This window comes from Gossypium hirsutum, chromosome A12, assembly GCF_007990345.1.
Source record: "Gossypium hirsutum isolate 1008001.06 chromosome A12, Gossypium_hirsutum_v2.1, whole genome shotgun sequence".
NCBI classification, from domain to species: domain Eukaryota; kingdom Viridiplantae; phylum Streptophyta; class Magnoliopsida; order Malvales; family Malvaceae; genus Gossypium; species Gossypium hirsutum.
Genome location: NC_053435.1, coordinates 1,229,657 through 1,301,745, shown reverse-complemented (window position 1 = coordinate 1,301,745; position 72,089 = coordinate 1,229,657). Strand labels below are relative to the sequence as shown.

General features: G+C 31.4%; 6 protein-coding genes and 2 long non-coding RNA genes across 9 annotated transcripts; 2 read left to right on the top strand and 6 right to left on the bottom strand.

Annotated features, from left to right (window-relative positions):
* The first annotated feature begins 10,792 nt into the window (after nucleotides 1–10,792).
* LOC107929917 (uncharacterized) lies at nucleotides 10,793–12,184 on the top strand. Its single transcript, XR_001692920.2, has 2 exons — nucleotides 10,793–11,520; nucleotides 11,726–12,184. It is a non-coding gene; the product is annotated as an uncharacterized lncRNA (long non-coding RNA).
* A 4,208-nt stretch (nucleotides 12,185–16,392) lies between these two features.
* Nucleotides 16,393–18,535, bottom strand: LOC107929925 (bifunctional protein FolD 2). Its single transcript, XM_016861469.2, has 5 exons — nucleotides 18,158–18,535; nucleotides 17,853–18,036; nucleotides 17,550–17,707; nucleotides 17,247–17,459; nucleotides 16,393–16,868 (listed from the first exon to the last, which is right to left on the bottom strand). Exons 1-5 carry the CDS (start codon nucleotides 18,269–18,271, stop codon nucleotides 16,638–16,640), a joined length of 900 nt encoding a protein of 299 aa, XP_016716958.1. The 5' UTR covers nucleotides 18,272–18,535; the 3' UTR covers nucleotides 16,393–16,637.
* A 4,765-nt stretch (nucleotides 18,536–23,300) lies between these two features.
* On the top strand, nucleotides 23,301–24,186 carry LOC107939323 (uncharacterized). Its single transcript, XR_001695103.2, has 2 exons — nucleotides 23,301–23,602; nucleotides 23,792–24,186. It is a non-coding gene; the product is annotated as an uncharacterized lncRNA (long non-coding RNA).
* A 2,942-nt stretch (nucleotides 24,187–27,128) lies between these two features.
* LOC107920949 (heavy metal-associated isoprenylated plant protein 35) lies at nucleotides 27,129–28,699 on the bottom strand. Its single transcript, XM_041082406.1, has 3 exons — nucleotides 28,565–28,699; nucleotides 28,375–28,450; nucleotides 27,129–28,262 (listed from the first exon to the last, which is right to left on the bottom strand). The coding sequence occupies exons 1-3, from the start codon at nucleotides 28,613–28,615 to the stop codon at nucleotides 27,493–27,495; spliced, it is 897 nt and encodes a 298-aa protein (XP_040938340.1). The 5' UTR covers nucleotides 28,616–28,699; the 3' UTR covers nucleotides 27,129–27,492.
* Nucleotides 28,700–35,683: 6,984 nt separating this feature from the next.
* On the bottom strand, nucleotides 35,684–37,701 carry LOC107929938 (dephospho-CoA kinase). Of its 2 annotated transcripts, none has more exons than XM_016861496.2 (4): nucleotides 37,379–37,701; nucleotides 37,031–37,194; nucleotides 36,811–36,956; nucleotides 35,684–36,304 (listed from the first exon to the last, which is right to left on the bottom strand). In XM_016861496.2, the coding sequence occupies exons 1-4, from the start codon at nucleotides 37,443–37,445 to the stop codon at nucleotides 35,866–35,868; spliced, it is 816 nt and encodes a 271-aa protein (XP_016716985.1). In that variant the 5' UTR covers nucleotides 37,446–37,701; the 3' UTR covers nucleotides 35,684–35,865. The 2 variants fall into 2 exon arrangements, with proteins under 2 accessions (XP_016716985.1, XP_016716977.1); XM_016861488.2 differs by having other exon boundaries at nucleotides 37,031–37,197; nucleotides 37,379–37,628.
* Nucleotides 37,702–38,054: 353 nt separating this feature from the next.
* Nucleotides 38,055–39,873, bottom strand: LOC107929953 (glutathione S-transferase F6). The gene is made up of 3 exons (XM_016861507.2): nucleotides 39,557–39,873; nucleotides 39,407–39,455; nucleotides 38,055–38,737 (listed from the first exon to the last, which is right to left on the bottom strand). Exons 1-3 carry the CDS (start codon nucleotides 39,704–39,706, stop codon nucleotides 38,289–38,291), a joined length of 648 nt encoding a protein of 215 aa, XP_016716996.1. The 5' UTR covers nucleotides 39,707–39,873; the 3' UTR covers nucleotides 38,055–38,288.
* Nucleotides 39,874–56,348: 16,475 nt separating this feature from the next.
* On the bottom strand, nucleotides 56,349–59,455 carry LOC107929963 (autophagy-related protein 18a). The gene is made up of 4 exons (XM_016861519.2): nucleotides 58,418–59,455; nucleotides 57,981–58,179; nucleotides 57,263–57,389; nucleotides 56,349–56,639 (listed from the first exon to the last, which is right to left on the bottom strand). Exons 1-4 carry the CDS (start codon nucleotides 59,246–59,248, stop codon nucleotides 56,549–56,551), a joined length of 1,248 nt encoding a protein of 415 aa, XP_016717008.1. The 5' UTR covers nucleotides 59,249–59,455; the 3' UTR covers nucleotides 56,349–56,548.
* A 3,143-nt stretch (nucleotides 59,456–62,598) lies between these two features.
* LOC107920958 (protein SRC2) lies at nucleotides 62,599–63,207 on the bottom strand. Its single transcript, XM_016850795.2, has one exon. The coding sequence runs from the start codon at nucleotides 63,205–63,207 to the stop codon at nucleotides 62,599–62,601; it is 609 nt and encodes a 202-aa protein (XP_016706284.2).
* Between the last annotated feature and the right edge of the window lie 8,882 nt (nucleotides 63,208–72,089).

Below are 72,089 nucleotides of genomic sequence, written 5' to 3'. Positions count from 1 at the left end.
CAGTATTTCATCTACTTCATTTAAATACTAATTAAGTTCAACCAATCAACCATTTCAAACTAAAAACATGTATATATTTCGATATCTAACGCAACCATAACATTCAAATTTACTTTTACTTCAATTCCCTATACATGCCATATAAATCCAAAAAGTTGCTTAACATAAACTACCGGAGTATATCTGGATAGTGTGATTCTTGATGTAGATCCGATCCTCCGAATGTATAAATACGTTAATCTACAAAAACAATAAACACACACATGTAAGCTTATAGAAAAGCTTAGTAAGTTCATAGGCATAAAACATAAATCTTACCAAACACTTGTACACTTATACAATATACACCATTACTAAATTTACCTGTCAACCACAATCTTTGGTGAGTTCCTTGGTATAAACTCACTACTACTTATTCTTTTACCATAATTCCTTTGGGCCCATTTGTCACTTACCATCCTTGATCAAAATTAAGGAACGGTTACGGAAAATTGAGTACTTCACTTTCACTTTGACATATGACCTCTTATCACTTGTCCTTGATCAGATAAGTGTAGCTAGGCTACCACTTATCACTTTGCCACTTGATCAGATAAGTGTAGCTAGGCTACCACTTATCACTTTGCCACTTGATCAGATAAGTGTAGCTGAACCTACCACTTATCACTTTATCACTTGATCAGATAAGTGTAGCCACTTATCACTTTGTCTCTTGATCAGATAAGTGTAACCACTTATCACTTTGTTTCTTGATCAGATAAGTGTAACCACTTATCACTTTGTTTCTTGATCAGATAAGTGTAGCCACTTATCACTTTGTTTCTTGATCAGAAGTACTCAAATCCGGTGTTCCACTTAATTTGATCATTTATTCGATTTTCACATTTTTATTTTATTCTCATTTCAACAATAAATACATTTCATCATACATTGTATAATTCATGAAATTAACATTTAATCATTAAATTTCAGCCATATGAACTTACCTGGATCGATTTGCAGAATTTGTAAAAGTTCAGGGACTAATCGGCTACTTTTTCTTTTCCTCGACTTGTTTCGGGTTCTCGATCTAAAATGCAAATTTATTCATTCATCAGCATTTAATTCAATTCTAATTCATTTCACAATTTATGCCCTTTAATTTTGAAATTACACTTTTACCCCAAACTTTACAATTTTTACAATTTGATCCCTACTCAATTAACCCCTCAATTGATCTAATTTTTCTCAATTAACACCTTTCCAACTATTTTAGACTACTACATAGCCTTTCATACTCAAAACCGCAACACCAAACCTTAATTCCCAACTTTTTCACAATTAGGTCCCTAAAATCAATTTCTATCAAAATTACTTAATAAAATCATCATATAACAAAATTAAAGCTTCAATTCCATGTTTATTCATCATAAAAATCCAACACTCATCAATGGTAACTTTCAAAATCAGCCATGGAATCAAAAACTAATGAAATAATTAGTTGGACCTAATTGTAAAAGTATCAAAATCACAAAAATTAGAAGAAATAATCAAGAATTAAACTTACGTGATTCAAAAATATGAAAAAGCTTATTCCAGACCTCCTATGGCGTTTTTTCTGATAAATTGTGAAGAGATCTCTAGATTTCTCACTTTTGTCTTTGTTTTAAATGTTTAATTTGTTAAGTTTCCAATTTTGCCCCTGTTTCTCCTTACATTCTGCTGATTTTTTTTTACCCAACCGTCCAGCCCATATAATTTGGGCCTAATTGCCTTTTAAATCCCTCCACTTTAGTCACTTAAGCTATTTAATCACAATTTAACAAATTTTACACTATTCCCAATTTAGTCCTTTTTAGTTAATTAACTATCCAAACGTTAAAATTTTCTAACGAAACTTTAATACCAACTCAATGACACTCTATAAATATTTATAAAAATATTTATGGCTCGGTTGAAAATTTTCGAGGTCTCGATACCTCGTTTTTTTATTTTAATTATTTTAATATTTATTCCTAGTACACTATTCACTATTTCAAAAATTTTCCTAACTTCACATTTAACTTATACTTACTAAATTTATAATATTTTCTACTCGTTTGTCAGATTTAGTGATCTCGAATCACCATTCCGACACCACTAAAAATTCAGGCTATTACAACTCTCCCCCCTTTTAGGAAATTTCGTCCCCGAAATTTCGTACCTGGAAATAAATTCGGATACTGAAATTTCATCAATTCCTCCATTTCCCAGGTTGCCTCCTCAGATCCATGTCGATTCCATAGCACCTTAACTAGTGGTACACGTTTATTCCTCAACTCTTTAACCTCCCGAGCTAAAATTTTCACCGGTTCCTCTGAATAAGTCATGTCAGGTTGGAGCTCTATTTTCGTATGAGGAATTACATGTGATGGATCTGATCTGTACCGTCTCAACATAGACACATGAAACACATTGTGAATATTTTCAAGTTCCAGGGGCAAAGCCAATCTATAAGCTACCGGACCGATTCTTTCAATGATTTCATACGGCCCGATAAATCGTGGGCTGAGTTTTCCCTTTCTGCCGAACCGCAAAACTTTCTTCCACGGTGACACTTTCAAAAATACACGATCACCCACACTAAACTCTATATCCCTTCTCTTCAAATCTGCATATGATTTTTGCCGATCGGAGGCAGCTTTTAAACAATCTCGAATAATACGAACTTTTTCTTCAGTTTCCCGAATCAAGTCCACTCCCACCAGTTTCGATTCACTTAATTCAGACCAATATAATGGAGTTCTACACTTTCTTCCATACAGAGCTTCAAACGGTGCCATTTTAATACTAGTTTGATAACTATTATTATAAGCAAATTCGGCTAAAGGTAAATACCTTTCCCAGCTGCCGCCGAACTCAAGTATACAACACCTTAACATATCTTCTAAAATCTGAATCACTCGCTCTGACTGCCCATCTGTCTGGGGATGAAAAGCTGTGCTGAAATTTAATTTGGTGCCCAGAGCCTCCTGTAATTTACTCCAAAATCTCGAGGTAAATCTCGGATCTCGATCCGAAATAATAGATATTGGTACCCCATGTAACCTCACTATCTCAGACACATATAACTCCGCTAACTTTTCAAGCTGATAATCTGCTCTGACTGGAATAAAATGTGCCAACTTAGTTAACCGATCAACAATCACCCATATCGAATCTTTCTTCTTCGGAGTTACTGGTAATCCAGATACAAAATCCATCGTGACATGTTCCCATTTCCACTCTGGAATCATAATGGGCTGTAACAACCCTGTCGGTACTTGATGCTCAGCTTTCACCTGTTGACAAATCAAACATCTTGCTACATATTCACAGATTTCTCGTTTCATTCCAGGCCACCAATACATTTTCTTCAAATCACAATACATTTTTGTACTCCCCGGGTGAATAGAACACATACTACTGTGAGCCTCTGATAAAATATCATTTTTCAAGTCTAAATTATTTGGAACACATATTCTATTACGATAATATAACATACCATTTTCATCAATGGAGTATTCTGAGCTTAACTCATTTTGAACCATCTGTCGTTTTAGCATCAATTTTGGGTCTTCATCTTGTAATTCCCGAATCCGTTGAAAGAACACAGGTTTAGCTTTTAATTCCGCTAGTACAGAACCATCCTCATTAATAGATAAATGAGCACTCAATGCCCGTAATGCAAATAATGATGATTTCCGACTAAGTGCATCTGCTACGACATTTGCTTTCCCTGGGTGATAGTCAATAACAAGATCATAATCTTTCAGCAACTCTAACCATCGTCTCTGTCTCAAATTTAACTCTTTCTGAGTCATTAAATACTTCAAGCTTTTATGATCAGTATACACATAACATTTCTCACCATATAAGTAGTGTCTCCATATCTTCAAAGCAAACACGATCGCTGCCAATTCCAAATCATGTGTAGGATAATTCTTCTCGTGCGGTTTCAGTTGTCGGGAAGCATATGCCACCACTTTTCCTGACTGCATAAGTACACAACCCAAACCACTCAGAGACGCATCACTATATACTACAAACGGTACGCCCGATTCTGGTTGAGTCAACACTGGAGCCTCTGTCAACATCTTTTTCAACTGATCGAAACTCTGCTGACATTCGTCTGACCATATAAATTCAACATTCTTTTGTAGTAATCGAGTCAACGGTAAGGTAATCATTGAGAAATCTTTGACAAATCGGCGATAATAACCTGCCAATCCTAGAAAGCTCCGTACTTCAGTAACATTCTTTGGAACTTTCCAATTTACCACTGCCGCTATCTTACTTGGATCCACTCTTATTCCATCAGCTGATACAATATGACCCAAAAACGCAACTTCCTGAAGCCAAAATTCACATTTGCTGAATTTCGCATATAACTGTTTCTCCCGCAAAGTCTGTAATACAATCCTTAGATGTTGTGCATGTTCGGACTCTGTCTTTGAATAAATCAATATATCGTCAATGAACACAACCACAAATCTATCCAAATATGACTGAAAAATTCTATTCATCAAATCCATAAAAGCAGCAGGAGCATTGGTTAAACCAAATGGCATCACCAAAAATTCATAATGACCATATCGAGTTCGGAAGGCAGTTTTTGGCACATCACACTCTTTAACTTTCAACTGATAATACCCAGATCGAAGGTCTATCTTGGAAAATACTGCAGCACCTTTCAACTGATCAAACAGATCATCAATACGAGGCAAAGGATATTTATTCTTTACCGTTACCTTATTCAACTGCCTGTAATCTATACACAGTCTTAAAGAACCGTCCTTCTTTTTCACAAACAAGACAGGTGCTCCCCAAGGCGACATACTCGGTCTAATGAACCCTTTATCTAATAACTCCTGCAACTGCGCCTTCAACTCTTTTAACTCAGCTGGAGCCATTCTGTACGGTGTCACTGAGATAGGAGTTGTTCCGGGGATCACATCAATTACAAATTCAACTTCTCTATCAGGTGGTAGACCGGGTAACTCTTCAGGGAACACATCAGGAAATTCATTCACCACTGGCACTTGTTCGAGCTTTAAATCAGAACCCCGAGTATCAAGGATATAGGCCAAGAATGCTTCATTGCCTTTGCGTAATAATCTCTGAGCAGAGAGAGCTGAAATAATTCTGACTGTATCGCCCATGTTTTCTGACCCAACTGAGATTACATCTCCTGTTTGACATTTCAAACTGATTTGCTTATCACGACAATTCACCACCGCATCATGTCTCATTAACCAGTCCATCCCCAGAATAATGTCAAATTCCCGAAAGGGTAACAACATCAAATCAGCGGGGAATTTATAGCCTTTCACTTTCAGTGGACAATTACGACATATCAAATTAACCATCACACTATGACCTAATGGATTTGTAACTTGTATATCAAATTCAGTGGACTCAACAGATAAATTCTTTTCAGATGCTAACATAGTGCAAATATATGAATGAGTAGATCCAGGGTCTATCAATGCATAAACAATAACATCATAAAGATAGAAAGTACCAGCAATTACATCAGGAGCCGTAGCTTCTTCCCTTGCTCGAATGGCGTAGGTACGTGCTGGTGCTCTATTCTCTGATCGACCAACTGATTCCCTCGTACCCGAACGGGTAGTCCCTGTAGCACTGCTCTGGCCCGAACGTCTACTTCTTTGAGGAATGGTTCTCTGTATCTCTTTCTGTTCCACTTCATCTTTTTGCAGCCGAGGACAATCTCGAATAAGATGATCAGTAGCCCCACATTTATAACAAGCCCCCATCTTAGTCCTGCATTCTCCGAAATGATATCTTCCACAATATTGACACTTAGGTCGTGAAGCATTCTGAACACTGCTCACACTTGCTACAGGTCTATCGAATACCCTGAAATCAGATTGTCTTGGTCTATCTCTGCCCGATCTCCCCGACACTGATGTAGTTCGATTAATTTCTTCTCTAGATTTCTTCACTGGAAAATCTGAAAATGACTTAGAAGCACCTCTTTTGAATGGCTCTTTACTTTTTCGATCCCGCTGCATTTTTCTGTTGTATACTTCTTCAAGCTTTTGAGCACGGTCTGACAGAACAACGAACTCTCGTATTTCATTACCCCCAATCATCATTCTAATTTCATCATTTAACCCTTCTTCAAACCGGATACACATTTCTTCTTCAGTAGGTACAATGTCTCGGGCATATTTGCTGAGGTAGACAAATTCTCTTTCATATTCAACTACTGATTTATTTCCCTGTCGTAGGTCGAGGAATTCCCTTTTCTTTTTATCCAAATACCGTCTGCCCACATATTTCTTCTTAAATTCATTTTGGAAAAATTCCCAAGAAATTTTCTCTGCCGGAACCACAGCCTCGATCGTCTCCCACCAACTATAAGCTTCTTCTTTCAACAGAGACACAGCACATCTCAAATAGTCATCTGGTGAGCAAGCCATTTCTTTAAAAATTCTTATCAAACTCTGTAACCAATATTCAGCTTTGACGGGATCATCATCAGTCCTTCCCCGAAATTCTTCGGCTCCAAGTTTTCTAAGCCTTTCCAATGGAGAACGCTTACTAGATTCAGTCGTTGTAGAAGGTGGAGGAACAACCGGGGGTACCATCGATGGAGCAGTAGGGGGAGGAGGTGGTTCAGCCTGATTTCTTTCTTGCCTCATTTCAGTATACCACTGATTCATAATCCCATAAATCATATTCTTTAATTCATGCTCTCGCATTTGGGAAATCGGAACATCACTGCTTGCTCTTTGTTCAGAATTCTGTGCTCTACTGTTAACTTCTTCTTGATCAGTACGTTCAGGTATATTTGACATCTTTATAATCGGAGAGTATCTATAAAAATAACAAAGATTAGATCGGATCATACACATCACACTATCACAGATTTATATGGCATGTATTTCTAAACACTTTACACTTCACACATATTCCGAGGACCGGCTAAACCAGGCTCTGATACCAATAAAATGTAACACCCCTTACCCAATACCGTTGCCGGAGTCGAGCATGAGGCGTTACTTGACTTAACTTAAAAGTTCGGGGCATAAAAATTTACTTTCAAATTTAATTTCATCATTCATAATAAAGCTGTCCACCTGTACAGTAGTCACTAAAATAATTATAATTAAAGCTACGAAACTCGAAATTTATATCCGTAAATTTTCCCTGAAACTAGACTCATATATCTATTCACCATAAATTTTTCAGAATTTTTGCTTTAGCCAATTAGTACAGTTTATTAGTTGAAGTCTCCCCTGTTTCACTAATCGACTATCCTGACCACTCATCACTAAAATTTAATTATATCTTATTAAAGGCTTCATATGGTGATTAAACTTATTTCTACTGAAAATAGACTCATTAAGGAATCTATACATATAAATTATAACTCATAATTCCTTCTGTACAATTTTTAATGAATTTCTAAAGTCAAAACAGGGGACTTCAAAAACATTCTTGCCCTGTTTCACTAAAATTCAAATATCTAAAAGTATATAATTCTTTTGCTTACTCAACTTCTTTTATATGAAAGTAGACTCTTTCAGCTTTAATTTCATATCTCACTCAACTTCTAATTCTATTTCCACTATTTTTGGTGATTTTTAAAAGTTACATCAATGCTGCTGTCCAAGAACTGCTCCATTGCAATTTTTTTAAAAAAAATTCAATATAACCCCTTTATAATTGTCTAACCTTCCCTGCAAATTTCAAATCACAACCAATTCCAGTATTTCATCTACTTCATTTAAATACTAATTAAGTTCAACCAATCAACCATTTCAAACTAAAAACATGTATATATTTCGATATCTAACGCAACCATAACATTCAAATTTACTTTTACTTCAATTCCCTATACATGCCATATAAATCCAAAAAGTTGCTTAACATAAACTACCGGAGTATATCTGGATAGTGTGATTCTTGATGTAGATCCGATCCTCCGAATGTATAAATACGTTAATCTACAAAAACAATAAACACACACATGTAAGCTTATAGAAAAGCTTAGTAAGTTCATAGGCATAAAACATAAATCTTACCAAACACTTGTACACTTATACAATATACACCATTACTAAATTTACCTGTCAACCACAATCTTTGGTGAGTTCCTTGGTATAAACTCACTACTACTTATTCTTTTACCATAATTCCTTTGGGCCCATTTGTCACTTACCATCCTTGATCAAAATTAAGGAACGGTTACGGAAAATTGAGTACTTCACTTTCACTTTGACATATGACCTCTTATCACTTGTCCTTGATCAGATAAGTGTAGCTAGGCTACCACTTATCACTTTGCCACTTGATCAGATAAGTGTAACTAGGCTACCACTTATCACTTTGCCACTTGATCAGATAAGTGTAGCTGAACCTACCACTTATCACTTTATCACTTGATCAGATAAGTGTAGCCACTTATCACTTTGTCTCTTGATCAGATAAGTGTAACCACTTATCACTTTGTTTCTTGATCAGATAAGTGTAACCACTTATCACTTTGTTTCTTGATCAGATAAGTGTAGCCACTTATCACTTTGTTTCTTGATCAGAAGTACTCAAATCCGGTGTTCCACTTAATTTGATCATTTATTCGATTTTCACATTTTTATTTTATTCTCATTTCAACAATAAATACATTTCATCATACATTGTATAATTCATGAAATTAACATTTAATCATTAAATTTCAGCCATATGAACTTACCTGGATCGATTTGCAGAATTTGTAAAAGTTCAGGGACTAATCGGCTACTTTTTCTTTTCCTCGACTTGTTTCGGGTTCTCGATCTAAAATGCAAATTTATTCATTCATCAGCATTTAATTCAATTCTAATTCATTTCACAATTTATGCCCTTTAATTTTCGAAATTACACTTTTACCCCAAACTTTACAATTTTTACAATTTGATCCCTACTCAATTAACCCCTCAATTGATCTAATTTTTCTCAATTAACACCTTTCCAACTATTTTAGACTACTACATAGCCTTTCATACTCAAAACCGCAACACCAAACCTTAATTCCCAACTTTTTCACAATTAGGTCCCTAAAATCAATTTCTATCAAAATTACTTAATAAAATCATCATATAACAAAATTAAAGCTTCAATTCCATGTTTATTCATCATAAAAATCCAACACTCATCAATGGTAACTTTCAAAATCAGCCATGGAATCAAAAACTAATGAAATAATTAGTTGGACCTAATTGTAAAAGTATCAAAATCACAAAAATTAGAAGAAATAATCAAGAATTAAACTTACGTGATTCAAAAATATGAAAAACCAGCTTATTCCAGACCTCCTATGGCGTTTTTGCTGATAAATTGTGAAGAGATCTCTAGATTTCTCACTTTTGTCTTTGTTTTAAATGTTTAATTTGTTAAGTTTCCAATTTCGCCCCTGTTTCTCCTTACATTCTGCTGATTTTTTTTTACCCAACCGTCCAGCCCATATAATTTGGGCCTAATTGCCTTTTAAATCCCTCCACTTTAGTCACTTAAGCTATTTAATCACAATTTAACAAATTTTACACTATTCCCAATTTAGTCCTTTTTAGTTAATTAACTATCCAAACGTTAAAATTTTCTAACGAAACTTTAATACCAACTCAATGACACTCTATAAATATTTATAAAAATATTTATGGCTCGGTTGAAAATCTTCGAGGTCTCGATACCTCATTTTTTTATTTTAATTATTTTAATATTTATTCCTAGTACACTATTCACTATCTCAAAAATTTTCCTAACTTCACATTTAACTTATACTTACTAAATTTATAATATTTTCTACTCGTTTGTCAGATTTAGTGATCTCGAATCACCATTCCGACACCACTAAAAATTCAGGCTATTACAGATCGAACCACTCTAAATTCTTGTATTCATCATTTCATACATTGTTCTTTTGCTTTCACGAATTTTAAATGCCAATTCACCCCTCTTAGCTATTCCGGTTGATTTATCAAGCTAACAGTGTCTAAATTTTATATTTTATATAGTATTTTAATTTATTTAAACATTATTTGGTAGAAATTAAATAATTTTCTAATATAGAATTTACTATTAATTTTTGGCTTAAACTTTATATAAATTTATTTATTTTGTAGGTTATACATGTTATTAGTACAAACAAGCATTTAATGCTATTTATATCTTAGTGTTTCCAGAAATTTTACATGAAAAATTAAAGAATATTAATTTTTTTATAATACTTTCTTATCTTTTTTATTGTAAATAAAAATATGATCACATTAAATCATTTTATTTAATATATGTTTATATTTTGATTAAACCTTTAATAAAATGAAATATATTGGAATTAACACACATGGTCATCTCATGTAAAATATTTTTTAATACTATTTAAATTTTAATATATTTCTGCATAAAATATATTCAAAATATTACAAATATCTTATATTCCAATATAATTTATATAAATAGTAAACTCGTGATCCGCACGGGTAAAAATAAATTAATAATATATATAATAAAATAAAAATGTACAAAAATATTAAAATAGAGCTTTAGGTAAATAGTAAATTAAAAGTTTTTAATATAATTAATATGGATTCAAATTTTACTATATGGACGTATTTTATTAATTTTCTTTTAAAGTGAAACGTCTAAATACTCTCAGATAATATTATTTATTTTAATTATAAAAAAATATTTTAATGAATTTTGTAATCCCAATGAAAAGCAGTCAATGGATGAAACTTACAGCTTGTTTGGTTTGGTGTATTGGCTAAGCCAATACACCCCTAATCGGTGGGCCCCACCTAATACCTCTCTAACACGTCGTTTGGTTTGATGTATTGGTAATACGCATCTAATCCATTACCTTCTTAATCGGTGAAAACCACCGATTTCTATTCCCCCCTCTTTGCCCAGATTAGCTACCGATTGAGCATCACCTCCCTGATTTGCCCTCCCCCATCCCCTTGTTTCTCTTTTGTTCCTTCATCCGATTTCCTTCCTTATTTCTTTGCTTTTGTTTTCTGCCGATTTCCTCCCAGTCCATTATGCCTCTTTGCTGCCGATTTGTTCCCTTCGTTTCCTTTCTTTTCTTTTTCGCTCTGCCACTCTTTCGATTGCCTTCTCAACCAGTCGACCTTCTTCTTCTCAACCAGTGAAACCAAAAAAGCCGACGATATCCCCACTGTCACCGTAGCCATCACTGGTTCTATCGTCGACAACGCTCAGTCTCTCGAGCTCGCCACTCGAGTAATGGAAAATCCCTCTGTTTCTCTTCACTCTTTCTACCCTATGTTACAAATTTTCATTTAATTTCTCCTTTTTCTTTCAGTTGGCGAGTCAAATTGCTCATGCTGCTACTATTTTTCGGATCAATGAGTTTTTTTTAACCTAATTTCTTATTTGTTTAATGGTCTAATTATTGTTTTAGGCCATCTATTATGCTGAAATTTGGGATGTTGCCTCCACTTGATGCTCCACATCATCTGCGTAAGCATGAGTGGGCTCCCTACCGGGAAGGTAAAGTTTGGCTGCTGCCTTTTGTGATTGTTATAGGTTTCTTACTAGGTCTATAATTGTTAAAAGGTGAATTGTATGAAGGATAGATGCGGACAGATAAATTGGATTATTTTCACTTTTTTGTTGAATTATTTTCACTCTTGAATTATAAACTTCATCTTGTTTCCTTGTTCTTGCTGGTAATTCACAATTAGTTCTTATGTAGCCCTGTATATGGTTGCTGTAGAAAGACAAAGACAGAACAGAGATCAAATGATGGCAGAAATTTTAAAGGCCATGGAATCAGAAGGTAGTGGTGAACGAGTTTGAGCATTGACATGTTTAAATGTTCATAGGTTACTTATAACAAACTTGCTAATGAGCTTCCCCAACACTTCCTTGTGTTCTTACCTTTTGTGTGGAAGTCTTGTGATGTGTGGGTTGCAAAGATTTTTTTTCACCTATGGTAAATGGTAATAATTTGTTTGTTGTTGAGTTTCGATGGATGAATATCTAAGACTGATGATGAATGTTCCGCTTTGAGAACGAAAAATAAATGATCATCCGCCCCCTTTGTTGGGCTATCGATCTTTTGCATCTTGGTATTGCATAGAATTGTTAGAAACTCTCAAAGAATACAAACTCGTAATGTGGCAATGAAAATAAAAACCAGTATCTTTTGAGATGATCCTATCCCTTCTGCTGAAAACGAGGAACAAGTAAGCTTTTGATTTCTTCTGCTGAATGCTTGCTTTATATTGTAGTTGAACTAAGATCTTGAGGCAGTACTGCAACTTGTCAACAAATATGTCTTCTGGTTTTTGGTGTTTTAGAGGAAACATGTGCTCTTGGCAATTTAGCCTTCCTGGAGAGGTAAATTACTTTTGATTCATTGTGATTTTTTAGCAACCTTACCTCATGGCCTTCTATTTCCTGATTTATCAATGCATCATATAAATCCAGAATTGGCAGAGATTGCTTTTTCCCTTAACTTATGGAATGGACACATGAAGTTGGAGGTTATTTTCAATGGCAACTTTGGACAGTATTCGTTTTCCTGCTAGATTGGTGAGCTATTTTGTTTGAAGTGAAGAATCGGTTTCATGGAAGGCCAATTGGAGTTGAGAGCAAGGTGAAAGAGATATTGTATCGGCTTGAATTTCTTCTATTGAATGCTTGCTTTATATTTTTAGTTGAAAGTAAGATATTGAGGCAGTACTTCCGTTTAATTCAGAATTGTTGTAAATTCAATCGAGTTCTTGATGATAATTCGATATGGTTATGTTTTTTTTATTTTTTAGAGTTCAATTCTTACTTATTAAATTTTATTAGTTATAATTATTTTAAATTTTATTAAATCATATATTTTAATTAAAATAAATTTAATATTAATTATTTCAAATTATCTTTTATAGTATCATATAATATATTATGATTTGAGTAAATTCATATAAGAATATTAATTATTAAGAATTTTATTAAATTATATATTTTAAGTATAATATATTTAATAATAATTATGTTTAAATATGATTAAATTATTTATTATTCATATTAATAATCTTATCAAAATTTAAATAACAATAACAATAATAATTTACCAAAACAAATTTCTGGTAATTATTAAGAATTTTATTAAATTATATATTTTAATTAAAATATGTTTAATAATAATTATGTTTAAATATGATTAAAATATTTATTATTGATAATAATAATCTTATTAAAATTTAAATAACAATAACAATAATCATTTACCAAAATAAATTTATGCTAAGGGTATTCTAGTGATTTTAGTTTTTTCCACTATGCTATTACACCTCTATTCCATTCAACCAAACACAAGATTACTATTACGCATCTATTCCATTACATTCAACCAAACAGTTGATTTGCTATTACACCTCTAATCCAATACACCTCTAATCCAATACACTTCTAATCCAATACAGCGAACCAAACGCACTCTTAGTAGGAGGTGGTGGTAGGGTTGGTTTTCTAGTTAAATGACTATTTAATAGAAAAGATGAAATGCACCAAAATTCAAAATAGAAAAGACGTACCGATCAGGCAATTTGTAAAAATATTAGCCAACTTGGTTATTCAAATGTATCAGTTTGTCACCAGTTAGGATATTATCTTTTAAAATTGATATATTAGTAATTTTAACTTATAATTAAATTTGATTATGAGTCGAATTATTTAGCCCGGTCCGGCCTAAAGGCTCACCGAAAATGTGAGAGGATTTGAGTAAAAATATAGGTCCAAAAAATGAGTTTAGAAAAAAAAAATAAGACCCATTTAAAAAACGGGTCAAGCCTCAGGTAAGGTATTTTTGGCCCGAACCTAGCCCGGCCCTAATTCACTAAAAGACAAAAGAAATTTACTCTTTTTTTTAATGTTATTTTCTTGTTGTTTTCTCTATATTTTGCTACTATTTTACTATTATGTTGCTACTATTTTATTATTATTATTTGGATATTGTATAAAACTTATTTTATTGTTAATTTTGTTATTATTTTAAAGTTATTTGTTGATTTTATTATTATTTTAGAGGCATTTGCTTGTTAAGTTGTATTTACCTTAGTGTTATTTAAGTGTACATATTTTTTAAAATTTACTTTCAATTTGTTGGGAAATATTTATTTTGATGTTTTTAGTAATTTTGATGTATTATATATATTTAAAAATTATATAAAAAATTAATACGGGCAAGCCGGGTCGGGCTAGGTTTTAGTATTTTTATTTAGGTAGAGCTTAGGCAAAATTTTATGTCCATTTTTCAGTTGGCCTAAATTTTTAGTTGAGCTTGATCCTGCTCGGCCCATGAGCACCTCTAGTGCCCACAACATTTTCTGAATTTCAATTAGTCTTGATTCTTAAAAAATTTAACCATCAATATTTACATATCGTGTACTTTAGCCTTTTTTTTAGTTTAATTTTTTTTTTAAATTTCATTTTAAAATAAGAACAAAATATGAAAATTTAATTATAAAAAAAATATTTTTCGTAATTTTTTAATCAAATGAATTTTTAAATCCCAATGGGAAGCAGTCATTAGATGAAACTTACTAGGAGGTGGTGGTAGGGTTGGCCGAGTGGGTTATTCCCCATCCTTGCCTATTCAATTATCAAAACAGGGTCGATACAATGTGTAACTACTAACTTTTTAATTATACAATAGCAAATAATAGTGTAGTTATCTAATTATAAGTAAATTTATTTTTTTTAATAATACAGTTATTTAATTTTATCTTTTTTGTCACCAGCTACTTAGTGATATCAGTTTTTAAAATTGACTTAATTGTACTTTTAACCCACAACAATTTCTAAATTTCAGTTAGTCTTGATTCTTAAAAAATTTAACTCTCAGCATTTATACATTGTATACCTTGGTCTTTTTTGTAGTTTTGTTTTTCTTTATAACATTGAAGGTTCATTTTAAAATAACGACAAAATATGAAAATTATTATCTTAAAATTTTTAGTATTTCCATTTTTTGTATATTTTCAATCTAATTTAACTGATAAATTTATTTTTTTAACTTTTTAAGTGAAAGGGTCACAAAGAAAAACCAAAGTGCAAAAAGGACCAAATTACAAAATGTGCAAATGCTGAGGATTAATTTTTTTTAAAAAATCAAGACTAAATTGACACAATGTATACATGTTGAAGGGGAAAATTGTTATTAAGCCAATTTTAAAATTTGCCACCGTTAGCCAATTGGTGACCAAAATGACAAATTTGAATAGTTAAGTGACCATTTTGTTATTTTTCATAGTTGAATGATCAAAAAGTTACTAATAATTGAATTACTATTAGTGTAATTTACCCGATGATCTAGATTCCTAGAATTGGTTTTTCGTACTCAAATTAGTATGGTTTAAGAAATGTAACATTTTTTTAGCTGATATGAGATTCCAATATTGAATTTCTCATTTGAAATTTGAAACATTATTAATGTGAACATTCTAAAATATAGGGTAATCTCAAAACCTCATTTTTCTTAAATAATTTTACATTCCTCTGGTAACATTATACTTCTTACAATTTTACCTCATTTTTTATGAAGTTAACTCATTTTATTTAAAGATTTAAAATGAAATAATATTTAAAAAAAAGTTATAAATTTTTTCTTTTTCTTTTTTTCTTAATTTGTAATAATTTTTGTGTATTTTGTAATTTCTAGACTACCCTACCATCACTAAAATTCTAATAGTTTAACCTATGCCTAAATGTGTCAAAAATTATATAAATATTTAAATGAAAAAGTCAATAATCTAAGAATATTTAATAGCATAACTACGTACGACACCAATTTAATAAAACACACGTAATAAGGAAAGTTAGCTAGCATGCTAGTTAGAAGAATTGAATACCTAATATAGGGTAGTCGTAAGATTATTGGGCCAAAACTAGAAAAATGATTAGTGCTAGGGGAGAGTGTGGTCCAGTGTAGACCGGTGTTGAAATTAAAAAACATCCTTCACAAATCATTTTTGTTCTTCCAAAATTTCTTGAATTTAAAATACACATCCTTATATAAAACATTCATAATTTTGTAGATTGAATTTTTTATGTACCTGGGTTTAACTTTAATCTTTAGTTCTTTTCTAGAGCACACACACGGTGCCATTTAATCTGACCACCATGCAATGATGTGGGTACCAAACTGAACAAACTCAGATATCAAATAGTATTACCATCACAATTTGCCATAAATGCATCCATAAAATCATATCATCTCCAGAAGCAAATACAGTAAACAAGTTTTGATGAAAAATGTTTAACAATATAAATTATTTAACTTGAAATTTTAAATCGAAAAGGTAAGAAAATTTAATTAACTTATTCTTAAATACAGAAACTGACAGCATATTTGGAACCTTCATGGAAAGAAAAGGTGAACATGTTTAAACATGCAACAGACAAAATCCCAAGTCCTAAAACAGCTCTGTAAAGTTTTCTGAAATTGATTTCTATTACACTTTTTGAGTATGGGAGGGAGGCAATGATACCTTACACTTCAAAAAAAAAAAGACCTTTTTTTTTTTTTGTTTGAAGTCAGAGATGCAACTCAGAGGTTAAACTTAAGCAAATTTTATTATGAAGTAAACGAGTGATGGAAATGAGATACCTCATTGCTCAATCACACGCTTCGCACCATCTAAGGTATTCTGGAGCAGCATTGCAACTGTCATCGGGCCAACGCCACCAGGAACAGGTGTTATCCATCCAGCAACCCTACATGCTGCTTCAAAATCCACGTCTCCCACTAACCTGTATCCTGATTTCTTAGTTGGGTCATCAACAGCATTGGTTCCAACATCAATAACCGCAGCACCAGGTTTGATCCAACTGCCTTTGATCTGGAACTCAATTAGAATAACTTATGGCCAAACCATACCATTACAAAATAACCATACCATTAGAATAACTTGAGGATCAATCATTTAACCCACAGCAAAGCAAACAATTATCAAGGTTCACTTTCATTACATTTCAATTTTCCAGACAAGGTTATATCATGGATATTTGGTGTCGTGGAGTGCTTCAAGTAAAGTGTTTTCTTGTTCTTCACAATCATGTCATAATCTACGAGGACCAACACTATTAACAAAATTAAGCTATAAACTAAGCCTAAATGCTAAAATTTAATGGGAGAAGCAAAGCAAGGATGAACAATTGACTATGCTAGACCAGTACAGAAAACTTCAAAATGTTTGCGCAACCAAAAATCGAATTACCATCATAGCTTGTCCTGCTGCAGCTATAACAATGTCAGCTTCACGAACTAGCCTTTCGGGATCCGGTGTACGTGAATGAACAATGCTAACAGTAGCATCAGCCTTGAGAAGCAGCAAGGAAACTGGCAACCCAACTATGTTACTTCGACCCACAACAACAGCATTTTTTCCCTTTACACTTACACCACTTCGAGATAGCAGTTCAAGACACCCCTGTAGAGAAAAGGGGAAACAATTACATAGCATCTTAGCAAAAAGAACAAAGGCTAAATCATACAAGATTTGACAGCATTGTAAGATTGCCTTGGGAGTACAAGGTTGGAAAAGGGGTTCTCGGCCTTTCATCGCAAGTTTGCCGATATTCAAAGGGTGAAAACCATCTACATCTTTTTCAAGACTGATTTCACCCAAAACTTTCTCTTCATTTATGTGCTTTGGTAAAGGAAGCTGAACCAATATGCCTATTAATTCATCAAAACAATACATAATTAAAAATATATATACACAGGAAACCTCCATATAAGCAGTTGAGCTACAAATTACAATAAAGCTAAGATACTTAAAAGCAATGGATCTATAAATAACAATAAAGCAAAATTAACGAACCATGTACATCAGGATTTGCATTGAGCTCGTGAACTTTGCTGATCAAATCGGATTCAGGTACTTCTTCAGGGAGATTCACATCAAAAGATCTAATCCCAACTTCAGCACAGGCTTTTCTCTTCATTCCCACATAGCTTTGAGAATCTTTCCTGTTCCCAACAATTACAACAGCTAGGCCTGGCACCTGATCAGGATGTTATCAACTTTACCAATCACTCCTTAATAAATGAAGTCAAATTAATGGGTGCCCTTCGCCAAATCAAAGTCAATGGAAACGAGGGAAAAGAGTGAAGTGTAACCATTACCTTGCCGTATTTCTGGGAGAGATGACGGACCTCGTCGGCAATTTCAGATCTGATCGTCTGAGCGATAGCTTTGCCGTCGATAATGGTCGCTTTACAATCAGATGGCGACGCCATTTTGTGCGGTGAATGATGAGCTGTATAAGATTTGGCTTCAACGACTCGTAAAAGACTTCATCATCAAAAACCACCTCACTCATACCACTTCGGTTAAGGCACGCAGCTGCTGACACTTGGCCTTTTGGATTCTGTCTCTCGGGCCGAATCTCGAGGACCCGCCTGCTCGTTCTTTCGTTTTCCCTTTTTGTCCCGTGTAGTTCAGATTTTTATACATATATCCAAGCGTCAGGATTTGGGAAACTTAGTATTATCTTTTTGCAATATTTGGACACAATAGTGTGTTTATAAAATGCTAGTAAATATCTGGGATTTAATTTTCAGCACAATAATTTATTTTAAAAATAAAAAAATATATGGACTAAATTTTAAATTTATAAAAAGTACAAGGTCAAGTTGTCAATTTATCATTTATCCTTACAACACAGAAATTTTGGTGGATGTACCTTGCAGGTCCCTCTACTATAAAGATATCATCAATTTTATATTTGGGTCCAGCGTAACCCATTAACGCTCAAGCCCAAAGTCAAGCTCTTATACAGTATGGGCCTTTAATATAAATAATTTAATATTAGTGTTGTTGGAATCGAATTAGATTAGATAGTCTGATAGGTTGGACCGGGAATAAATTGATATATTAGTTCTAAATAGGGAATTCAACTGACTTACGAGCGAACTACTCAAACCATTAAAAATTAAAAATCGAGATAAAAATCAATAATTAATCCAGTTTATACAATTTTTTTAAATAATTTTTAATTAAGTTTTGTTGATGTCATTTCTTGTTGGGCTTGGGCAATTGAGTGAGTTGAGTTTGAATTTTATGGTGCGTGAATTACAAAATAAAAGTGTATTAAGAGGCATCAGAGTTTGTGTATAGAGACGCTCTTTGATGCTTAACTCAATATTTTAATAAAGAGGAAACAAGACAATAGAATAAAAACATGGGTGAAAAAGGTCATAACCGATAAAATATTGAAATTTAGTATTTATGGTTGATTTGTGGGTTGTTCATATGTTGCTCGTTGATTGACTAGTTCCAACTATTTTAGGATCTCCTTCTCATATGAGTTTATTTTATTTGGTAGTGATCAGCTTTTTTTTATTTTTTTTATTTTTTTTATTTAGTTATTGTTGGATTGATGATCAAAAGAAAAGTCAATAGTGTGACCTGTTTGACCACTGATCTAATTTTTAAAATATTATTTAAGATCAACTTTAATAATTCATGACTCTTTACTGAAACTATAACGTGTATGAATAATAATGTATTGGATTGATAATGAGGCATTGACATTATTCGCAAATGTTAAAACCTTGAATCATTAAATATTCAGATTTGAGTCTTATCATGTGAAATCATCATATATGAAGTTTTTTTTTTTGTGAAAATAAAAACAAATTACATCTAATTATAATTCTCAAAAGCACCACACACTTTGTCTTATTGTAAAGCTTCTAAAACTTCATCAAGAGCCTTATCAAAGACTTGTAAACTTGATTGTCACCCTAAACTTAGCTTAGTTAATTGATCTGCAAATGTGTTATCTTCTCTAGGCATGGGCAAAGTCAGAATAAATTTTTAGGGGGGCTGAATGAAATTTTAATTTTTTATAGTCTATATCTTTATAATTTTTAAAGGATTAAATCGAATTTTTATAATTTTAGGGGGGCAAAAGTACAATTTTACCTTTATTAATTTAAAATTTTTAAAAAAATTCAATGACATAAATAGAAATTTTCCATTTTAAGGGGGGCCAAGGCCCCTGCCAATCTCTCTGTATCTGCCTCTGTCTATAGTTATATACCTAATCCGCTGGACCCTTCTAAGCACAATGATACCTGAACCTTCCAATTCATTATTAGTCAAGGCTTGGACCACATCCAAATTATCTATCCAAATCGTGGCCCATTTATATCATTTGCTGAGTAGAACGAATAATCCCTTTTAAAATACCCTAAAATTCAGCTTTAAAATGTGTGTATCTACTCAGATATCGATTAAACCTCAAGATCCAATTTCCAAACTGATGAGGTAAAACTCCAATTTTATTATTGTCGAAACCATCCTTTTTATTTAAAAATTTTAGGTTTTAAAAATGATGGGAATCGACTTTTGAAATACAGAAATATGGAGTCGCCACCGATCTTTTTGTTTTGGTGTGATCGGATCACCTAAGAATTTGGTTATTTTAATAAAACATTTTTGGTTTACTAAAACAATGATTTTGGTCTACGGATTTTTGAAAAAACGGGTTCGGGAGTCGGTTATGCTTGAGGAAGGATTAGCACCCTCACTACGCCCAAAATTGGTACCAAATCAATTAAATATTGTCCTTATGTCTAAAATTAAAAAATGTTTTTGAAATGTGGTTCTTTTTTAATAGTATTTGAACAACCCGAGTTGGTCATCAAAAATTCTCTTGTTTAAGAGGGATATAGCATTACATCCAGCACGGTAGGACATAATCCTTTATTCCTTCGAAAACATGATAAATTTCGACTTCCAAAAACTTATATGTTGAAAACCGTAAAAGGATGCCCAATTATTTAGTCCAACGAGAAAATCAAAACCCAGCACAGTAGGACACGATTCCTCGGATTTCTAAACATCGAGCATTGCCTTATTTTAGAATTTAGAGAGCATGAGTGAAATTCTAAAGGAATCTTCGATTATTGAACGAATAGGAGAATCGCAACCCAGCACGATAGGGCACGATTCCCAAATTTCCAAACATCAAGTATTTCCTTTGTTTTAAAGAGTTTTTAGAAGACATGAACAAGATTCTAAAGGGACATTCGATTACTTTGAGCAAATGAGAAATTGCAACCCAGCACGTTAGGGCACGATTCCGCGAATTGCCAAATGTCAAACATCGCCTTCGTTTTAAAGGATTTTTAGAAGACATGAACGAAATTTTGGAGGGATATTCGATTATTTTGAGCAAACGCGAAATTGCAACCCAACACGTTAGGGCACGATTCCGCGAATTGCCAAATATCAAATATCGTCTCCGTTTTAAAGAATTTTTAAATGAATATGTGACAGCCCTAATTTGACCCTAGTCGGGACGTGGTTTTGGGACCACAAAACCGAATCATAAAAATAATTAATTGTTATATTCTATGCTTATTATATGTGTACATGCATATGTGAAAGTTTCATGCTCTAATTTTTTCATTTGTATGTGAAATTATTAAATAGGACTTATGTGAAAATTTTGTGGAATGTGATAGGTAATTTTAAAAAGGGGTCTATTAATGCATGTCACAAAAAGTTTGGACTTGCATGTCAAATATCCAATTTTTGATTATGGTGGCCGGCCATAATGATTGTTGATGGGCAATATATATGTTTAATTAAATATTATAACAAGAATTTGCATTATTTTGAAATAAAAATATTAATTGAAATAAGAAAAGAAGAACAAAAGGTTTGGTTCATCTTCTTCCTTGCTTAGCCGAACCTTAAAGAAGAAAAGAGAGATAGCCATTCGGTCACTTTTGAGCTAGAATTAAGGTATGAAATTTATGTTCATTTTTGAAATTGTAGCATATATTAAGTTAGTTACTAAGTCCCTAACTTAGCCATGTCAAAATTTTGATTTTTTTAGTAGTGATATGAGTAATCGGCTATGGAAGATTTTTGAAGAGAAAAAGATTAAGGATGTCACCTGATTCTGGTTGCTGTTAAATTTTGCATATCTTGTACTGTGGGTAAAATGCACAAAATAAATATGGTTAGAACTAACATGCATTGCTGTTCGGTTTATGCTTGAGGAGTTTAAAAATTTGGGAGCTTAAAACTGTTTAAATTGCTATTTATATTGCTATCCAAAAGTTTCAATTTTAGTAATGTCCCATTATTAATAGTTGAAACTAAGAAACAAGTATTTGATGAAAGGATGTAGGTGGCTAAATTGTCTGAAAATTTAATTGTTGTTAGCTCGAAAAGTATTCGAATGCGTGCTAGAAATTAATATCTAAAGGCATGCTAGAGTTTAATATGCTGAATATGAACAATTATAAGTTAAATTAAGGTTTGCTAAATTACCATTGTCATTGCCGAATATGTGCTTAATTAAAGAAGAATTTGTTGTTGAACGTTTTAAATGATTTAGATAGTTATAAATTAAGTTAAGCTTGGAAAGTAAAATGGACATATATTCTTATGTATGTTATTGAGCCAAAAGTTATATGAATGGTGCCCATGTTATGTTATTATTCGAATAGAATAAATGAACTATGATTGTGAGATGTTATGTGAATTGAATTTTCTTGCGAATCAGTATGCATGACATTCAGTGATGTATATCCGGACTTAGGGTCCACAGGCTATGTGCTGGAATTATATCCGGACTTAAGGTCCGCAGGCTACGTGCTGGAAATATGTCCGGGCTAAAGTCCCGCAGGCTTCGAGCTGGTATTATACCGGGTTTAAATTCCCGCAGGCTTGTGCTGGTAATTGGTTTCAAGTCCTAAGACCTGACAAGCTTAATGCCAGTAAGTTAAGTAAGATTACGGTATTGAATGTTCGCAGTCCCTTTTACTTCTTTAATCTATAATTAAACTTTTATTCCTTATGCAATTTAATCCTTTAAACAAAATTCAAGCTACTTCACTTAATTAAACACTAAATAACCATTCAAGTATAATTCATAAATATTTCTAATAAATATTCGTGAATAAATTTCACAGAAACAGTACTCAAGACTCAATTTCTGATACCGTAACTTTCGGTTCATTACAGATCAGATTGCAACAAGGCATAAATCACAAGTCCAAATAAAAAAAAAATGGCGCATAGGGCGCAATCGAAGACGCGCGCGAATATGGAGGACCTAATGTGAAAATTTCCTATTAACGGGAAGCACGCGGATCCCTCCCCAGGTCGGGTCACACACGCGCGGGTTGTGCCAAATAGATCCATCCGGCGTCGTTTCAAAGGCTGTTGAACCTAGCCTGAAACGACGTCGCCTCATACCCTCAAATAAAATGGGAAATCGGCCTAGAAGTCAGAACATTTTGGCAAAGCCAAAAGGGGAAACCGAAACCCTAGTTGCTTGCTTTGTTCAGCCTCCGTTCGACCTTCACTTCCCAAGCACCAAATTGCCATCGAAACAACGCCTCGCACTTCCGGCTCCGATTCACTATCCCTTGGCCACGAAATCCCCCTCTTTTAACTCCGATTTCGACAAAGCAAAGGAGAATCGTCGGTTGAATCGCACGATATAGCCCCTTTCTTTTCCTTTTTTTTATTCTTTAAAAAAGTAATACTGAAAGACTTGGATAAATATCAGTAGAAAAAGAAAAAGATTACAGAAATCAAAAGTATGAATCACCTTCTATTTTTCGATTGCTTTCTATTAACTCTGTATGCGTAAATGTGCGTTTGTATTTCGTAACCTTTACAACGATTAAAAGCTTGGCTTTTATAGCCGAAAAAGAGAGAAAAATAAATTGAAAATATACAATATATCTTTGTTTCTATTCACTGCTGCTCTTTTTGTCTTCTTGCAGGTATGGGTGCGCGCTCAGGTACGGCGGTTTGGGCGTGGCATGGCTGCTAAAGCGCTGTCATCGTACGGAGGGTGGACGTGGCGCGATGTGGTTGCTACGGCACAAGCAAAAAGCTGCTAGGGTTTCTCTGTTTAGGCATTGGGCTTATTGGGCCTATTTTTGGGTCAGGTCTAGGTTTAGTCATTGGGTTTGTCACTTGGGTCTTGGGTTTTAATATTAGTTTGGGCTATTGGTTTCTGTAATTGGACTGTAATGGACAGTGGGTTGTTTTTATTTTTATTTGTTTATTATTATTTTTTTTTTTTTGGATTTCTAATGAGCTCGGGCAAATTTAGCCCACTACAATTATATTTCAATTCTCTCATTTATTTATATTTTATATTAATTTGATTGGAGTTTATTGTTTTCTCTACATGTACTTAAATGATATTTTATTTGCACTTTCGTGAAATCAAAAAAATTATTTAATGTCTAAATAATTAATGACTAGACCGTCGCTTTCCCATTTGCTGCAATGATTCGATTGTAAAAAGTATGGAACATTAATTACAGCTCAAATTAGAATCTGTATTCAAATTTCTCACTTTCATGTTGCTCCATTAATATTATGTTGTCACCCCCACATACATATATATATATATATCTTTGATTTTCCATCAATTGTGATGCATAAGCATATATGTTAGAATGTGTTCTTTTTAAAAAAAAAATTATAAAACAGAAAAAAAAATAAAAGTAATTTTAAGAGACAAATAAAGTGTAAGTAGATGTTATTTCCATGTCCAATTCTAGCTTTTATGTTTCACTTTAATTTTTGTTGGCAAATGAATGATTAGCCGTAAATTATTGCATGTTTCTCGGGATTGAATAAAGAATTCTTTCAACAATTACCTTAATCATTCCTCTATATTCATTAATTAACCCATTTAGCTACTAAAATTGGGCATTGCAATGCCTACTAATATTAGTAATTTAATTAAGAATGATTAATTAAGTTAATAAGCAAAGGAAAGACAAAACTAAATAAGGGACTAAATATCAGTTGGTAACAGGAACCCAAAGAACACAGATGACGTGTCTGGTTTTGAACTAAGATTCCCCTCTGCACTAAAATTATTTTTCTCCATTGTTATAATGAACTGTCCTGCATATTTAGCAGTTCCATTTTCCATTTTCTGGCTTTCAAATCAACAAATCTTACAATATCTTTATCTTGTCCTAGTATTACTACACCTACTACCCTTTCATTTCCTCTCAACTCGCCATGCATTTTGTCACTGAATGCATTTTCTCAAAACCCTAATTTTATAACATGTAATAATACTGTTAGGGTAGTTGATGACATTATATGTAGTTTGGTTTTTATATAGTGATAATGTAATTATTGGTTAGAAAGAGAGATGTTAACTGCATTCAAAGGTTGGCGGAAAGTATGTGAATATTCTAACAAGCTGCAGTTCATGATTATTGTTTATAGCATTAATTATTAGGAGGTTTGATTTTTTAGGCATATAGGGAATCAAACAAGCTGTGTTCTTTGGACAAAAGTAAAATAAAATACTAAGTGATGGAATTGAGATAGAGACAAATTAGTAAGGGTGGGTTCTTGTCTAGATTTTATAAATCATTGTCCGGTAAGAGGGTCCCAAAATATCAGCATCATGCATACTATCATTCCATCTTTGACATCTAAAAGGTGTAAATGCCAAATATTTGAGTAGTTCATATTGTACTAACTTTATTTTTTTTTGTTACTATTGTGAAACCAATTTCTTATCTTATAATTCTAAAAATGATAGGTTTGATTTCGATTTTAGGGTCTTTTTGGATGTACGGTGTATTTATTTGTAGTTAGTGTAAACATAGCGGGACAATAAGATTAGATACTATAACGATATTGTAATGTGAAAAAAAAGAAAGGTAAAGGCTCCTTCAAAGGAACCCTTAGTTTCTTCAATAGAAATTAAAGCTGGAGAATCATGTGATTATACAAATTCCGTTATTCAATCTTGATATAAGTATAAAGGTGAACATCCTTAATTAATGATTCGGAATAGTGAGAATGATGAATTGAAGTAACCAATAATTCAAACACTGAGGAATGATGAATTATGCATATTCATTGAAAGGATAAGTACATAGGTATTGCATTATATATTACCCAACTTTCCCTTCCAAGTTATGTACAAAGCAAGTATAATCCACCATGGAAATTCTGCTTCAAGATAAAAGGTAAAGATGTGGAATGGGGGATATCACGAAAATTCTGTTGTGACCTATTGGGATAATTGAAACAGACAACCTTAAACTAGGGTTTAGATTTTAAAATATTTTAATTGAATCCTTAAATTATCAGTTTCATATCAATCAAACCTTCCATCAGTTTAACAATTAAGTTGGGCATTAAATACTAGCTTAAATCTTATATGAAATATATTAAAATTATTTGGATCAAATTGTAAATTTTTTGTACCTAGCGCATCAACAATTTGGGCTTGGCGAGTTAAATAAAAATAAATTATCAATAAAATTTAGAAGATTATCTCATTTTTTAACACATCATATCTAAATTGTCTATGCGCTAAATATAATCACGTGTACAATTTGATTTGTGTGTCTTAAATATGCTTTCTAATATATCCAAACTACCATTTAACACGTAAATCAATGGCTAAGTTGACGGAAAGGCCCCACTAATACGATATTGGTTATATTTTTTAGTACTTAATTAAAGCGTTTTGAAAAGTTAGACAATAATTTAAGGATATTTAGTGCAATTAACCCTAACCCTTTTTTTCAAGATAATTGAAACAAACTTATCTCTTTGTTATGTGAGGTACCGTACATACATAATAATCCGAATCCAAACATGGTTTTTCGAGCATTTTAAGTGCCTAATTAGCTAAAGTTTAGGGTTAAAGGATTAAACAACAAAAACAAATAGACAATTTTTCAAATTAAACCTAAATTTTCTTTCTTTAGGGAGAAATGGGAACCTACTAATATCCCCTTAGCGTTGAAAGCAAAAGACATACATACAATACAAGCACGTTTTAACCAAAACAATATATATATAATTAAAATAGCTTCCTAAAACTATATCTTTAAGCATTTCTTATATATATATATATTGGCCCAAAGCATCTCTTAATATAATATATATTTGGTTAAAATGTGCTTTACTCCCTATACTATTCATATATTTAAATTTTAGTCCTATTTTTATTTTTATATTTTAAAATTCATGTTATTAAAATTTTTCTATTAAATTTATTGATGCAATATTTTGAAACAACAATTTTATATGGGAAAATGAGATAGAAAGAGAGAGAGGCAACATGAGCAAAATTCTTCTTTTTATGAAATAACAAAGAGGGGGAAGTGAGAGATTTTTTTCTTCAGGCCCTACACTACCCCTTTAAAAGGGCTTTTATAGTGCTTAATAACGAAACCCCAAAAACAGTAGCAAAAATATTACAGACAGACAACATAAATAAAGACAACCTAATAACTATAAAAACCCTACAAACCCCAATAAAAAGCAAAAACAGCTTTTTATTTCTCCCTAAGCAAAAAGTACCCCTTTTTGATATTTTTGTTTTTTTAAATTATTTTGCATCTTACAAAATTAATCCCTTCCTATATCCTCCCTCTTCATTAACACAAAATTCTTCTCTGCATGTACCCCATTTTTTCAACGTTCACATGATTGAGCAGCCACTTTCATCGTCATCGTAATAATCATCTTCACTGAATTTATTAATTGGATCAGACGATGTAGCTTGTGGTCCGTATGGATTAGAATGCATGGCGGGAGCATAATATGAAGAGCTTGAGCTAGGGTAAATGGTGTTGTAACTTACCCCACAAAATGGAGGTCCATAGTACATAGGTGTGTAAGGATACATTGGTTGATTTGTAGGATTTAGATCGATTGAAGCATTGGGTGGTGGTGGTGGTGGTGGGGTATGGTCTGGGGCTGGGACTGGGACTGGGAGTGCCACTGCCATGGCTGACTGAGTGTCACTGGGTGGTGGTGGTGTATCACCGTTGGGACCAGGGTTGCTTTTCTGCCCTTTCTTTTTCTTCTTTTTACCACCAGCAGCAGTAATTTGGGTAGGGTCAGGTTCTTCGCTTTTACCTCCCATTTGGTCCGCTTTTGGATGCTGGTTATCTTTAGCAGAACCTTTACCGCCACCAACACCGCTATTTTTGGCAGCGGCTGGTTCAGGCTTCTTCTCTGCTGAATTATTCTTTGGACCATGGTCACCATCACCAGCTTTTTCTCCGGCGTCTTTTTGCTTGTCATTTGTTTTCCCAGACTTTTTGTCTTTCTTCTCAGGCTTTAATTCCGGCCAAAGCTCAACGTATTTCCCAGACTTGGTCAGCTTCTTGATGAGTGTTTCTGCATCGACGCTGCTAGTGACTGTCACCTTGTGCTGTTGAGAATCTATTTTCGTCTCATAAACACCTGAAAAGAATAATTAAAAGTGAAACAAAAAGAGACTGAAATAAAAACAGTATCTCCATTTCTTAAGAAGTACGTACATACATATATATGTATATATGTATGTACGACGTACCATCAATGGCTTGAAGAACTTTCTTGACTTTCTTCTTGCAGCCTTCACAATGGATGAGGACTTTCAAGACCCATGTCTATAAAACAGTAAAGAAAGGGGGGGTGACTAATTTAGAAAATTAACATTAAATGCATCAAATATGAGCAAAAGAAGAAATACCCATTAGTATATATGTATGTATATGCCTCACCTTATATTTCAGTGCTCCAACAGGTTCTTGATCAGCAGCTTTAGTAGCCATCTCTGAGTGAGAGAGTGGAGGGAAGAGGGGAGGAAAGGAAAGTGTTGAGAGAAGGGGACCAAAAACCTCTTTATAGAATAAAATGAGAAATGATTACATTTATAGGAGAAAAATGGAACTGAAAATGTGATGTACAGTGCAATATTATTCGGCGTGGAACTCTTACTCCCGGCCTTAGCTTAATCACGTGACTTTCAATTTTTTATGTTTTTTTTTTCAAATAGAAGTTGTTCTTTTTACATTTGTCATTTGAGTCCCTGAATTTAAGAGGGGCAAATTAATGTCAACTCAAACACCACAAACAAACACCCTACAATTCAAGCTCACAAACTGAGTCTTTGGGTCAATGTCTAGTACCGCAAAACCAAATGTTGGGATTCAATAAAACTTCATTACTAAAAGCACAACGAGCGCAACAAATTGGGTATTTGAAAATAATAGTAACAAAGGCCATAAATCATCTTAAATCTTATAGGCTAAACAAAACCACCCTAAAGCAAATAAAAGATCAATATCCTCCAATCAAGACTCACACAAATAACACCAAACCTAATAGAGGAGGCTTCAACCATTAGACCAGATAGATAAAAAGATGAGAAATGGACAATGAAACAACACCCCATAAGCGGTGACACCAAGGTGAAAAAATCATGGAGAACACCAAACTCACTCGCTCCACCCTTAGAACTACTTCCAATAGCTGAAGCACCAAGGAAAAGGAAAGGGATAAGGAGCATACACTATCTTGAGACGGTAGTTATATGTTCAGTTTGATCTCTAGGCTATGTGGCATGCATGTATATAAGGGCTTTAAGTATACAAATTATCATTTTGAAATGAAAGTCTTATATTAGTTGTGGTAATGGTTGATTTTGATCATACCATTTGGTATATAACTTAATGGTACATATTTTGGTTAAGTTTGATGTTTTATAAATAATGATTTTGCTTTTGAGTGTTTTGGTATGTTTAAGCTATCAATTAGACTATATGTATTAGTTAAATTTGATTAAGGATGTAGGAATGGTAAGCTAAATGTTAAACATGCTTTATAGCTTAGTCAAACTCATTGAATGGTTTAGTTTCCAATAGGTAAAATGAACTTGTTTTGAGACTGTAATGAAAGCATTTTTGGCGTGGATAGGTGAAATGGATTTAAATATGTTTAAATGTTGAATTGTTGGATTGTATGTTAAAGATTGGTTGGATTAAATGATTAGATACTTGAATTGGTAGTTATTGACTTGGTCTAATAGCTTAATTCTTGTGTAAGGTTGAATGAAACACCTAGGAAATGGTTTGATATAATTGAATTAGGAACCAAATGTATTTTGTCAAAAATAGGGCAACGTTTTGATGACGGGCTTTTGACGTTGCAACGTCGTCTGATAGAGAGTGACGTCGCAGCGTTCACATGCATATATTCATGACGCGACTCATGCGATGACCACATTGCAACAAGGAGATAATGAAGTCATGACATCGTTTCAAGAATTTTAAAACTTCACAATTTAGTCCTAGTTCAAGCTCGGGTTAGCATAAGAGTTTTCTTAAGTTCGTGACCCATAATTTATTTTATATCATATCATATGCATGTTTTTCTCATATATAATGTATAAGAACATAAATTGAGTATATTTTCGTTCATTGTTACTTTGGTAGCGAGTGTAGTATTCTATAGCTCAGACCCAACAATTGGGTTGAGCAAGGGGTGTTACAATGAGCATATGTAGAAGCAATTAAATGTTGAACTTCCTATTGCAATATGTATGTTTGAATGTTTTGTTGTGGTACCAATAAGAATACATTGGATAGGCACTTAGGGTGTGATTTTGGCATGTTTTTTTTATATGTCTGAATGTGTTTTAACCATGTGAAAATGATTGGAAAAAGTTTGGTTTGGTGTCCAAGAAATGGATGTTGAATTGGTTTGCATTAGGGGTCATTTTGGGTGCACACGGACTGTCACACGGCCGTGTGTTGCATACAGTCTCCTTATACGGCCATGTGAAATCATTTTGAAAGTTACAAGGTTGGCCACACGGCCTAGGCTATATCACATGGCCTGGCCACACGCCATTTGTGTCAACATTGAAATTTCAAAGTTTGAAAAGTATAAAGACTTAAAATGATTCAATTGGAGAATATGGATTAAATCTACAATTGTATGCATAGTATATAACTAGTAATTGAATTTAACCAAACATGTTTAACTACTACTATTTAGGTTTGGACTCAAATTTTCAAAATTCAAAAAATACAGGGACTAAAGTGGACTAATACAAAAGCACAAAGGCTAAAAATGATCAAATTAAAGTAAAAGACTAAATCCACAACTTTCATAAAGTATAAGAACTAATACTAGAATTAAACCAAAATATTTTAAGCCACAAAATTTAATATTTGATCTACGAACATGTTAATAAAATAAATAATAACACTATCATCTAAATTTTCTAAAATAATCATTTAATTAAAAGTGTATTCGGTTAGGTTCAGTTCAGTTCAGTTCTATTTTTGAATAAAAATTGGATCGAAGTGCTCTATTTAATTTTTTTAACTTTTGATATCAAAACCATATTAAATAAAAATCGAATATCCAAAACCGATAATTACAGTTCGATTTGGTTCGGTGGTATTTAGCAAATTTGGGCCTTGACAAAAATCAATATCACCTTGTTTTGGACCAAGAAAATTAAATATTATAGTTATTCGCTTTTTTTCACAACATAATACATGCTCTATATTCATTTATACGTGTACAAAGTGAATTAAATAATTAAATTAATATCATAATAATCCATAAGACTATTTAAAAATATTTTAATTTAAATTATTCGAAGTTGTTAAAAAAATTAATATTAAATCATTCGTATACCTATTTTGTTGTGTCATTTCTTTCAATTAGTTTAATTAATTACTAGTTTCAATTAATTATAACTGAGTCATTGCACAATCGATTAAATTTTTAACAATCAAATATATATAATTGACAAGTTATGAATAATTATTTCTTTTTTAAATAAAATATTATAAAATTTCATAAACTATTTTTTAAATTTAGAATTATGCATATGCACTTATAATTATAATTATTATATTTTAAAAAATATCCACTTACTATAATATAAAACTACACTTTCATAACCTTTTTATGAAATATTTTTCTAACTTTAATTTTTTTTATGATCGTATCTAATTTTTTTATTAATAATAATAATAATAATAATAACAACAACAATAATAATAATAACAATAACTATTCTATTAGGACAATTCCTTTAAACGTAGATTTTTTTCATTCAATTTGATTTAAATAAAACAGATTTCATGTGAAAAAATTGAACTCGAACCTGCATTGTGCATTTTGAGTGATAATATCAGCTCATTACCGAACCAAATAATACAATACCTGAACTGAGCCAAATACATTGGTCGAATTAATTTTTTGGTTTTCTCGATTTTTTTCTCAACCTTTAACGAGACAAAACACATAATTTAAAGATATACTATTCTATGACCGATGCTATTAGATTAAGTATTTAATTAGCACTATTTTTGAACCTTAAGGGCCTATTTAGACATTATAGAGTAATTGAATAAAAGTGCAATTACAATGGTGGTAATTACACTCTCTTGTAATTACAAAAAATTGTAATTCCTTAAATGTGTTTGATTGATAGAGTGTAATTACATTTTAAGTTCTTATATCATGTTTGCTAGTACAAATTGTAATTATATAGTTACTTTTTTAAAAATCTATTAATTATTATAAAAAATTATTACCACGATAAAAAAAACCTAAAAAAGTAAAAAAAATTAAAATCAAATCATTATATGTATCATGTTAATCTAGAAAAATAGCTGATAATATGATTACTAAAAAAATTAACAAGGAAAATAAACATTATATACAATTTCATATTTGTTGGGTTATTCCCTCTTTAATATTTAAAATAAACTCATTTCATCAAATATTGGTCATTAATCGAGTTATCATCATTTGAATTGATATCATTAAGGTTATCAAGATCACTTTCTTCCATGTACTTTCAAAATATGAATCATCCCAAATCCATCTATGAATAAAATTATGAAATATGCAACATGCCAGTACAATCTAATCTTATTTTTTTATGCTATACTAATGAGATGTTAATATAAGAAATATTTTTTTTAGAACAACAAGTATTCTCTCAACCACACTTTGAAACTTTGAATGTCTCAAATTAAAGAACTCGCGAGTCGCTTTTAATGCTTGTGTCTAACTCCATTTTCTCAAATAATATTATAACAAGAAAATCTTTTGTTTTTGCATAATCAACTTCTACCCTATATTATTTGAGTTCATGGTGTAAATAGTAGCTTTAATTATAAGAATTTATACAAACTTAATTTGGAGAATAACTATGCAAAAGGAAAAAATAATATAAAGTTTATAATATATATAACTTTTATAAAACAATTATAAATTATCTAATAGTTTTCATAACACTTCTTATAAATAATATAATTTTTTTTGTCATAATTTAAATTTTTTTACAAATAAATTATGAAAATAAAACTATAATTTTTTTTAATAAGCATGTTATTTTTATAACATATAGTACGAACACAAACAAATTATGCATATACTTCCTGACTATAATTTTTTATAAATAAATATATTATAACAGTTTTGTACCATGTAAAGTATTTTTTATAATAAAGCTTTTGACCATAGCTTTAAAAAAATTTAAGATTTAAATAATATAAATTTTTTTGTTATAATTTTATAAAATACAAAAATTATTAATAAATTTTTCTAAGATTTATAATATAATAAAATTTTGACCATAATCATCCCAAACAAGTGTTCATGCTTATAATATAAAAATTTATAATTTAAACTTGTAAAAAAATATTTTTTAAAAAAATTGAATTTGAACATAATTACTTGCGTAATTACTCAAATTCTTACCCTATTCAAAATATTTAAAAAATATAATTGAGGTAATCCGATTAAACCAAATTAGTGAAATCCACCAATTACTTATCCAAATATGCCACACATATATAATTACAAACAAACCTACCTAAAATCACAAAAATCAAGAGTGGCTAATAATTAATAATAACCATGTTGTGCCTTTGCTCTTCTTGAAGCTGCTTAAAAAGGTATAGTGAAGACCTCGCATATAGTTACAGTTTTCTCATAAGCGGCTGGTTAGCGGGGAACAATAAATAATATTTCTCCATGTCTTTATGTTGTTCAACAATCAGTCACACATACTTCAGTTATTTGCAATATGCCAGTAATTACACGGACCATAAAACAGTTTAATTATGCTCTTAGTCCCTCTACTCTTTTGATTTAAATTTTGAAGTCCAACAGACAATACCGATAACAGACTTGCGTTGAATTAAATTATATGAAATTTTGGGGAAAAATCTCATAAGAAAATAAATTCATTTTAGAAAAGCAAGAGAAAACCGATATTTCTTATTTTTTATTTTTCTAGTTTTATTTTTTACAATTCATAGCCCAATCATGACAGCAACTTTATTTATTTACATGGTTTCCACAAGGCTTTATTTTTTTACAAATGCCACCTAATATGAAGGTCTCTAATGGAGGTATTAATTGAATCTTAATTTTTAAATAATAAAAAAAAAGTAGGTACAAAGAGTAAATTGAATAAAAGCAGAATTAGACCTCATAAAATCAGACATCAAAAGAAGCAAGTGTTCCTTCCCGTCCCTTGCTTTACCCCCATTTCTACTCTGAGAAAATCTTATCAGTTTTGGTTCTCATTTATGTCAAACATCTCAATGAAAAATAGTTATAAACCAACAAATGATAGCATAAGAAAAACCTAGACGTACGCGTATGAAGATAAATCTCTCGATTTGTCCAGTTCATGGTTTCAACAGCCAGACATGAAAGTGACAACGACCGCAAGTGCCCTTAACAGAAATAGAAATTAACAGAGTTAAACTACAAAATAAATTATACAGCCATTGTAACCTTGCTAGCTTTGAACAACCTAATTCAGTGGTACGAGCGACTTTGAAAAAGAATTGGAAACTTTTTAAGTTAACTGGTATGTATAGATATCTACCCCAGAAAGGAGGATAAGAAACTTTAATGGACTTTGTAAAACACCACCCACTTTGTCTAAGCCAATGGCTCTACCATGCTTGACTTGTGACAACACTTGGCACTCACAATTCATAGGTCTTGCTTTTATGCCCTTTGTACAGAAATAGTGCAAAAGGAACAAGGTTATTATCATTAAAAGTCTTATCACCCAAATCTCAAAAGAAGAATTCAATAAAATCTGATGGCGGCAACAACCTTAATGCGGTATACAACCACACTTAAGGGGACTTAACTCGGTGAGTAGACCACTCATTATGGTATTTGCCTTCAACTAGACCAAAAGAAGCTGTAGAATAGGTCAAGGCAGTCAAGTATGAAGCATATTATACCTGGGAAGACTCAATGAAGGACTACCACAGATGATGAATGCTAAGTAGAGAACAATCAAATCATAAAACAAGACAATTAAAAAATGTAGTAGTTAAATTCAAGTATGTTATTCAAGTAATAACAGAAGAATCGGATTTAATTATGAACCCAGGGAAGGATGAGGCGGCGATGGAAGGAACTTACAGAATCAATCCTACAAAGTAATCAGCAGCCAGGAGATTTATGGAACCAAGCGAGCTGAAATACTTTTCCACTACAGTCAATGAAATCTCTTCAGCCTGGTGAGAACCCAGTAAGCCTGCAGTAGCAACAAAAAGGTACCTACTTCTATGGTCCTAAAGTTAAAAGTAAAAACCGACACCAATTCCATAATTTCATTCTATGGCATGAAAATAATCAGAAGCAAGTTCAATTTTACATCAGGCATCGTTGGTCTCGGTAACAATATAGTCAGATTCACATCTAGATTATTAAATGATTATTCAATTTCATACCAAGTAATGTAAAGAGTTTGAAGGCAAATCAAGTTTCATGGTATAAAAAACTTTGTATATCACAGTTAGCAATTGAAAGAAAACCAACAACATTCTACAACCTTTAAGTGAAAGGTGCAGTAGTGAATTCTTAAATATAAAATTGGCAGGAGTAAGCATAATTCATCTTATTTGCTGTTATTTAAAACTACAACAACATCACCTCCTCATCAAGAACAGACTAGATTTATAACCAGTTAGAAACCACAAGTTGGTGCCTTGCTGGTGATTGCAGTACCTATAAATTACCAAAAAAATTTCTTGCCTGCAAGAACACCTATTATCACACCAAGTAAAGCTGACAAGGCTCCATCCCTTGAAAGCCAGAATTCAGTCCATGTCAAGGGCCTTTTGACATGCGACAGTACCTCACTGAACCTTTCCTGCAAGTCTTGACGTGATCCAGTGTTATCTATCACAATATCTGCTTGGCTCTTCTTCAAATCTAGAGACATCTGAGCATTAATCCTGTTCCTGGCATCATCCTCTGTCGAATTATCTCTTTCCATAAGTCGTCGAAGTTGTGTTTCAGGATCAACCCATACAACAACAATGGGTTTTGTCCACTTATCCATCTTGGCCTCAAACAACAACGGAATGTCAAGAATGATCACCTTATGACCTTTTATCCAAAGCTTCAAAACTTCTAAAAATATGCCAGAAGATATATAGGGAGCCAATAACCTACGAGAAGAAAATTAACCAAATTAAGGAATCAATACAATCCGCAGTTTCAAGACAAGGTAAATGACGGATGATGGTAATCAAGCCTCCGTCCAGATTACCTCCACGGATAAAAGGACACTTAGATTTTCCGCCATTTAGCCTTGGTGAAAATTAAACATCAAAGTACTAGAATTTGACCTCCATGACTTGAGAACCACAAGGCAACATACATAACTTCCAATAGCCTTTAAATCGTTAAAAAGCAACCTCCTAGGAGATCATGATATCAATTTGCTATAACATTGAGAAAATCATGTATACAAAACGAACTAAAGAAAGACAAATTTTACACTAAGAATGCTAATAAAATTTGCAATTTGGAGATAAAATTCTGACCTCCAGGACTAGTATAGACTACCGGATAAGTATAATAGTAGAGAAACAAAGCTTTAAAGCTATTCCAAACATGAATATGTGTTTAAAATAAGTAAAAAGGAAGAGAATGAAATGAATGAAAAATCAACCGATTAAGGAGTTGACGTTTGGAGGCATCAGAGAAGACAATTCGTCCCAATTTCAAACGATCGACTTGGCCATCATCTTGTAAAATGTCCGGTCCGAATGCCGCCACCACTTTTTTGTACCCGCCGGAGTTCTTCTTCAAGGCATCCTGCAAAAAAAAAAAAGCACCAGTTCGTAATTTCATCAAACAGGTGATAGACCCCAATAAAAAGGGAAAAGTACCCGAGCAATGATGTCAGCATCGACGACGGGAATATGGTTGTGCTTGAACATGGAAGAGACGGTACTCTTCCCTGAAGCAATCCCGCCGGTCAGCCCTACTAACCTCATTTTCGCTCCCTGTTTCAGATCTTTCCCTTTGACCAATCCCCTGTTTCCTTCGCCGCCTACTTTAATTAAAAATAATTAACAATCTCCGATTAAACTTAATTAGCAAAAATAGAAGAAAAAAATGAATTTCTTTTTTTTAAAAGGTAATTTCATATTTGAAAATATTTAATTCCAATTACAAATTAAATTGGATTTCTGATTCAAAAATACAAACATGTAACATATGAGATATAGAAATACCGAAGATAGAGAGACAAAACTGTTGTGTCACCGACACCCTCTGGATCCCAAAACAACCCACCAGCATTTGCCTTTATTTCTGCCCAAAATGGCTCAACTTACCGCCTCATTACACAAACCTGAAAGTGGAGCACACCATAATGCCCTAAATTCGCTACTACTTTTTATGCTATCTGTTATGTCTTACCAGTGACCTAATTCCCGTATTATCACGCTCTTGAATTTTTTTTTCTTAATTTCTTAATTTCTTTAATTTGAAAAATAGAATCCCAGATTTTAGTTAAATCTTGAATAAGGGAAATTTAAATATTTATAGTTTGGGTAAATTAATAAATTTATACTTTAATCATTCTATTTTAAAAAGTTAAAAAATAATCATTAAATTAATTAAAAAAATTATTTAAATTATTAAATTAAATCACCAAATTATTAATTTTTTTAAAATTCGGCTTATAAAAACTTTAAAAATACAATAAATTAATACTCATTAATTAATAAAAAAATATACTTCAAACCCAAATCCATCTTCCAATAAATATCAAACTTATGATCAGTGATTTTATATATTTTCATTTTCTGACAGCTTTTATATTTTAGATTCTTTTTGTTTAAATAAATATTGTATTCTAATCATACTCATACCATAAAATAAAATGAAAATAATTAAGAAATCATATTCAACAGCAGGTGTGAATTATTGTATTAGATGAGTTTTGAACCAACCACAAGCACAAAGTCAATCGACACATAAAAGGACAAAAAACCAAAGAAGAGGGCCCCAAGATTGCAGACAACACTCAAAAAAGTCTATGCGAATTAGACTCTAAACACCGAAATAAACATGCGAATGATTTATTCAACATTGGACTACTGATATCAGCTCTGGTGGGCTCCAAATCGCCGAAGCCTTTCACTGTTTTTGCATAGCGAGGACCTTAGACCAAGCAGGCCTAGCAGTGATCTCCTTCACCCAAGCACAGACATGGGGACGAGAATCAATCAGCTTCTTCGAAGGTGTAGCCAACAAGTATTGAATGGTGGGAAGGTGATGCAGGTCGGCCAAGGTGAAGCAGTCACTTGCCAAGTATTTTGACCGTGTCAATCGAGCCTCGTACACGTCAAGAACTTTGGCAAGCTTACCTTCATTTTCTTCCACGACCGCGGAGTCGGTAACCATGCCCATTAATGGCTTGTAAAACGCCTCCCAGGCTATTTTTGAACATGGAGAATCGAACTGGTGGGCTTCCACTTCCTTCCATAATTGTAAGACAGCCATATCCTTGTTAGAGCCAGGAATTAAGAGTTGGGTCCCCTTGTCGCTGTATTCATGAGCAATGTAATGGGTGACTGCTCTTGACTCTGCATTGTACAAAAGTTAAGGTTAGCTAATCATGAAAAGGAATGATAAGCAACCCAATATCCGTTTAGCATAGGCATGATAAATAAAATAAAAAAACAATTTAATCCCTTTTTGCCATTTTATGAAAGGAAAACTTCGACCCTCTCAAAATTTAATAATTTAATTTAAACTATTTTAATACAAAAAAATTTAATTTCATCCTAGCCCCAGACTGGCTTCGCCCCTAATCTCATACTAATGGATTAAAATTTTAGCTTTAGTCCTTCAAATTTTTTAAGTTCATTCTGGCCCCCAACAAAATACATATTTCTCAAGTGAGTAGCTAAAAAAGTTAACAAATAAAGATGAGTTTGGATGTGCGGTGAGATAATACAGTATCACTACGATATCTAATCACCGCCATCACTGTTTTTTTACTAACAGATAAACTAACGCCCATCAAATCCATCCTAAAATTAATTTATTACTAACTACCTTGTTGAAAAATTTATACTCAAACCAAGCCATATAGAGCAGTAAATCCGCAACACCGTTGCTATTTTAATAATCATCACACTTAAACGCCTATTTTTCTCTGGTTCAAGAGTTTAAGGTTATGAGTAAGTAAAATATAAAAGAAAACAGTAGAACTGCTAAGAAAACTAAGGGTTTGGGTCATAAAAATGCACCGAAGAGCTTCAAGTCCCCGTCTTCAAAAGCTGGAACTTGACCGAATGGCTGTATCAACCGGACGAGAAATATTAGATCCATGGAAAACACGGATTACTAGATAAAAAAGATTTTAAAAAAAACAGATCTGTGATTATCGAAAAACTTACATTGAGGGAAAGGTAGTTTTCGGATTTATGTTCACCAGCAGCCATGTTTATGGGAACAAACTGAAAATCAGTGCCTTTCTCGTAAAGGCATGCAAGAACCCTTTGTGTAGCAGTGGACAGAGGGCTTCCGTGGACTTTGATGGCTGCCATAGTTGTTCGATGAGGACGACTGTAACTTTGCTCAAGATGAGATAACTTTTTTTGTTTGTGGGTTTTTGAGCGAATAGAACGTTTTATGCATTTAATTTATAGAGCGTGGTAGGAGGAGACACCTTTCCGTCCTTCTGGAAGTCTCCCATTATAATTAACTTTTGGGTAACGTGAATAGTTGGTCATCCAACTTTTATAATTTTTTATTTCGGGCACTAAAAACTAAAAATTTTCATCTTAAGCACTACTCTTACAAATCATTTTCATCTTAGGCACTACAGTAAAAAAAAATTCATTTTGGTCCTCCAGGTTAATTCAATGTTATTATATGTTCATTTTAGTCATCCAACTTTAATAAGTTTCTATTTTAATAACTCATTTCTTTTTTTTTAATTGTATTTTTACAAGAATTTGAGTTATTCAACTACATAGATGAGACCCAAATTTTTTCTTGTAAAAACTCAGATATTTCATTGGAAAAATCCAAAATTTTCCTTTATTTCTAAAAAATTAAGTTTATTTTTAAAAGTGGGAAAAAAGGAATCTAACAATTAAATAGTTTACTTTTAATTTTTTGTTTAAATAATCAGTAACTTGTGGGATTTGCTTAAAATAATTAAAAGATTTTTTTTTCCAATCAAATTTAAAATTTTGGAGCTATCAAGACATTTTTACTTGAATATCATACTTAAATAGTATTAGTGTAAAATGGGTGAAAAAAAACAACTTGCAATTTATATTTCAGCTATATAAAAAATTTGTTATAGAATATAAAAATTAATTGCCAATTGAGTTTTAACTCGATTAGAATGAGTATTAGTAACAATATATAAGAACGTATGTTCGAATGCGCTAAAGTGCATTATCTTCTTATTTATGAATTGGAAAGGGTTATAATTAGTTTTAGGCATTATGTGAAAGAAACCATATATGATCAGAACATATAATAAGTTTATTAAAAAAAACTTAATTAATTTATTTATGTTATTTTTCATAATTTATATTGAAATTTATAAGAAAATTAAAATATATTATTCTTACAACACGCGAATAAAAATAGATATGGAATAGCTTATTCACTTGAATTACAGCATGTTTAGTTGGTTGTAATAGCAAACCGAATCAACCTTCCTTATTCCACAATTTGGTTCACTGTATTAGTATTCAATGGAATAGCTCATTCTGGCTTTGATTCTGCAAAAACATCAAATACCATGCCGATCTCCCCCCTCGAAATAGCCCTTCTCCACTTCCACGGAATAGTTAAAAGAATTTATATTTCCCAAATCACCCTTCAACGTTTTACTATTTTTCAAGTCACATCTCAGCAATGATTCAAAGTTGCATGAATGAAGAAGCAAATTAGCTTAGATAAAGAAAGTGTTTAAAAATTCCTAGTCTTGATGTGATGTTTATTTATCAGATTTTGGTTAAGAGAAATTCACCAAACACTGGGTTTCACTTTTCCAATTGCATGAATGAAGGACCAAATCTTTTTTAGATAGAAAGTTTAAACACTATTTTAGGGGAAGAAAAAGGGAAGTCAAGAAAAGGGGTTGAGTTTGGTTTTGAGAGGCAAAATTAAATTATATATTTTTATAATACTAAATATATAATTTTATTTTTTTATAATTTTTAAAGGGTTAAATTAAAATTTTATTATTTTTGGGATTGAAGTGTAACTTTGGTGGTGGTAGACCGCAGTAGATGACAGTGGCTGGTGCTGAAGGATTGTGACAACTGATGGTCGCTGGTGGTTGATGGTTGGGTTTTGAAACTAACGGAAACTTCTGAATATTTTGATGAATGTTCTATCATTTTTAGAGAGAGAAAGAGAGAAAATAATAGAAAGAGAGAGCCGAAGAGAAAACAAAATGAAGAAAAAGAACAGTAAAAAGTAAAAGAAAAAACGGTTTTATTTAAGATGGGAATAATATATTATAGGTATGTGAAGGGATATTATATATTTTTAATAAAAAATTATATTTCAGGTTTTCCACATAAATTTTGAAACATATAATTTTTAAACAATTTTATAATATATAATTTATTTATTGTGATTTATGAATATATTTTTATAGATAATTTTTTCAAATTTATTTTTATAATTTAATAATAAATATATTTAAGTTAAATTAATATTATTTAATTATTTTATTAAAATTGAAGTAGTTGTGTTGTAATGATTTAGTGCTCCTTTGGATTGAGGCAGTGAGTCACGTTTGAAAGAAAAAGATGGTGCCAAACTCACTGCATTTGTGTTTGGTTGGGGGTATCAGTGCAATGAGGTTGCTTTTCAACCACACTGATCAGCTGATTTTCAGCTGGAGCAGTTAGAGGCTTTCAGTGCAGTTGACATTATAACAGACCAAAATAGCCTTCCATCATCCTTCCTGTGAATTACACGTTTATCTGTTTTATTATTATTCTTTTTCGGCATAATAACCTTTTTAGTCCTCCAACTTTAGAAGAAAATTTATTTGAGTATTTTAATTTATAGTTTTTGTCAAATCATTCTAAAATAGATAAAAAAAATTAGCATTTGTTAATTTTATTTGACAGAAACATGAAGAAATTGTATTGTAGATAGATTTTTAAGCAATAAACGTGAACCAATAGTTCTTGCAGATTTTTCATTCTATTATATATCAATTCTAATCTGATGTCCTTAATAGTCATTTTTCATTCTCACCTCACCGCTACAGCTGCGTTTGAATCCAAACACACACTCCACTATTGTTTCTAATCTCACCGCTACAGTAACTAATCTCACCGCCACCGCTGTTTTTAACCTCACCGGAGGTAAACACACCGCCCATCCAAACTAGCCCTTAGTTTTTCAAAGTCCAAACCCCCAAGAAAAATGGTATGAGTTGTGTGCAACAGACTTTGCTTTTAGGTCAGCTAAATTACCAAACCATTTCTTTTAGTCTTATAAAATAAGATAACTCAATTTTCTTATTTCACTTTCAATTTGGAATAGATAAAAAATTATTTTATTATAAGTCCTGATCATACTTGTCCTTTTTAACACAATGTTTAGAACTACTCATAACCCTTTTCGACCCATAAATAAAAGTATAATACGTTTCAAAGCACTCGAATCCACGTTCTTTTACATTGTCAACAATGCCCATACTAATCGAGTTAAGGCTTAATCGACAAGTTATTTTAAATCAATATAGTAAAAATATCGAGTTAATTTATTAAAATATTAGTCATGTATATACTAATAAAATCCTATCAAACTAATAATCTTGCATTATGTAAGGATTTTTTCTCTTAAAAATTACTCCAGCTTAATAATAGAATGGCACTGAGTTAGGGACAGAACATCTTGCATTATAAAAATCTAGTGATAACTTAGGATTATTCCTTCACAGGTATAATAATTGAGGAATACTTAATGCCATGTTAGTGTGTCTTTTTCTTATTAGGTGAATATATTAAATAGGTGATTCAACTTAATTAAAAAAGTCATCATATTTTTTTTAGTATGATGAATATATTATTGATATTGATTTTATAGACAATGAAGATTAATTTTTTCGAGATTTGACTCATAGTTACTCTTTTTAATAATGTTTTCTTTAAGATTCAAACTATAGTTCTCTTATTAAAAGTATAATGTGTCTTACGAGTGCACTTAACACTTGTTGGTAGCCCTCGTACTTTTGTTACTATTACCACCTAAAATAGTTCATTGCTTTAACTATCAAAGTTGAATGGAAGTATATGATTGCAGTGGTCATTATGACCTGGCACTATGAAATTTATGTAAACAAAATAACAAATAACACAAGTTTGTTTACGTATTTTGGTTTCCTTATGTTTGTGGAGTCTAGCTCAATGAGTAATTCTACTATCTTTATTCCAAAATACAACAAGTGAGTCACACTCTATTGTATAGAGATATCACCTTTGTACCTAAAGGTTAGTGTCGAAACCATTTTTTTGAAAAAAACGAAGTCGACTTTATTTTGAAATTGAAAACGAAAAAAAGCTAGTCGCCACCAATTCTTTTTTATCAGGTGTGATCGGATCACCTCGTAATTTAATTGTTTTAAATAAATGGTTTGATTTGTTAAAACAAAGATTTTGGTCTACGAAAATTGAAAAAATGGGTTCAGGAGTCTGTTATATGCGAGGAAGGATTAGCACCCTCGACACGCCCAAAATTGATATCTAATGGATTAATTAATGTCTTAATGTCGATAATTGAAGTTTTGAAAAGGTTTTAAAATAAGATCCCTTTTTTATTGACGTTCATTTTAAAAACGCTTGAATTAAGTTGAAACAAGCATCAAGGGCCCAATTGTCCCGATATAACAAAATGCGACATCCCGTAAGTTAGGATGCGATGTTTGAATCCTCAGGAACAAGTTTGCCTTTAATTTTTATCGAAACTTTGTGTATTTGAAATCTAAAAAGATATTTGGCTATTTAGGTTTAACAATAAAATCGAAACCCCGTAAGTTAGAGTACGATTTCTTGAATTCCCAAAATGCAAAATATTGATTTATTTTGAAGATTTTCCTTTTTGAATAATAATGAGTGCAACACTTAACAAGGTGTGTTTATTTTGTTTGGAGTAACATAAAACAACCTATTATGGATATAAAAAATCATGACCTTTGAAGCGATTTTAATGCAACTAGAATGAATGATGATATCGAACATGGCATAATAATTTGCGAATAGAATGTTACAATAACGAATCACAATGACATGAAAATACGGACAAGCGAATTAACACATAATGGCAATAATCACACACAAGTTATTTTGACATCGATATTAACGAACAAAAAGAATGAAATGGAATAATATATAAAACAATTTGAAGTAAATAGTATAAAACAATTTAAAATAAACGATGTGTAGAGAAACTTAAAACAAATAATATACAAAACGATTTAAACTAAATAATTTAAGACAATTTTAAATGAATAATATATAGAAAAACATGTTTAAAATAAATACTATAGAAAGCAATTTAAAATAAATAGAATAAAACAATTTAAAATCATTTAATATACAAAACAGCAAAATAATATATAGAACAAGTTAAAAAAAATAAGTGATAAATCAATTTAAAATAACATAAAAAGTTTAAAACAAATAACATGTGAAAAATAAATTTAAAACAAGTAATATATATAAAAAGTTTAATGTAAGCAATATATGAAATCTCAAAATTAATGATTATAAAAAGGTTTACAATAAATAATAAAAGAATTTAAAATAGTTTACATATAAAATAGTATAACTAAATAGCGTATAAAAAAAACTTAAAATAGATAATACATATGTAATGGTTTAAAATAAATAAGGTATAAAAATATTTCAAGTATAGTAGTTAAAATAAATAACATATGTAAAATATTTAAAATATATAATAATTTAAAATACATAAGACGTAAAAAGGGATTAAAATAAGTAATAGTAAAATGATTTAAAATAAATAATATATAAAAAGCTTAAAGAGAATAATATTAACAGTTTTTTCTTTTAAAATAAATAAATAAATAAATTTAACAGAGGACTAGGCTGAAATCGAATTAAAATTCAAGGGTAAAACTTGTAAATAACAGAAAATAGGCAGTCGAGGACCTAGATGAAACACACTAAAACAAATGAGGGACTGATTGGGAAATATCCCAGCCCTCATACGCTGCGTTTCGAGATGGACCAAACTAAAGCGAATACAAAACATGCGGCAAAATTTAACAAAAAAAAACAAAAGAAACAAATAAAGGTCAGATTGTAGCGCGTCCTAAAAATGGAGGGACCAAAGGGATAAATATCCCTAAAAGGGCAAAATGCACGGATCCCCCTGGAGCGGGTTGGGTCACGCGCGGGCATGCCATAAACGACGCCGTTCTGGCGTTGGGGTCCTTAGTGCAAAACAGCACCGTTTTGCTTTGCTATTTAAACCAAAGTTTTTTTTTTCATTTCTTGTTTCTTTCCTTAAAAAAAACCAGAGAGCAGCCCTCCCCTCTTATTTCTTTTCTCTGCTAGGGTTTCTTAACCCATCATCGCCATCGTAGGACCGCCACCATACACGGTGGTCGGAGTTCCTAAAAAGAACCTTTTTGGGCCAATCAAGACCTTCCAAATCTCAATCCACAGGTCAAATACCCAAACTCCCCACCAAACACGAAAATAGTGGCAAAAAAAAAAGAAAAAAATAAAGAGAGCCGAAACGCCGATGATATTTTCGGCAAACTAAGGTTAGGCCGCTCCGTTGCCTGGAGAAGAGAACTCCCACTACGGCATTAAAGGTGACTAATTTCTTTTCTTTATTCAATGCTTTTTGTTAAAATAGATTTAAAAAAAATAAATGAGCATAAAAATAAAAGACCAACAGAAAACGAAAGAAGAAAAAGAAAAAGATCAAGATAAACACTTTTTAATTTCAGTTCTATTTCTTTTCTGATTAGCTATTGTGCGTGTGTTTTACAACATTTGGTTTCTGGGATTATATAGCCGAAAAATACACTTGATTTGATTTTTGTTTAGCCTTTGTTTCTACTGTTTCTTTTTCTTTTTAGTTCCTGTCTTCTTTCTCTTTTTTGCATGTTTGCAGGTCGGGAAGGAGGTCAAAGAGGGCAAATTTTGCCTTTCTGGTGCAAGGTCGGCAGAGGAACTGACCCTTGGGCGATGTGCACGCTGAGGTGCACATGGAGGCTGCGGCGCCTTAGGGCATTAGGGTTTCTTGGTTGTTTTTAGGTCTTGGGCTATTTTTCTAGACTAGGTTTTTCTAGGTTTTTATATTTATATATTAAATGAACCCAGGCCACACTTGGGACGATTAACATCCTGACCATCAAGTCATCACTTGGGATTCAAAAGTATAATAATTTATTTGAATATAATAAAAGTATAATGATTTATTGAAATAAAATAAAAAAAGTTGAAAGGTTTATTTAATATATTAGCCCTGCATTGGACTTACAAATTTTACCAAAATTCATTCTTTCATTTTTGTTTTTTTTTTAAATAAAAATGACCTTACAATTTTGATTAATTACAAAAATAACTTACTTTTCTGATTATACACATAAATGACCTAAAATGAACAGTAATAGTTGGTGGAACCAAAGAGTTTGGTGCTATTAGCATACCACGTTAGCCATTGGAATAAAAAAATAAATTTTTTGGTGGAACCATGTATAATGGCACCACATGTATAAATATCAGGAAAATACTATTATTTATGAAAAATTTGAAGATTTAAAAAAAAATCATTTTTTTAGTGGAACCATTAAGTATGGCGCCACCACATTTTTAATGTGGGTATTTTTTTGTTTTTTTTTTGGGTTTTAAAATTTAAAAAAATTGTAATTTTATTGGGTGGATCTAATTAGAATGGCGCCACCATTTTATTTATTTTGTGCCAACTTTTTTTAATAGTTTATTATAGTTATTATTTTTTAGTTTTTTTAATTTTTTTTAAAAAATGTTATTTTATTGGGTGGCTCAAATAACTATCAATTTACATAATTTAAAAATTATATTTAAAAAAATATATAATTTTACATTTTCATCATTCTAAGATAAATTTATTTAACTTACAATATATAATTTTACAAGACGAGCAACTTTCTCGATACTAAAAAAAATTAAACTATTTTGTTCAAGGCCGACAACATTGTGCATTACAAACAAAACATAATTAAACGATTTTGTTCAAAATCGATAGCATTGTGTCTTACAAATTGAAAAATAAATTGTTTAATCGTAACTTTCTCAGTGCTATTATTTTTGCAGCTTGAATACTATTAATATTGATGATCTCACTTGTGCAATTAGATTTGGGATTCCTTATTTAAACATCTCGTTAACCTAGAGAATCCTAAATAATCCACCTGTTGGCTGCATAACTAATTTGAACCCATTACTGAATAAATAACTGGCAACAAAAAATAACCATTAAACATAAAAGCATAAAAAAAAACACTCCTCATCTCACTCCCCTTTATCCTCTTACATGATATAATTAACAAAAAAATTCTCCATCTTAGAGTGATTTGTCATTAGGTTGGGGTTATATATAGCTATTTGATCCCAAAGAGAATGCCTCCACCAAATAAAATATCATGTTTAAAATTTTAAATTAAAAAATATATATTTTAAAAGAAAAAAAACATGCACAGTACACTGATGGCGCTATTCTATATGACTCCACCAAATAAAATACTATTTAAAAAACATTTAAAAGAATTCCTACAATGAAGTGGTGGTGCCATTTTAAGTAGCTCCACTCAATATTTTTTTTTAAATTCGAAAAACTACAAAAAAAATACCCTGACACATAAAAAATGGTGGCACCATATTTAATGGCTCCACCAAAAAATAGATTTTTTTTAAAGCTTCCACATTTTCATAAATAACAATATTTTCTTGATATTTATACAGGTAGTGTCATTCTACATGACTCCATCGAAAAATAATTTTTTTTATTCCAGTGGCTAACGTGGCATTTTGGTGTATCACTAGAAAAATGGGTCATTTTCATAAATAATTTTTTTATGCAGATAGTGTCATTCTACGTGACTCCACCAACTTTTATTATTCATTTAAAGTCATTTACGTGTATCATTAGAAAAATAGGTCATTTTCATAATTAATAAAAATTTAAAGTCATTTATATATATATAAGCCTTCATGTTTCTTCTTCTTTTGACGAAAGCACCAAAGTCTGTTATTTTATTCAGCCAACAAACCCCTTAAACAAATAAAGTCATTGAAAAAGGAGACATGGTATTTTTTTATTAGATATTTAAATCACAAGTCATCCCTCACAACATAGTGGAAATAAGAGATAAAAAGTTGGATGTTGTGTAATTTAGATTTTAATTTGAATGCAAAACAAAATTATTAGGAAATTTTGATTTCACCTAATTCAATTTTAAATTTAAAAATACTAAATCATCTAATTTTACTCTAAATTTAATAACATATAACTAAAAATAATGATAAATTATACATAATGCTGTTAAATTATTAATAAGATTACGTTTTTTTCACCTAACTTCAAAAAGTTATAAAATGATCATTTAATTATTTGAAGTTTTTTTAAGCCACCAAGCTATTAATATTTTTTTGAAAAAAAAAAGTCTAATTAGTGAGTTTTAAGTGATATCCAATGATGGGTATGATCGATCAATGCCTATCAACGAGTAGAAGAACATACTTTAGATCCAAAGTTTGAGATTAGAGAAGAAAACTATTTGAAGTTTGATTCACAGATTTATGACATTCAAAGTTATTTCATGAAAAATAAAAAAACTAACCAATAGAAGAGAAAGGAAATAAGAACTTTCGATTGGTGAAGACAGCATAAACTAAAAAGACTATACAATAGCGATTTTAGCAATCAAGTGACTTAAATAAAAAGCTTCGAATAGTCTAATAATTATTTTATATATTTTTAAAAATAAATCATTAAAATATAAAATTTAATAATAGGTTATAAAATATTGGGTGCAGTTGACCCTAAAAATGATAAATTAACTTTTGCCATTTGAATGGTAGGCCACTAGCGGCCTCCTACTACCCAAAATGCACATTTTTTCTTTTTAATTATTAGTTTAGGATATTTAGTATTTGAATTTATCAATTTTTCTAAGATAATTTCTGAATTTTTAGCCCATTTTAATCCTGTAATTTGATATTTTTTTTTATAATTTAGTTCATATAATTACGTTAAAGAAAAGAAATTTCATAAAGTACATATTTCGATGGGTCCATTCAGATGCAAATAGTGTTAATTACTTTAAAAAACAAAAAAAAACAGTGTTAAATTGCTTAAAATACGAAAATTAATAGAAATAGAGGTGAGTATTCGATCGAATCGAGTGAAAAAATTTCAAGTTAATCAAGGTGACAAAAATCTCATTTTATCATCTTAACTCGATTTGAATTTTTTTTCGAATCGAGTAAAATAAAATGAAATTCAAATCGAGTTGAATCGAGTAAAGTTGTTTGAGTTAAATTAAACAAATCAAATTAAGATCTTGTTACAATATAACTAATTACATGTTAGAGCATATAAATTTGAAAAAAACTTAAAATAAAATAAGAAAAAAAAGATACTTCAGTATGATAAACTTGAATTATTAATTAACTTATTTAGGTTCCTAAAATTATTATTTTTAAAATTTTTAAAATTTTAACTTTCTTTATATATTCTTTAGAATTTTTAAAAATTTTAAAACATATAAAATTTTTGGAATTTTTATAAATATTTTGATTTTTTTAAAATTTTTTGTTGAGAAAAACTAATTTGCTCATTTTCAAAATTGATAATGACCAAAGTGATATTTATACCAATGCCTGAAGAGAAGAGTTAAAAAGTTGGGCTTCAGTCTAAGGTAGTAGATTTTTTTTGAATTTTTTTATTTCTTGTGGTTGCGTTCTATAATAATTTGATTTTGTTTGTTGGATATCTTTTTAGGGTAAACTATTAAAATAATTATTTTTGTTTATTTCAGATTATATTTTAGTCATTAATATTTGAAATGTTATGTTTTGATCACTTATATTATTGCGTTATAATATTTAGTCATTGAGCCGTTAACAGTGTAATCGTAAGCTGACATGGCACGTTAAATCATCATTTTAAACAAAAATTTTAGGATAATTTATACAATCGATCCCCATATTTTTTCGTTTTGAGTAATTTAGTTTTTTTTTAACTTTCCTTTTTTCTTTTCCATTCTCATTTGCTTCTCTCTCTGTTTTCCTCCATTGTCCATTTCTTTTAATTTTTATGTTTTCCATTTGTTAAAACTAATCCATATACTTTTATTTTTTTTGAACAATTTAACTTTTTTGAGTGAGTCGAGCTTATGTACTAGTTTTAACAAATGAAAAACATAGAAAAACTACGTTAAAAGAAAAGAAGAAGGGAGGAAAACAAAGGAAGAAGCAGAAGAGAATGGAAAAAAAGGGGGGGGGGAATTAAAATAACACAAAAGAAAAAAATTAAATTGCTCAAAATGAAAAAAAATTTAGGGATCAATTGTATAATTTAACGTAAAATTTTGGTTTGAAATGATGATTTAATCTGCCACTTTGGCTTACCGTTACATCATTAATAGCAATTAACGACTCAATGACTAAAATGTTACAATACGATAGCGTAACATTTCAAACATAAGAGACTAAAATGTAACAATATTAACATAATATATCATCCAAAAATATAGTATAAATTTATTTATAAAACGAAAATAAATAATCGATGTTTGTTGAGTCAAGTAATAAGGAGCTTGAAGTTCCTTATGCAAAATCTCAAATTTAAGTACTATGGATAGAGAAAACAATATTAAGAGAATTTTACCTCTAATTTAAAGGTTGTTTCGATTTTGGGTTTTACCATTGAATCTGAAACTCCCAGGAAACAGAAAACAAAAAGGCTCTTAAAGGTACTATGAAATATCTAGGGGCTAAGCCTCACCACAAATTTTAGCTTTATGAGGCTATTTTATCAAACTGATTCAAAAAAATTGATATTTACAAAAATGACTCAGGTTCAAAAACAATTACCAAAATGACATGAAATAAACAGTAGATTGGGGTTTTATCCTGCCAATGGCCGGCACCAACTCGTATTTTACACACATGATTGCCTGATGATTGTGTCAGGCTTTAAAAAATTATTTTTTTTGGTTTTGGCCTATCAATGGCCGGCACCAGTATTAAAAAAAAAGTTGAATTTTTTTTGTGCTGGCCTGTCAATGGCCGACACCAAAATACGAGTTTTCAAAAAAAAATTTTTTGGGTGCTGGCCTGTCAATGGCCGGCACCAATATTAAAAAAAATTTGAAATTTTTTTGGTGCTGGCCTGTCAATGGCTGGCACCAGTATTAAATTTTTTTTGTATGCATTATTAAAATTATGCATTCTTAAAATTAAATTAAATATTGAATATGCTAATACATACTTCATCCGGATAAAGTATGCATTATTAAAATTAAATTAAAATATTAAATAAGAAATAAAATTATAAAACAATATGTTATTTGGAAAATAACAATTATTGTAATGAGATACATGTTTTATTAAGTATAAGTATTTAAAATTTTGTTTTTGTAATGTGATACATGCGTAAATATATATATATAATCATATTAGTGAATCTGCTAATGCGTACTTCATACGGATAAAGTATGCATTATTAAAATTAAATTAAAATATTAAATAAGAAATAAAATTACAAAACAATATGTTATTTGGGAAATAACAATTATTATAATGAGATACATGTTTTATTAGGTATAAATATTTAAAATTTTGTTTTTGTAATGTGATACATGCATAAATATATATATATATATAATCATATTACTGAATCTGCTAATACATACTTCATCTAGATAAAATATGCATTATTAAAATTAAATTAAAATATTAAATAAGAAATAAAATTATAAAACAATATGTTATTTGGAAAATAACTATTATTGTAATGAGATACATGTTTTATTAAGTATAACTATTTAAAATTTTGTTTTTGTAATGTGATACATGCGCAAAAAAAATATTTTTTTTTGAAAACTTGTATTTTGGTGTCGGCCATTGACAAGCCAGCACAAAAAAAATTTAATTTTTTTTAATACTGGTGTCGACCATTGACAGGCCAGCACAAAATTTTTTTTTTTTGAAAACTCGTATTTTGGTGCCGGCCATTGACAGGCCGCACCACAAATTTTTTTAAAAGCTCGTATTTTTGTATACCAGTATGATACGATTTAAAAAAATACCCTGATGCCAGCCATTGATAGGCCAAAACCCAAAAAAATAATTTTTTAAAGCCTGACACAATCATCAGGTAATCATGTGTGCAAAATAGAGTTGGTGTTGGCCATTGACAAGCTAGAACCCCAATCTACTGTTTATTTCAGGTCATTTTAGTGATTGTTTTTGAACCTGAGTTATTTTTATAAATATCAAAATTTTTTAGATGTAAAATAGCCCTTTAGTGACAACCATTTCAATATTCATTTTTCTTGTCACCCAAAGTTAAATTAGGAGCCACTTTCTTGAAAGTCAGCCCTGAAGAAATAACTTCCCACCATGCTTGAACACGAGGATGTCCATACGGATCAAATAGTATATGTAAGTGAGGCGGTGAAGATCTGCCAAGCTATAAAAATCACCGTCTAGGTATTTGCTGTTGCTCAGCCTCTTCTCGTACACATCCAGCACTGCCTAACTTCAATGATCGCTGGGTTTGGTGACCCACCTTGCAAGATGAGAATAATGAAGGATTGGTAGAATATTGGGCTGATTGCGGGTGCGAATTATTGGGATTCCACTTCCCTCCATGTCTTTACCAATGCAGGTTCTTTTAGGTTTTGGGTTCTTAGAAGATCACAGTACATAGGTTGAAATTTCTCTAGATTCCGATACAATTTTAAAAGCTATTTGTGGTCATAGAGTATGTATAAACATAAGGTGTCTTTTAAGCAAGTTTCGGGTTTGAATTTTGTGAAGAGAGAAAACAATATTAAAAGAGTTTCTTCCTATTTAATGATTCAATATACCTCGAAAAAAAAAAGCTTTAATAAAACAAGCAAGTCTAATTATGGTTTTAGACCCCTTACTACGTTAAGATTTGAGATTTACTCACTCAAATGTTTCATAATTTGATCATTTATTTTTATATTGTTATTAATAGGTCCAAATTGATAATATTATTAACTATTTTCATTAAAATGATGACTTTAAATTTTTTTGATGTTACATGGTTACATCGTATGAGCTACATGAAGTTACAATCAACCATTTTCAACCATAATAAATTTACATATCATCTGAATGCGTAAAGAAAGATTTTCTTAAAAGAATTTAGTTCACCACTTTAGCTGTGTAAGAACTAACAAATTTGTCAATTAGGACTTACTAATAATATTACAAAAGAATAGGGGACAAACTATATCGAATTGAAGGGATTAAATCTCAAATTTCAACATAATATAAAAGGACTAAAACCGAAGTTAAACCAAACCAAAGTCTAGTAATGAAAGATTAATGTTGAAAGAAAAAAAAGGGTTAGATCGCCCATCTTCTAATGCAGGAATCTGACCAAAGGGCTGCAATGCATATATTTTTGGGCAAAGTTAATGCATGATTATTGAGATAAAAAAAAGTATGGGGGGGGGGTTTACATTCTTGGTAAGGAAAGCATGCTGCTTATGTTCACCATTGAGAAGACTGATAGGGACGAGCTCAAATTGTGCATCATGCTCATGGAGGCAGGCTAGAACCTTGGCAGTGAGTGCATGTGGACATTGCAGCTTCGTACAACTTGATCGTCATTGTTTGAGAGATGGATTAGGGACAAAGAGACGAGTATTTACTAAAATTAATGAAGCAATATTAGTTTGTTATATATAGATGTGAGCTTTGAAAGCTGTATATCGAGTATTTATATTAGAGGTATTCATGGGCTAAATTGAGCTGAGTTTAGGTTGGGTCTAAGCACAATATTAACATATTTTATGTTTGTCTAAGTCCTTAGCCCGAAATATGAGCTTAAAATTTTACTTAAACCGGCCCATATTTGTAAAAAAATTAATCCAAATCCATTTTAAGTTTGTCCATATTATTTTTAATTTAAAAAAAATATATTTATATTATATTATTTTAATACTTAATAATTTTATACATTTTTTATTTATTGAAAATTTTTATGTAGTCATCATAACATTATTTTAATGTTTACATATTAGAGTAGTATTATATATTTAGTATGTGTTTATTTATTTAATGTAACATAATATAAAGTATTATAAACTTAAAAATAGGCCAGTCTAGGTTCGGGCCTTGAATGTTCAAGTCCAAGCTCGACCCATATTTTAAACCGGCCTAATTTTTTTGTCCAAACCTATTTTTCGAGTCTAATATTTTTACCCAAATCCTCTCAAATTTTAGATAGACTTTCGGGCCTGGACAAATAACCCAACCCATAAACAAATCTAATTAAAATGCATCAAATTACCCTTTAAATTAATATATATATATATTACTTTTTATTAACTTATGCATTGGATTGGATCTCGGAACATAACTTCGAACGTGCTATAAACTTAAAAAAAATGTATAAATTAAAAATATTTTTTTTGTTAAAAGATATATTTTTAATTATTTTATTTTTTAAATGATTTTGACTTTAAAAAAGAAAAGGCAAAATTTTCAGCAAGTCCCTATATGTCCATTTATTTTTTTCCTGTTCACCATGCCTCGTGGCACCTTTTTAGTGGTCCACATGTCAAGATGCATTGAATTTAACACCATTAGATCGAAGTATTTAAAAGATTGGATGGAACAAAAATATACAAATTAAAAATATAGATACCATATTAATAATTTTGTTAAAGTATAGGGGTAAACCTTACCATTATCCCCATGCATATATTATGAGTGATAGTAAATCTTTTAACTTTTGTTTGGATAAAATTTTTTAATTTTAAGTTATTTTAAATTCTTTCATTTCAAAGTATTAATCTATTTATTTATTATTAAAGTGTTTTATTAAATTGGTATTACTCTCTTAGAGTCACCAATCCAGTTGTTAAATTAAGAAGATATTTTTTAGTAATTAAAATAAGTTATATTATTTAAGGGTATTTTAATCTTTTTTATTTTAAAAAAATCAATAAAAATATGCATATGGTTGGATTTGAATATAAACAAGTTATATTAGTAAAACCTTTAATTTACCACTCAATTAAAACTTTATTTATTTTTATACATATTAATTTTAATTATCTCACTTCGTTATTTCCATCAATTGTATATCTATACTAATGTATTGATTGAGTTAGTGTTACAAATAAATTCGATACCAACTTAAGATTTACAACAACTCAATGATAAACAATTAAATCTATTTTTTTAATTTTAATATCGTATATATTTTATGTGTGATTATTATTAATTAGTTTCAAGTCATACGTTTCATTGTCTATTATATATATTTTTAAACACATATCTTTATTCTAAATTTGTAATTTTCAGATGCATGCGTGATAAAATTTCTAATATCTATAATTATTTTGGTTAGTTAAATATTAATAAAAGAAATTTTCTATTAGAGTTTTATGAAATAAAATTATATTTATAAAACATGATGATATTAAAAATTAAAAATACATATATATGAGAAAAACATGTGGATAATAATATAAAATATAAAATATATATATATTAAAATTAATAAAAGATTAATTACACAAATAGTGACTTAATTATAAAATTTTTTCATTTTAAGCATCTAAAATAAAATGTTTAAAATTTAAGTATAAACATTAAACAATTTGCTCATTTTAATCACTCCTGTTAAAAACTCTAAAGAATTGTGTAACACGCAACACATTACGTCCAATGATTGATCCATGTGTAAAAAAAAATATCATGTCAAAATTCAATTTGAAATGGAACCATATGAATTAAATGAAATTTAACAGAGTTTATAAGAAATTTTCAAAAACCATTTTCAAGGTGAAATTTGTGTTTATTAAAATATTAAGACAAAAAGGTAAAATCATTTACGAAAATTTAGAAATCTAATGAACTCCCTTAAATCTTCAGTCCAAGCACATTCTTAAATAAAAGGAATCCAATTATGAACAGCTGAAATTTATGTACTTTTTCTTAGGAACAATTACGAACTTTACAAAACTACGCTTAAATATATATTTACAGATTGGGAAATGCATTAAGTGAATGATGGGAAAGGAGGAAGTGGACCGTGGAAGATGCCAAATATTTGACCGAATAAGATAGAGAAACATATATTTATAAATATGTATATATAAATGTAAATCTTCAGAAAGCTGCCTCTGGCTTGAGAAAGTTGTGATATTCCAGCTGAGTCATTTCCCCGCCATTCACCGGATCAAATTGGCATCGGTAGAAGCTGCATTCAATTATATCAATTACCACTTTTAGACCCTTCCTATATATTTATCCCATAAAAAATTTACCCTTCAATAAAAACTAACATAATAAATGTAATAATGTACAAGACCAAGGGAAAAGGATGCAAGTCAACCCCATGTCATGTGCATGTTAAGTACATAAAACAATTCCTGTACCCATATCATGCGGCATTTTATCGTTGCATTTGTACTACGTTGTGATCATGTCGTTTTTAAAATTGCTAGCTAGAGGGGAAGAGAGAGAAAAGTCGATATAAATATTATCAGGGGTTTTGGCAACCTCAAGGGGAACATTTTGAAGACATCTCACCTATATGCTTCAAGGAAATTTCCTAGGAAAATTTACTCCAAGCAAATTTTACAAATTATGCTCTGACAAACAGATAACTCTAGGAGAGCGGTGGATCAACAACTTCTATGTTAAGGTCATGTTAAGTCACATGATACTTCCTAAAGTTACCCCAAATGTTAGTTTATGGATTCATCAGCATACTAAAATTAGACTTAAACAGCAACCATAGAAAATTTTATACCGATTATTGATGGTTGTTCCAACCAATTTTTTTGATACCATTATTGGTCTTTCGTTTTTCCTTCTTACCTTCCATCAATGCCAAGAATTACCACTGTATTCTTTTGGTGACCGAAAGCAACAAGGTACTGAGAACCTTCAACCAGGCGGAACTGAGCCACTGACCATTCTGAACTGAAGTACTTTGGTAACACACCTGCAAGCAGAAAACATATTTACATGATTACCATGGTACACTCCCCAAAAACAAATAAATTTCTCAAACAACTAATCTCTAGATATATTAGACCCAATCTTGTTAAGGTCTGCTCAAGTGCTAGTTTATTTGCTGCCTGAGTACTTGGTTAAGTCTCCAATATGCAGAAAACCAGTTTAGATGCTCATCATAGTTGCTCAAGAAATTTTTGAAGACAATAATCTCAAATGCCTATTTTCTAGAGCTAAAACAGCCACAACTTTCTTTCATGCTATTAGAATGCTAACTTGCTGAGAAGATATCCTTGTCATTTTCTCATGCTACGAGTAACTAGTACCTTAGATATAAAAAAAAAAATGGAAGATATCAAAGCTTATTCACTTGGATGTTCTTGTTCCATGGCTTCTATTAATATAATTCAGTAAAGGGAAGCTTAAGCATTTGCATAATCTAATAATTCTAGGGAAAGAAAATGAAATAGTTCAATTGTCAATTTTCACAGATACCCAGTGAAGATTAAACACAAATAGAATTACATTGTTTAAAACAATGAGAAGAGCAAATGCATGGGGCAAAAATAGGGCATTTTACCTTTGATAAAAGAAAGAGATGAATGGGGAGATACAACAGGCTCCGATGTACTTCGTGATTGGGTAGTGCTAGGAGATCCGGCATTAATTTTAAGGCTGAAAACATGGACAGTGCCTTTGTCACTTGAAACTGCTAACCATTGGGTATTTGAAGAGAATGCCAAACTGTAAATTTCAGCTCTATCTGCACCCCTCCTTACCTATGTTCAAATACAAGAGAACTTTCAGAACATAAAAACATTTTAGGAGTAATATACGAAAGTGAGATATTATTATGTTTAATTCTTACATCAACTGCACATTAAAATTAATACAGTGCCAGATGATAGTGCAATAAAAAGCCATTGAAGAGTGGATTTTTTCAGCTGCATAGAGTGCGAGAAAAGACCCTATGATGAACTGAAAATGGAGCGGTGTTAATAGCATTGAGTAACATACCTCTTGCAGCAAGCTTCCATCAATGGTATTATAAATGCGAACCAGCGTCCCTTTAGTGCTAGCGGTAGCAAGCAACTGGCCATCCTGCGACAGCGCAAAGCACGCAATTCTCGAATCATGAGCCATGATGAACTTAGTCCTCTTCGAGGCGTAATGCTCCACCCTAACCTGCCCCTTTTGCAATCCAGGGCAAACCAAAACCAATGATGCTGCTCCCTGAGACACCGCGCAGAGTCCTTTTGGATTCGCGATGGTCTCAATCTGGTGTAGGAGCTTTAAATCCACAAAATTGTAAACGAAAATTTTCTGTTCCAAAACGACTATGATTCGGTCCCTCCGAAGCCGAACCGATCTCACTTCCGAACGAAACGAAAGCTCGCTGATGCACCGGCTTTGGTGATCGTCCCAGATCATAACCTTATTAGGCGGGTACTGCGGATCGGGTCCACCACCAACAAGAGCCAAAATATTACACCGAAAAAGCATCTCAACAACCCCGATACCGCCACCGCGATCGAAGTCTCGGCGAAAGATCTCGCGAAATGGATCGCAATTGTAGATTCGGAAGCCATGGTCAGTGCCGGCGGCAAAGCAGCCATGATCCTGGTTGAAGGAGAGGTGGAGAAGAGACGACGGAGCCACGGCTGGAGGAACCGAATCGGGGGGGTTCAAAAGTGGGGAGTGAAAATTAGGGTTAGCATCGGAGTCCGTTTCGGAAGAAGGGTGATGTTGCATGGGAGGGATAGATTCCCGGTCGTGATTAGATTGATCGGTGGGGGAGAGGAAATTGGTGTTAGGATTAGTGTTAGGATAAGCTGAGAGGGTGGCCATTGGATGGATCTAGAAAACAGTTATGGAGGATTCTAGGGGCCGACGGCGTTAAAAACTAAAAACTAAAAACAAGCAGAGCAAAAGGGAATAGGGAAGAGAAACAGAGCAAATTACGATGGTGTCCTACTGGAAGAAGAAGGGGAAGGACAATTGTGTCCTTTTCTGAGATTATGGTCCGTTTGGGAACATAGAAAAACAGTAAGAAATTTCTCTTGATGACACGTGTCCATAGAAAATAGAGAATTTTGCTTCGTCGCTACGCCAACTTCCTTGAAACTGAAAGACGGAAGATTTCTGCTTACTTAATTTTGTGTACATTTATCAATAATAAATATTAATTAATATATAAATATATGAAAATACAATTTATTATGCTGAATATGTTTTTAATAATAAAATTAAGATTTATCCTTATAAATTATTTTTACAATTATGTTATTAGATATTGTTTTAAATTAATTACAATTTAATTAATATTATAATTATATATTAATTAAAAATAAAATTTATCATTATAAATAACCTTCAATAATATAAATTTAAGTACCAACTAGGTACTTTTAGACAAGTTAATATGATTAGATTATAAACTATTTTAAAATTGGGAAATATGTTATGATAATCTCATATCAATTAGACAAGTTAATTTTGAACAAGATTCATAAAATTTAATTTGGTTATATTTGATACGATTTGAATTTATTTTTTTAAGTACTAAAATTATTATTTAGTTTTAAATAGAAAAATTATTTAAAATATAAATTGATAAAAATAGTTTTTAATATTAAAACTAAAAATTTTGAATATATTTTAAATGCACTAGAGGTGGCTTGGCAAATGGTAAAACAAAGGCGTGAGAGTCAGCTTGCGATGATACAATGAGAAAGGCCTCCAGTGGGTTGGTTCAAAGTCAATACAGATGATGCACGCAATACCGAATGGGGACATGCTGTTGCGAGGGTGTTGTTTTGTGTTTGATGCTGAGTTATAGGGAGTATACGACGGATTGAAGGTTGCATGGAAACTTGGGGGCAGGAAAGGTTTTATTGGAGGTCGATAATCTCGCGGTTGTGAAGGTCCTTGGTGGCTGCAGCGGGGATGAAACTGAACTGAATGTTGTATGCCGGTCTATAAAGGAAATGCTCAAGCGAAATTGGGAAGTGCACCATACCTATTGGGAAGGCAGTGCATTAGCTAATTTGAATAAATTATCTAAAGTGAAATATCCGCGATGGAACATGAAAACATCGATGAAGGGGATATGGCTAATCGTTCTACTAAAAAGGTTCGCATCAGGGAGACGGAGGGTGATTTGGATGTGGTCATGGACTCAGTTCCGACTACAGGAAACCTTTGTCATAGAAAGATTGTTTGCTGGGTACTGGACTTCGGGTTGACGAACGAACAAAAGCCATGAATAATTTTGATAGTGAATGAGACTTTGAGCTGTCGGAAACTGACATTGTACGTTCATCGGTTAATGGGATCCCATCAATTTACTTTTCTGAGCACGTGAATCAAGTCATCATCAAGGACATGGCTTGCACAGTGGTAATCAAACTCCTCTGAAGGAGCATTGGATACTCAGCGTTTTACAACAAGGTGTGTTCTCTTGGGAAACCGTCCCAGCCTTGGCGAAATTTCAAAGCTCAGAAGATTTTGAGAAGGTCTTCTACCAAGGACCTTGGATTGTGTATGGATAGTACCTTACTGTCCAACTTTGCCAATAACATTAATGTCAATTAAATTAATATTTAATTCATTAAAAACATGATTAATTAATCCTGATCTAGTTTGCAATTTGCTAAGTTTGGTAATTAGTCGTCCCTCAATTGAATTATCCAAAGTCAACAGCATTTCCCAATTGCTAAAATCATAAGACTATGTTATAATTTGAACGACAAATATTTTAATAAAATATTAAAAAATTATATTATATTACTAAAGATAACCTCAAACCTTGAATATAAAAATTAAATTGAGTCGTATTGGAATGAGTCCAAATGTAAATACATTTTTATTTTTGGTGCTCAACTTAAATGCAACATAATTTTATCAAATGAACCATATTTTCAGCACCAATGTTACAAACAGGGAGGTAGCAAACTTAAATGTAATCTGCAGCATTGGCATATGGATCACAACCAGCTTCGTAACTAGCGGCTGCATCAGACACCATATCCCCTAGCAAGATCCCACCAAGCAATCCCCCCACCAATGCTGCGGCTCCCAATGCCAACCCGTCACCACTCTCATTCTTTCTCTCCGGCTGAACAACCGGCGGGTACCCATTTCCCGGTTCCATTTGTGGATACCCTGCCGGTGGTGGTGTAGAATACAATCCAGGCCCCACAGAAGGATTGATACGAGTCACAAAAGCCCAATTCTTGAAGGCGAGACCCAATAAGCAAATTCCCAGCCCAATCAAGAAATCCATCCATACTTAGTTGAAAATCAGGCCAAATTGTCAAAGTGGCCCAAGTTGTAAAGTTTTATTTTTATTTATTTATTTATTTATTTATTTACTTAGTTTAAATTTTTATGTCAATATTTAGTCCAAGAGTCCCAGATAAAATGACCTTTGACCAAATTTCCATATTAAAATAATTAGGAGTTTTTTTATTTATTTTAGTTTTCTAATTAGATTAGGACTAGTTATAAGGCCTATTTAAAGGCATGGCTGTCCACCTTGTTAAACACTTATCATTATTATTAAAATTTCAGATTTGTTGAGAGCAGAATTTTCTTTGAGTTTTCTCCAAGATTTCTCTCTTGAGTTTTCTTTAGAAGTTGTTTTAACAATCTTGTGATTGTGGGAGCCATCTTCAACCTTCTTCTTGCCATTGATATTCTTTGGAGGGGAGATTAGAGCCGTTTGAAGGGAGTTGTGAGATCTTTCGAGATTTCAAGGCTTCTTAGGACTTATCTTTTAATTTCTTACTGTCAATTTTTTCTTTATTTCTACTTGTGCTGAATCATTATCTAATCTATTTTCTGTTCTTATTGTGTTTTCAGCCTTTTTCTATCTTAAGGAATCAGCCCAAAAATCCCCAATTTCTAGGGTTTTTCCATACTCTTTTTGGGTGAAATTAGATTGTCGAAATTTGGGGAAAACTATCTTGGTGTTCAATTGGGCAGAATCACAATCTCCTTGAGGGTTTCAAGAACCCTAACACTTATTTCTATTCTCTATTTGATTCTTTACTGTTTTGGGGATTTTATTTCAGATCTGAAAATTCAAAAATCTAATCTTTTAATTTTCTGTTTCGTTTCAGATCTAATTGTTTAGGGTTTTCGTAGGAGTTTCTCGTGACTTGACGACTCGATCTTGGTCCGCGCGCAACCCCGTATCAAGGATACCCAGCGGGTGGTTGTGGATCTGGTTTGTACGCTTCTTGAACTGGTAGCTGCTGAAAACCTACTGGTGCATAACTATAACCAACGGTAGGATAAGCCGGCAAAGCTGCATTATGCGGTGGAGGGTACAGTGGATTCATTGCCGTCATAACCAACGGATACGCAGGGACTGCATTAGCTGCTTTCTCCCCAAACCTATATACAAGGTTGAGCTTACCTTTTGCCTTACCCGAGGGTTTCTTAACTGGGAACGTAGTGTACTTAGCAGAGTTACCGTTACCGGCGCTGTCGAGTAGCTCCTTTATGGGAACTCGAGCTTCACCAATCTCTTTGTCACCACGAAAAGTGCGGCAACACATGAGCCTAAAAGTGATGGCCAGAGTAGTATTTGTTTGAGCAAGTGACTCGTTGAAGCTAAACAACATGGGATGGTTCCACCTGGGACTGGTCCCGCCGTCTTTGTGCACCGGCGTTTTCTGCTCGGTGGACGAGTCTCCCCCTGAGACTTTAACGACGACGTATACGTCCATCTTGGAGAGATGTTTCACCTTTTTGAGACCTTCTGCGAAAACTACAGTTAACTCCAAGGGTCTCTGCTCCATTATTGTTTCTGATTGTCCCTTAATGTCAATATTTGGCGATGATGATGGTGAAAGTACTGTGTGTGTATATATATATGTATAGAAGGTACGGACAAGGGAGCTTAGTTTTGTGTTGGAGGATGAAATGAAACTTCTTGGTTTCCAACGGGATTGTTTCATTAGTTGATAGTGGAAAGTCAACGTGGAATTTGTTATCCCAAGAAAAGTCAATGTCTGAATAAGTCAGGCAGACAGCTGCATAAGATCTAAGTCAAGGGTCAACGCCTGTCCGGTTGAAGGCCCCAATTTTGGACATTTAAATGGGCTTGGAGGCCCAATGTTTTGGGCCTGGGTTAAAAATAAGGAAGTTAAAACTAGAGGTGTGCACGGGCTGGGTCGGGCCGGGTCTAACTAAAAATTTGGGCCCGTTTGCTAGGCCCAGGCCCGAAAAATGGGCTTAAAATTTTGCCCAAGCCCGGCCCGAATAAAAATGTTAAAACCCGAGCCCGACCCGGTCCACCCATATTAATTTTTATATAATTTTAATATATATATAAACCATCAAAAATATTAAAATAAATATTTCTCAACAAATTAAAAATAAATTTTAAAAAATATGTATACTTAAATAACACTAAAATAGATGAAATTTAACAAGCAAATGCCTCTAAAATAATAATAAAATTAGCAAATATCTTTAAAATAATAAAAAAATTAACAATAAAATAAGTTTTATATAATATCCAAACAATAACAACAAAATAGTAGCAACATAATAGTAAAATAGTAGCAAAATAGGGAGAAAATAATAAAAAAATAATATTAAAAAAATAGAAGTTTTTTTCCATTTAGTGAATTCGGGCCGGGCCAGGCCAGGCTCGGGCCAAAAATGCCTTACCCAAGGCCCGACCCATTTTTTAAACGAGCCTTATTTTTTTACCCAATCCCATTTTTCGGGCCCATATTTTTGCCAAAATTCTCCCACATTTTGGACGGGCCTTCGGGCCGTTAAAACTCAATATATTTGTCCCATTCCATCGTGTTCATCAGGGTTAGACTTGGCTTAGTTTTTCAATCTTAGGTTGGTCCAGCTGGCCTCAATTTACTGTTAAAAAATTTAAACAATATAGAATGATTTTATGTAAACATTTATATATTTTTATAATTAAATTTAAATAAACTTTTATTTAAAAAATAAGTTATTTAGGCAAGTTGGATTGAGTCGAGCTCAATCTTGGAAACTTTATTGAAATTGAGCTTAAGTTTGATTAGGACCATGAACACATGTATTATATATGATGTAAGATAGAAAAAAATGTATGAAATAATTATGTTGTATTAGCATATGTCATGTTCATTCAAATCATGTCACGTAATCATATTTATAGAAAAATTATTAATTATTATATGTGTTTATGTGACATGATTTGAATGAAAATAACATAGCATAATTGTTTTATATTATTCTCTCTCTATGATTTAACTATAACACTTATTAGTGTAGAATATCCTATATATATAGACTTTTTTAAAATATTTATTACATTATAAGTTATTAGCCTTCAAAACTTTTTTTTTCCTCTAACCCGTTTGCTTTTTCTCTTTTGTTTTGCCTAGCAGTTGTGCTAGTCCGGATGTTGATTACCATCCGTCTTTTTCTTCCTTCCATCAACCCTCACTTTTTCTTTCTTCTCATTGTTCACTGTATGTGCCTTTTCTCTTTTTAGTTTTGTGGTTATTTTTGTTGTCTTAACAAGTTGTGATTGACAGATAATGATGCTTGTCGCCACCAAAACTCCATCGGCCACCAACAGTTTCTCTTGAAAAGCCGGTAGCTCTTCGTCAACTTCTTAATCTATTTCTATCTTTGAGAGTATTTCAGAATAATAAATTATTTCACTAGTCACTTTGTACCCGCATTGTCTTAAGTTATATATATATTTTGTTCGTTTGTTTTCCACTGTTTACTTTCATTTTTAGAAGTTTTTGTCTGTTCTTGTAGTACATTTTTTAGTCTTGTTTTTGCAAGTGATTTTAAGGATGATTTTATCACCGTCCTCTCCAGTTTGGTGGACTCAGTTCTTTTGCCAATTTTTGTCCATTGCTTCGGACCATCCAAGGTTGATTTTCTTATTGTATTAAATGCTTACAATCACTTCAAATTTGTCGTACTTAAATTGTGACAGAGCCAATTGTCAACATGTCATAGTATTTTATTAATATTGAGGTCGAACCTTTATTCTATTGATGAAACATGTCATTCACCACTTACGACAAGTGTTTACTGTTTGTTTCTTCAAATTATATTAGTCTCACATATGAATAAAATCATATCTTTTAATTTATATCCATATCAATAAATTTTTAACTACTCAAATAATTATTTAACATGCTCGTTAAATTTAAATACTAATTTAGTTGACAAAAACGTCTACAGATGGACAAAAAAAAATTGAAAAACTTCTATTTAGTATTTTAGGCAAAATACAAAGTGCATAAAATCCAACCCAAGGTGAAGTGGATGGACAAAAATGATTGGATCTTTGTTTGTACAAATATGATTTAGAAATTTTCGTTGATAAACAAAATACAGGCAGATATAATTGATCTTATTAGGGTTTCTATTTCGAATATTCCTTGATTTCCTACCATATTATATATGCTTTTAACATAATGTCAGTCCAATTTAATTGTTTGATATGGTTTGTTGTAATTAGGATCCTCCAATACTTGCTTATTGAAATCAAGCAATCAATTTTAGTAGAGAATTCGTTGAATAATCCAACATCATACTGACAAACTCGATTGAGGTGATAGCAAAAATGTTTTAGCTGAAGCAAGTGATTACGTTTGAGGTTTGAATTTTTTAACTATTGAGAGACACTGGATTTTGTTAATTTTAAATTTAATTAAGGTTGAATGAGGGCATTGAATATTGAGAGTTTAAGACAAAAATAGAGGGAAAGTTTTTAGATAAGTTTTTGAATTATCGTATATCTAGAGTCAATAGACTCATCAACGTGTAAGTGTTGTCCTTAGATTAAGATGAGGTTTTGTCTTCCAACTTTGATGAGAGTTTACATGTTTGAAAAGGAAGGTTCATCGAGTATTATGGTTAAATCAAGTTATACATAGATATTATAGTGATATTGTAGTGTGAGACAAAAATAAACTAAATGCACTGCACCGTACTACCCATCCAAACCCACACTAAATATATATTTTTTCATTTTTGGTGGCTAATGTATAATGTTACCATATATAAATTTATAATTTAACAATTTATAGATAAAAGGATTAAATTACAATTTTTCATTCGAGAGTCCTCTTGTATTTGCCTTGGTCATGTGTGGCATATGAGTACCTATCATGGGGATGTAAGCATTTGTACATGATAGAGTTTGAGCCAACAAGTGCCATGCATGGATGCTCACATCCCCTTAATAAATAATCGTGTATCATGCACGATTTAATTTGACAAGACATTCTAGTTCTATAAACTCACATTTTAAGCGACAATATACACTCTTTAGTCAAAGTTGGATTACGAGAATAATAAAGATGTAATAAAGTGCTCAATGATATCTTTAAAAAGAGTTGATTTTATTTTATTATTTGTGAATATAATAAGTTAGGAGAAAGAGTGGTGAAAATGACGCAGAATAAGACCATGGAGAAGGTAAAAGGGAAATGACGAAGAATTTGAGAAGGCAATGAAATTTTGTTAATTAGTTGATCCGATGGGACTCTTAAGGACTGACCGGTCATCCCCCATTGCCGTTTCAGTAGAAAAACCCTAAACTCCATAATCCAAAACTACAATTTCTTAAAGCCGTTTCAGAATTTCCTGACTCATACTACTTACACCGCAACAGAATCCCCCTTTTTTGGGTCCCAATATATATATATAAATTTTATATAAATTACCTACTTGATTATTTAAGTATTAATTTTGTTTTATTCACTTAATTTAAAAAATATCAATTTTGTAACAACTACAAAATTCATTAGCTGTTTACTCAAATTTCTAATGAAAACACAATTTTGTAACCAAATATTCAAAGTACTAGTAATAAATTAATATTTGGTTAGAAATTTTGAAAGTTTATAGAAATAATCGGTTAAAAGCTTTGTCGTAAGGAGAAAGGATTGCATGAAACTGTGATTTTACGTTATCTCTATCCCTTTTCGAGCATGACAAATCAGATTTTTCCTCTTGATTTTAAGCTTTTTTCTCCTGAAAAAATTTAAATCCAACTAAAAATACTAAAAATTGAAAGGAAAAATCATAAAATTTAATTTTGTTCATCATGCTTTATTTTCATTTACAACCTAAAAAAAAAAATTAAAGGACTTTAAAGATTCATCATTCTATAATTATTTTTTAAATTTAAGTTTGGATATATTTTATAATGGTTAATTTAGATGAAAATAATTCATATATATTATTTGTACTCGTAACTTTAAAAAATATAATAATTATTTCAAAAATAAATTTACATAAATCTAAATAAAAACACCAAAAATTTATCCTCAAATCACGTTTAAAACCAAAATATAAGGAGAGTTTTTTAATATATTTACTATAGAAACTTTAGTTTCACATGCATGATCTTATTTATTAATTTTTTTATTTCTTTAAATATCAATTAAAACCTAATTAAAAATATTTTGTCAATATATTAAATTTTATAATAAAAACACTCTGATAATAATATTTATTATTTTTAAATTATTTTATAAAAAAAATTATATTCAATTGACCTAATTTTAATTTAAATATAATATACATATATTTGAATTGGACGAATTTTCTAACTTTGTTTAAATCATGAGTAGTAATTCTTCCACTCAAGAAACCTTTATATATATATATATATATTCTCATGTAGGCTATTTTTGTTGAAAGAGTTTTGGGGTAATTAAAATTATACCCCTAATAGTTTAATACATAATGATTGCTGTTTTTTTTTATTACTTTTTTGGGTAATCAATGCTAGATCCATCATTACATGGCATATATAAATGAGAAAATAAAATCAACAAAAGACTATGTAGATGATACAATATACATTTATGCCATGCTCGGTTGAAGTGTTTTTTTTATGTATATTTTAAAATATAAGTTAGTAATAAATTAATTCGTTGGTAATATTGAGTTATACTCGTGATTTAATTTTGTACAAGAATTTTTACTTATCTTTTTAATTTTATGTTCAAATTTGTATTAACTATTCTTTATTTTATGTCTAAATGTTATAATTTTTTAGGGGTTGAAATTAAATTGTAGTTTTTACAATAGCAAAAATGTAAGTTTACCATTTTAATAGGCTATATATCTTTATAATTTTTAAAAAATTAAATCAAATTTTTATATTTTTAGGGGAGTTAAAGTGTAATTTTACTTTTATTAATTAAAAAATTTAAAGCGTTTAAATATAATTTTTTTTCATTTTAAAGGGGCTGAGACCCCTGCTAGCCCCTAATTTCGCCCCTATCCACTAATAACTAAACGAGACATTAAAGTATATTGAAATTAACCTATTAAGGTTATTCCTCAACTAAATTTGTCCATGTTTTTTTATGTGTTTTTTTTAAGAATTAAATTATATAACGTGTAAAATAGTACAATAATGAAAGTTCACATGGGAGGGATGTGAAGAACAATTAGAATGAGGGATAGGGCTGAAAGCTGCTAGAATAGAAGTTTAGAGGTTGTATTTTAGCAAAATATGAGTATTATTTTTGATATATGTACTCCTCTCCTCTTATATCTTAGTGCTAAAGAGGAGTATTTTATAGAGAAATTTTAGTTTGTGTGGGTACGAATTATTGAGTCCCCCATTCTATAGGTCTGAGTAGTAGAGTAGCGGATGTTAACTAAGTTGAAAGGATTAGATGAGACGATTATCTGATTAGAGACACAATCGAACAATATGTATTATCAAGAATTCTTTCACATGCATATTCTAATAATTATGTGGGTTCATACTTTGTGATAAAATGTTTAAGCGTTACATAATAGATTTTATTGTATTCCTATAATTATTGAATAATCAGACAAAAGTAATATGATTTAAAAAGTTGGTAATATTGCGACTGGCCTTCCAGAGCATCGACGTAATATAGGGATATTGGGACATCGCCACTAGTTTAACCGACGGCGACGACATATTAGGGGTTCTTTCTTTGATATTCTAAACCCTCACTCTCATTCCTCTCATCGAATACGTACTCATGGTCTTACGAGCCAATGATATCGACGAAGGTAACCTACATTTTCTTATACTTCGTACAAGCATTCACCATTTCCATCTATGGTGACCCAAAAGCGGTGAAAAGCCATTAACCCAATGTACAGAGGAACAAAAAGAATGCGTGGGGTTCCCTTGGTGGCCGTGTCGTTCTTTCCATAACAGTGTACTCGCCATTGACCTTTGCTGCGTTTCTAATGATTGTGAGAAACATTTGGAACGACATATATCGGAAAAAGTACTATTACAAACTCGACCATCATGGTTTCTGCCGAAAAGTTCGAGCAGATAACCACGAACACGAATTTCAGTACAATTCCGGGACTTGCCATCTTGAAGCATTATTCCAAAAAAACCGATGTTTTATTGAGTTCGAGTTGAGTTTCAAACTCTGAATTTCAACTTGAATTCAAGCTTGACATTATTCGAGCTCAGTTTGGATTAACTACACCCCTAGAGTCGAAAGAGCTTTGTGGAACCAGATTGTATTAGTTGGTGAAATCAGTGAATCAAAAACTAATTGGTATATCAATTTAAAGAAAAAAGCTGAGTCGATTAACTCACGAATTGATGTAAAAGAATTGAATTGGATTAAAAATTTTATTGAACTAATTTTTTTTATTTTTTTATAAATATTTTTAATATAACCGGATCAAAGAATCAGTGGAGTAATCAAGCCCACTACTAATCCGATTTACGAAAAGATTGGTTCCGTTGTGTGATTAGATACGAGTACACCAACGCCACGAGCGTGACAGTTTGGACCCTAAGTTGATGGAAAGATTGAAAGAGGTTCATCAAACAGGACACTGGGTTGAACGTTGGTGATCATCAAATTGAAGCTAATTACAATGGGGGCAAACATTGATGATAACGCGCCTGTTGATTATTTTTTAATTGATTTTTAATAAACAGCATCTACCTCCATTATCTCAAATAAAAATTTGTAAAATCGTTGATTTTTTTTTTCTTTTTAAGTGATTGTACTTCACCAATGTATATGTACATATTTATAAGTCACGATGGATATGTAATAAGTGTATGATGTCCGAAAATTTATTACGCGATTGTAGGTGTTGATTCAAATAATAAAACAATAAAATTATAACTTTCTCAATTAATTTTAAGATCTTAGAACTCTAACTTCACCTATTCCAGTTAATTAATTATCTCTCGTTCAATTGTTCAATTTATGTAATTACTAACTTAGGATACAATGACATTAAATAAATCCTTCCAATATTTAGCTAAGTTAATCTCTCTTCTCCACTAGCTATATTCTTATACTAGGTAAGCTGGTTGAAGTCATTACGAAAAAACCTGTTGGGTTGATTAGGGTATCAGGTATATTCCTATATCCTAGCCCAAATTAACTTGTTTATCAGTGCTTCTAAAGTTAATCTTAATTTATTTAATCAAAATCAAAATCTTAATTTCTCTTCCAAGACAAATCAAGATTATCGAATTAATACAAGTTAGTGATAGGCAAGCAAATTAAATAAACACAAGATAAAATAAATAATTAACAAAATTTGAAACAATTGAAGAGAAAATAATTAATTAGCAAAAAATAGGATTCATCATCGTTCCAAGAAAAAAGGTTTTAGTTCATGATTTGAGAAAACATCACAATAAGAAATTCAAAACAAACTTGTATTGAGAGAATGTAAAAAAAAAAAAGTAATCTAGAGAAAAAAATAATTATCAACCTAATGTGGAACGCTCCAGATCTCTTTTTCTTCTCGTCTTTGCAAGATTGAAGCTCCCTCTAATGCGAGAGAATGATTTCTTAGCCTCTAAGTTTATTTGTTTTCTTTTTTTTTTCCTCCTCTTTTCTTCTTAAATCACATCACCTCTTGTTCTTTTAGGGCTTTAATCGTTTCGCTCCATTGGACGTAAAATTGTGGTGGAGCGAACTATTTGCTATTTGAAATTTTAAATTGAAGATTTTGCTCTACCATACTAAAATCTAATGGATCGAAAGACTTCTCTTTGCTACTTTTTACTCTATACTTCAAGCCTTTCATTCTTCATCTGATACCTATAATATAAAGCAAGTAAATTCGAATTAATTCTAAAAATAAAAATATATATATAATTAATCTGAAAAACTATAAAAAGTAATAAAAACTAACCTAAATTCTAAAATTACTTCCTAAATTACTATAAAAACTATGCTAACATAACTCTAAATATGAGAGTTATAGTGTTGAATAATTTATAGTTTTGTCTTTTGTTAAACTTCTCTATTGATCTAATTTCGAAGTTTGGTTACTCCAATAACATTATTATATTTCCTGCATATATATTTGAGCAAACGTTTTTATTTATTTATCTCCTAATTCCTTGGGTTTTGGAACCAAGTTTATAATAATAATAATAATAATAATAATAATAATAATAATAATAATAATAATAATAATAATAATAATAATAGGCTTATATTACAATTTGATTCCTTAAACTATATATATTTTTCATTTTAGTATTTTAAATTTTTTTATACTTGAATTATCATTTATCTTTAATTTATTTAAAAAAAGTTATCAATAATAATACGACACATGGCACATTTTTATTGAACACGGATGATAATTGAAAAAAAAAGAATAGAAATAGTAACTCAGATATCAAAATGAAAAAAATTTA

Excerpts from the sequence above, each read along its gene's own strand:
- LOC107929925 (XM_016861469.2), bottom strand. The coding sequence starts at position 18,271 with ATGGCGTCGCCATCTGATTGTAAAGCGACCATTATCGACGGCAAAGCT. Across the intron at positions 18,037-18,157 it reads TCTCCCAGAAATACGGCAAG|GTGCCAGGCCTAGCTGTTGT; the intron begins GTAATGGTTACA and ends CATCCTGATCAG. Across the intron at positions 17,708-17,852 it reads TGCAAATCCTGATGTACATG|GCATATTGGTTCAGCTTCCT; the intron begins GTTCGTTAATTT and ends ATGAATTAATAG.
- LOC107920949 (XM_041082406.1), bottom strand. The coding sequence starts at position 28,615 with ATGGCTACTAAAGCTGCTGATCAAGAACCTGTTGGAGCACTGAAATAT. Across the intron at positions 28,451-28,564 it reads TTGGAGCACTGAAATATAAG|ACATGGGTCTTGAAAGTCCT; the intron begins GTGAGGCATATA and ends ACTGTTTTATAG. Across the intron at positions 28,263-28,374 it reads AGTTCTTCAAGCCATTGATG|GTGTTTATGAGACGAAAATA; the intron begins GTACGTCGTACA and ends TATTCTTTTCAG.
- LOC107929938 (XM_016861488.2), bottom strand. The coding sequence starts at position 37,445 with ATGCTGGTGGGTTGTTTTGGGATCCAGAGGGTGTCGGTGACACAACAG. Across the intron at positions 36,957-37,030 it reads ATGCTGACATCATTGCTCGG|GATGCCTTGAAGAAGAACTC; the intron begins GTACTTTTCCCT and ends TTTTTTTTGCAG. Across the intron at positions 36,305-36,810 it reads AAACGTCAACTCCTTAATCG|GTTATTGGCTCCCTATATAT; the intron begins GTTGATTTTTCA and ends TTCTTCTCGTAG.
- LOC107929953 (XM_016861507.2), bottom strand. The coding sequence starts at position 39,706 with ATGGCAGCCATCAAAGTCCACGGAAGCCCTCTGTCCACTGCTACACAA. Across the intron at positions 39,456-39,556 it reads AAAACTACCTTTCCCTCAAT|CCATTCGGTCAAGTTCCAGC; the intron begins GTAAGTTTTTCG and ends CGGTTGATACAG. Across the intron at positions 38,738-39,406 it reads CGGGGACTTGAAGCTCTTCG|AGTCAAGAGCAGTCACCCAT; the intron begins GTGCATTTTTAT and ends TGTACAATGCAG.
- LOC107929963 (XM_016861519.2), bottom strand. The coding sequence starts at position 59,248 with ATGGCCACCCTCTCAGCTTATCCTAACACTAATCCTAACACCAATTTC. Across the intron at positions 58,180-58,417 it reads ATGGAAGCTTGCTGCAAGAG|GTAAGGAGGGGTGCAGATAG; the intron begins GTATGTTACTCA and ends ATTTGAACATAG. Across the intron at positions 56,640-57,262 it reads ATTCTTGGCATTGATGGAAG|CTTCTACCGATGCCAATTTG; the intron begins GTAAGAAGGAAA and ends AATTGAATGCAG.
- LOC107920958 (XM_016850795.2), bottom strand. The coding sequence starts at position 63,207 with ATGGAGCAGAGACCCTTGGAGTTAACTGTAGTTTTCGCAGAAGGTCTC.